This window comes from Oncorhynchus kisutch, linkage group LG6 (genome assembly GCF_002021735.2).
Source record: "Oncorhynchus kisutch isolate 150728-3 linkage group LG6, Okis_V2, whole genome shotgun sequence".
Lineage (NCBI taxonomy): Eukaryota > Metazoa > Chordata > Actinopteri > Salmoniformes > Salmonidae > Oncorhynchus > Oncorhynchus kisutch.
Window position 1 is genome coordinate 72,614,141 of NC_034179.2, and position 72,089 is coordinate 72,686,229.

The following is a 72,089-nucleotide window of genomic DNA, read 5'->3' on the forward strand; positions in this document are numbered from 1 at the left end:
CGTTTCACTGATTCAAGATGTGATATCCTTGCTGGTCTGTAGGGGGAACTGTATCAACATGAGCCCATATATTTAAATGTGCAAGCTGAGACAGGTAGCTGGATAATTAACATGAAATGTCATCCTGCATTTAGCTCACTGTCCCTCTGTATGACCTTTAGTGTATATAGAGACAGGTAAGGGGGAATGTCACAGTATCCTTAGTGCTTCACTAGTGCCCATGCAAAGACCAAATATATTGATTGAGTCCATTGATGTGCTCAAGGACAGTGCATTGTCAATATTCATTCCACATTTTGTTACTTCTATCCAGAAACACTGTATTCTACTGTTTTGTTTCTCACTATATTCTAATTTGAATGGATACAATGAATTAAATTGGAAAGTTACCTCATACCTAGAGTAGGTGTAGTGCTCCCAACCAATCAGATCATCATCAATATCACACCCCTTGTACTCTTCACACACGCACACAAACACACACACCTTAACACCAGGACACATCATTTATTACTCACCAGAAAGTAGTTTTATTTCCATCAACGTTATCCTGTCGAAAGTGATCATGCAATTTGAATTTATAAAAGAAGAAGAAAAGCTTGCAGTTACACAGGACCAACATAGGCACAAGGAAAGCATTAAATAATGGGCATTTATACAAGTATTGACTTATAGTGAGTGACTCGATGTAGATGGCGATACACTCTTCTGGGCACATCACGCCATAACCCTGTATGGAAGATATCCACACAGGGATATAACTAGAGCTACAAGTTCCTATGCTCTATTCTGCTTTGGTTGCCAAAAGCTAGAATCCTTAGTTGCTACATCCATTTTTGGTCCAAAGACGTGCTCCGACCAACAACTGTCTGTCATATGAAACAGGAAAATAGATCATGTTGCAGGCAGCATACAGTAGAGAAGAAAATACATGTTTATAACTAATAATTGATCATATGGTGCAAAAATTTATGCAATTAATTGATTATTGAATGTTATGGTGGACACAGCTTTGTAGAACCAAAACATTTACAGCCTCTGCTCAACCAAGTCAAACTCAAGAACGAATTGTTTAAGGGGGTGAAATTCACGAACTATATTGTGCTTATCATGCTCAGTCGAGCAATGCATTCCATCAAGAGTCGTTCACAATCTAGTCCAGTTGCAGCCCCAACTAGACCTTGTTTCAAATATATTAAAAAATGATCATATTTGTATGCCTAGCAATCAACAAATGTCCATTGTGTAAATCACACTTTTACAAGTCTCTGTCACAAATGACAGCTTCAATAAACCCCCTATGGCTTGTAGAATGGCTATTTAGATTCATCGTTCGCCGTTAGGGAGTCTTGCCTGCTGCCTATGGTGAACGAGAGGCTTGTAGAATGACTCTTTTGAGTTTTCAGTTCCTCGTTCGCCGGCAGGGCATGCTCTGGGCATTACTGACTCAAATGAACCAAATGAGTCATCCTGACCGTTTGCATCACCGCCTGGTATGGCAACTGCTCGGCATCTGACCGTAAGGCACTACAGAGGGTAGTGCGAACGGACCAGTACATCACTGGAGACAAGCTTCCTGCCATCCAGGACCTATATAATAGGCGGTGTCAGAGGAAAGCCCATAGAATTGTCAGAGACTCCAGTCACCCAGGTTATAGACTGTTTTCTCTGCTACCGCACGGCAAGCGATACCGGAGTGCCAAGTCTAGGACCAAAAGGCTCCTCAACAGCTTCTACCCCCAAGCCATAAGACTGCTGAACAATTCATAAAATTCGCCACTTTTTACAAAAATCACATATATTTCTCTACAAAGTGTTCCAATAGTGACTGTAAAGGTCAGTGTTGCCAATTTAGCAACTTTGTCGCTAGGTGAGTTTTCAGACTATTCCAGTGACTTTAACTGGTAATAGAGTGGCGCAGCGGTCACTCGATTCTGCCAGTGTCTCCTGACCCCTCCTGTCTCAGCCTCCAGTATTTATGCTGCAGTAGTTTATGTGTCGGGGGGCTAGGGTCAGTTTGTTATATCTGGAGTACTTCTCCTGTCCTATTCGGTGTCCTGTGTGAATTTAAGTGTGCTCTCTCTAATTCTCTTTCTCTCTTTCTTTCTCTCTCTCTCGGAGGACCTGAGCCCTAGGACCATGCCTCAGGACTACCTGACATGATGACTCCTTGCTGTCCCCAGTCCACCTGGCCGTGCTGCTGCTCCAGTTTCAACTGTTCTGCCTTATTATTATTCGACCATGCTGGTCATTTATGAACATTTGAACATCTTGGCCATGTTCTGTTATAATCTCCACCCGGCACAGCCAGAAGAGGACTGGCCACCCCACATAGCCTGGTTCCTCTCTAGGTTTCTTCCTAGGTTTTGGCCTTTCTAGTGAGTTTTTCCTAGCCACCGTGCTTCTACACCTGCATTGCTTGCTGTTTGGGGTTTTAGGCTAGGTTTCTATACAGCACTTTGAGATATCAGCTGATGTACGAAGGGCTATATAAATACATTTGATTTGATTTGATTTGATTTAAGGCACTGCATCTCAGTGCTAGAGGTGTCATTACAGACCCTGGTTTGATTCCAAGCTGTCTCACAACTGGCTGTGATTGGGAGTCCCATAGGGTGGTGCACAATTGGCCCAGCGTTGTCCAGGTTAGGGTTTGGTCGGGGTAGGCCGCCATTGTAAATATGAATTTGTTCTTAACTGACTTGCCTAGTTAAATATAGGTAAAAAAAATATTCAAATACTTTTCAGGCTGCCTTTAGGGAGTTATGATTTTGAGGATTTCTATGGGGGGGGTTCCACTCAATTCTGCCATAAACGAGAGTGAGAGAAGCTGTCTGTGCAACAGAAGTCACAGCAACAGTGCACAACATCATCTAGCCACTTCTAGAAATAAATCAAGGAGGAAATAGTCATTTTCACTGAACATTTGTTGAGAACACTGGTAATGGTTGAGTAAGTTGTTTTAGAAGATTGCAGGATGCATTACTTACCAACAACAGCTGCAAATCCCAATAAAACTATAATAAATATAATATAATAAAACTATAATAAAATAATGTGTTGAAGTTTAATTTCCTTGCTTTGTCTAACAACATTACAATGAAACTAGCAAATGCGTATTGTGGTTCAGAGTGCGGTATTTGTTTAGTTTTATAGGACAAATGTTTGCTAGCAAATTTCTCACACTGGCTTTAGCCCGGGGAGGCGCAGGCCTGTCTGGGCATGTACAGGGGGATGCCTAGCAACACATGCCTCAGAAGGGTGGCAATGTCTGCATAGCACGACACATTTCCATGATTCTATGCAAGAATCAGACCTAACAATCTACCTTTTTCTAAGCCCCGCCCCAGAGTTTTAAGCAACTAACCGTAGAACTTTGGTGGAAAGCAACTGTCGACGAGTCTGACACCTCAAACCAATGTAACTCAATGGCAAAAACAATGTTTTTATCAAAAAATGTATTGTTTAAATGGCTAAATAATTTGAACAGTGCACGAGGGGTAGTTGCAACTACGATACCTGACATACAGAGCCTGTTGGAGAGTGTGTTGAATCAAAATGATTGTTTGTTTGCTAGCTAGCTGGTTTGCTCGCATTCATTTAAAACGTTGCTAACACTAGATAGCTAGCTAGCCAGTTAGTAAATATAACTTGTTTTCTCCAAATGTATCTACGTTGGCTATATTAGGAATATAACTCTCATCTGCTGTCAACATCAGCAAACGATTTCAGAGCAGTTGTTAGCTCTAAAAGTTGTTCGTAGCGTTGACTGCATGCACAGTGCATTCAGATCCATCCAGTGGTTAGCCACACTACAAACTTAATTTGACCAGTTCCTGTGAAGCAATTGTAATGACAGTTCACCATAATCTACACAAGACCATCTAATCTGGAGGTTTTACATGAGTGAAGTTTCATTTTACCTGGTGACATCACCCGGCGGTAAATTTGCTAATAGACCAATAAGAAAGAGAGTTCTAAACTTCTCTACCAATAACAGATAGTTTTAGTTTCCTCACCACTCAGACCATTCCCAGACCATCCTAGAGAAAATCTGTATTGAGGAATAGTTTTGCTAAAATGGAAAACTGTTACAGTTAATGGGAAACTGTTACAGTAAGGGACTTAATTGTTACCCATAAATTATTTGATAATGATATAAAAATGTCTGCTTAGGGCCTTTAATGGTTGTTTTCTTTGCTTCTTCCTCTGATCCAGCAAGATTATGTTCAGTCTTTATCCACTGAGTGTCTCCCTTCTCAACCCTTCTAAATGCTGTCTGAAAAACAGCTGTGATATCCAAGAAACACTAGATATGAATGCAACTACCTGCCATACTGTAATGACAGTGACAGGACACTGATTTGAGAAACAAAGTTGTCTTGAGTGCTTTTTAATAGGCTAATTGAATACCCTGACTTTCCTCTAAACAAAATGTTGGTTAAAAGAGGCTTACAGGGGAGCATCAGCAGAGAAAACATTACTACAAATAAATGAATGGTGAACAACAACTTGTACTTTACTCCCCCCCCCCCCCCCCTTGCTAGATCTGACTTTGAGGATAGCTACTTTATTGAGGAAAAATGTACTTAGTATGACTGTGAAATGTGGTTGTCCCACCTATCTACAGTGCATTCGGAAAGTAATCAGACCCCTTGACTTTTTCCACATTTTGTTACCTTACAGCCTTATTCTAAAATAGATTAAATTATATTTTTCCCTCATACATCTACGCACAATACCTCTTTTAATGACAAAGCGAAAACAGGTTTTTAGACATTTTTGCAAATGTATAAAAAATATTTACATAAGTATTCAGACCCTTTGCTATGAGAATCGAAATTGAGCTCAGGTGCATTCTGTTCCCAAATCAAATCAAATTGTATTGGTCACATACACGTGATTAGCAGATGTTATTGCGAGTGTAGCGAAATGCTTGTGCTTCTAGCTCCGACAGTGCAGTAATATCTAACAAGTAATATCTAACAAATTACACACCATACAGTGGAGAGAACAAGTATTTGATACACTGCCGATATAGCAGGTTTTCCTACTTACAAAGCATGTAGAGGTCTGTAATTTTTATCATAGGTACACTTCAACTGTGAGAGACGGAATCTAAAACAAAAATCCAGAAAATCACATTGTATGATTTTTAAGTAATTAATTAGCATTGTATTGCATGAGTATTTGATAATAAGTATTTGATACATCAGAAAAGCAGAACTTAATATTTGGTACAGAAACCTTTGTTTGCAATTACAGAGATCATACGTTTCCTGTAGTTCTTGGCCAGGTTTGCACACATTGCAGCAGGGATTTTGGCCCACTCCTCCATACAGACCTCCAGATCTTTCAGGTTTCGGGGCTGTCGCTGGGCAATACGGACTTTCAGCTCCCTCCAAAGATTTTCAATTGGGTTCAGGTCTGGAGAATGTGATTTTCTGGATTTTTGTTTTAGATTCCATCTCTCACAGTTGAAGAGTACCTATGATAAAATATATAGACCTCTACATGCTTTGTAGGAAGACCTGCAAAATTGGCAGTGTATCAAATACTTGTTCTCCCCACTGTATATACTGTCACCACAAAGACTCTTTCTAGAGCTGGTCGCCCGGCCAAACTGAGCAATCAGGGGAGAATGGCCTTGGTCAGAGAGGTGACCAAGAACCTGATGGTCACTCTGACAGAGCTCCAGAGTTCAATGCAGGAGTGGCTTCGGGACAAGTCTCTGAATGTTCTTGAGTGGCCAGAGTCCGGACTTGAAACTTATCAAACATCACTAGAAAGACCTGAAAATAGCTGTGGAGCGACGCTCCCCATCCAAACTGACAGAGCTCGAGAGGATCTGTGTAGAAGAAGGGGAGAAACTCCCCAAATACAGATGTGCCAAGCTTGTCTCGTCATTTCCAAGAAGACTCAAGGATGTAATCACTGCCAAAGGTGCTTCAACAAAGTACTGAGTAAAGGGTCTGAATACTTATGTAAATGTGATATAAAAGTTTTTTATTTGTAATAATTTTGCTACATTTCTAGAAAACTTCTAGTCTTTGCTTTGTCATTAGTGGGTATTGTGTGTAGATTGATGAGGGGAGAAAAAAAAGAATTGAGTCAATTTTAGAATAAGGCTGTAATGCAACAAATGTGGAAAAAGCCAAGGGGTCTGAATACTTTCCGAATGCACTGTAGACAGGTGTGTGCCTTTTCAAATCACGTCCAATCAATTCAATGTACCACAGCTGGACTCCAATCAAATTGGAGAAACATCTCAAGGAGGATCAATGGAAACAGGATGCACCTGAGCTCAATTTTCAGGTCTCGTAACAAAGGGTCTGAATAGTTATGTAAATAAGGTATTTTTGTAAATAAGGTATTTGCAAACATTTGTTGAAACCTGTTTTTTTTTTTGCTTTGTCATTATGGGGTATTGTATGTAGATTGATGAGGAAAAAAATGATTTAATCCATTTTAGAATAAGGCTGTAAAGTAACAAAATGTGGAAAAGGTCAAGGAATCTGAATACTTTCCGACTGCACTGTATCACTGAATTCACTAACTGTAAGTCGCTCTGGAAAATATTGTCTGCTAAAAAACTCAAATGAAAGGAAACCAGAATATCAGTGTGTTCGAGTTCTGTTTCATAATTATTCTGTACCTGGAACTGCAACGGTTGTGCAACTGTATCCTTTCTGAACTTAAAGGTATACAGTTCAGGAATTAACTGACCAATACATCCTCTCCCAGTTGCCCTCGTCAGTAATTGCCCCAACTAATAAACCTGGTATCGAACAACGAACAGCATAGGATTTCTATCAGACAAAACAAATAGTAAATCAAATGCAAATTCACTTTGGCCATGAGCAAATATCCAAGTGCATAATTCAGTGTGCTCAGGTCAGAATGAACAAACAGCCGACACAATAGAGAAAACAGATGGTTTGCATGGGACCCACGTCCGCTGCTGACCTTTCTTGATTGAGTTTAATAGCATACAGAGCAAATGCAAAAAGGTCACTGGTACAGACAGCTTTAATAGTATAATTGGCACTTTTTTCCATGGAGGTGGTTCTGTTGCAGGGAGCTAACTGCTTGCTTTCAAAAAAATCCATAATTTATTCAGCGCATAATGACAGCGGGCCTTTGTCATATCCACGTGAGCTGTGTTACCTGGTAAATCATGGGGAGTCATTGTTCCAACAAGGCATAGGATGTGGAGGAGAACGTGGAGGAGCTGCAACCTGGACTCGTAGCATAGTACATGTAAATCTGTCTCTCTCCATTTAGTATGATAGGTTACCAATTGCAATTAGTACAATATGTTACAAATTTGCCTGTCAAATTTGCCTGTCTGACCTCAGCTTAGTGGCTAGGTCTGAGCTTAAGGTTAGGGTTAGGAGTTAGGTTAAAGGGTTACGATTATGGTTAGGGGGAAGTGTTGGTAATAGTAATGCTAAGTACTTGCAAAGTAACTAAAAAGTAGTAAGTAGCGGCAGGTAGCCTAGTGGTTAGAGTGTTGGGCCAGTAACCGAAAGTTTGCTGGATTGAATCCCCGAGCTGACAAGGTAAAAAATCTGTCATTCTGCCCCTGAGCAGGGCAGTTAACCCACTGTTCCCTAGGCGCTGTGGTTGTCAATTTTGTCAACCACCTGCACCGCTCTGATTCAGAGGGGTGGGGTTAAAAGCAGAAGACACAATTCAGTTGAAGGCATTCAGTTGTACAACTGACTACGTGTCCCCCTTTCCCTAGTTGAAAAGTTGCTAATTATTTAAAGTTGTCCATGGTGAGATTTGAACATGCAACCTTTGGGTTGCTAAACATTTGCATTATACACCGACCCATCCACCCTTTTTCAATTTTGCCTTAAATAACCTTCTGTCTTATGTAACCAAACCAAACGTAAAATATACAATTTTCAGTGTTCTCGGATTTACATTTACAATGTTACGTCTAGTCTATGAGACTAGGCTGCATAACTACCTCACAGCTGTAGAGCTTTCTCTCACCTCCTACATCTGTGTGAACATCTCAGTACCATCTCCCAATTCTCAGTGGATTAAAGCAAGATGTGCATTTTAAAAGTCAGACAACTAACCCAATGGTATACTGTATACTGGAAACTATAGAATCGCTTTAGGACCAAGTAAAAAAAAGGACTCAGATTTTGGTTTGAATTAAAGTAACATGATATTTTCAGAGTTATGTATAACTGCAAAAATGTACTCAAAATTCCATTATAAGCATTTAAGCGTACTCTGGTCAATGGGCATCCCCACACTATTGGACAAGACTTAACAGAGAAATTGTAAATATCACAGCAGAGACTCTGGAGATTACACTACAATAACAGCAATGGTTTCTGTTTACTGATGCATACTCCCAGAATGTTTGTACAGCCCTCAGGCCATGTTGATCGTTCACAGCTAGGTCACAGACCACATTACAAGTGGTCAACATCTGCGAGCTTTACCTCCTTCATCTCATATTAAAATGCAGAAAATGTGTTTGCTTCATTTGTTTATATCTTTGTCAAATCTAATAATTAGATATTTACATTGTCATCCAAACAAAGACAGACAATGAAGCAAATCTCGCATATTTCAAGGTGGCTTGCTTTTCACACCAGCTAGCACAGCTTCACAGCAACACTTCCCCAACATAAATAATATGATATTATATTAATGGAAACAGTAGGTGGTGATTACCTTCACAGAAGATTAATAATTGGTTTAGTTTATTGGATTATTTGTTGTGGGGCATGAATATACATTCTAATTCATGTAAATGGATGAATGGGAAGGCATGATTGGAAAACATCATCATATGATGTGGCAGGGTGTGCTGAGACTGTTAAAAAAGGTTAAGCTAATATAATCTCGGAATGGTAATGTGCTTGTGTTAAAGTGCGTCTTAGTATGCTAAGTACTAAGTACTAAGGGTTGTACTGTATGGACAACACATGGAGGGCTGTACTGTATGGACAACACATGGAGGGTAGTATTGTATGGACAACACGTGGAGGGTTGTACTGTTTAGACAACACATAGAGAGTTGTACTGTATAGAAAAAACATGGAGGCTTGTACTGTATGGACAACACATGGGGGGTTGTACTGTATGGACAACACATGGGGGGTTGTACTGTATGGACAGTACATGGAGAGTTGTACTGTATAGACTAAACATGGAGGGCTGTACTGTATAGACAACACATGGAGGGTTGTACTGTATGGACAACACATGGAGGGTTGTACTGTATAGACAACACATGGAGGGTTGTACTGTATGGACAACACATGGAGGGTTGTACTGTATAGACAACACATAGAGGGTTGTACTGTATGGACAACACATGGAGGGTTGTACTGTATAGAAAACACATGGAAGGTTGTATTGTATGGACTACACATGAAGGGTTGTACTGTATGGACAAAACATGGAGGGTTGTACTGTATGGACTACACATGAAGGGTTGTACTGTATGGACTACACATGGAGGGTTGTACTGTATGGACAACACATGGAAGGTTGTACTGTATAGACAACCCATGGAGGGTTGTACTTTATGGACAACCCATGGAGGGTTGTACTTTATGGACAACACATGGGGGGTTGTACTGTATGGACTACACATGGAGGGTTGTACTGTATGGACAACACATGGAGGGTTGTACTGTATAGACAACATATGGAGGGTTGCACTGTATAGACAACATATGGAGGGTTGTACAGTTTAGACAACACTTTGAGGGTTGTACTGTATGGACGACACATGGAGGGTTGTACAGTTTAGACAACACTTTGAGGGTTGTACTGTATGGACGACACATGGAGGGTTGTACAGTTTAGACAACACAGGGATAAATACATGTAAATCACTGGATACAGGAACTGTTAAAACAATAATAATAATAGAAATGTGAGTTTTTCCTTGCCACTCCACTCATACATCTGCATTGCTTTCTTTTTGGGGGTTTAGGCTGTGTATCTGTATAGCACAGTGTGCCAACTGCTGATGTAAAAATATCTTCATATAATAACTGTGTTTTATTGAAACGTCAAAAGCTCAATAATGTCCCTCATGTCAATCATGGTTCAGGAATTATTGTTGGCAATTACAAAATAATAATACAGGTTTTCAAGGTGGCCCAAGGAGAACTATTTGAACAGATTACAGGGACACAGTGCTCAGGATTGATCAAAGTAACATGGAAATAACTAATAACCGAGGGATTTACTGTGAACACGAGCTACACTTACAAATGACTGGCTTCTGTAATAAAGTATGTCATTATTTTCTTCCAATAAACCAGCTATCGTAAATGTATCTTTTGAGAAGAGGTCAATTACAATGATATGCAATGTAAGCAATAAAAGTCTTTATGAGATTAGTTTCGCAAATAGAAACTTTTACAGGACAGTTATAGTCGCCAATGTCATAACAAGTCCTTCTAGGGTAGAAAGTCCTTCATTTTGATTTAGTCACTATGATCCAGAGACATCCTAGTATTTTCAATAATCCGTGGCAAAATGGTTTCCTTACTCTCTTCCTGAGGCAACCTTCACAGTTGACCAACAAATCAACTCTATGCCTAATCTGACTCGAACACAGTAGCACTCCCATCCAATATAAATGCCCATTTGTCATTGATTGTGGATGGCTGTGGATGCTGCAAGCAATGTTTGTGCCTAGCTTTTCCTGTCCACACTCTCTCATGCGAGGGCTCATTTTATATCCGTTGCTGTCACAAAGCACTGCTCTGATGTTGCCTGTGATCCTTCAGGTCTTCCGACAGCTCTAACACCCCCTCTGCATTATTTCGGTACCTTGGATAGCCGACCTGAATACAGTGATCACAACAAGGACAGAAATGTGTTGTCTTTCATGTGCAGGCTTCTGTGCTCTCGGTCTAGACTTTGAAGACAATGAGTGAATGTAAAGGTATATCGTTTATCAATGCAGTTAATCGCTGTTAATAGAGGTACAGAACATGACATCTAACAGTTATGGAATGGACTAATGGCATCATAATAGTGTCTGAAACACCCCAGCCCCAAGGTGATTCGATAATGATTGATGAGTGCATCAAAACCCTTACTATAGCAATGGGCTGCCGTGTCTATGGAAGCTACCAGTTCTCACAATATGTATCCTGAATCTCTTTTGTACCTGTATAATCTACCGCTTTACAGTAGGGTAAATCAATCACATCTACAGTATACCTGCATACAACTTGCTTTGTGCACTGTACGTTAGACATTGCGGCAGGCATCTTATTCATTTGTTATATTTTCTGAATATTGTAGGATTACAGACGAATAGAATGTGTCGAATTGGCAACGCCCATAGAGCGCTATTACACGTCCACCATCAAACAGCACCAGCATGCTCACTCACATTCTGCAGATGAGCACTGCAGAGGGAGGGCGGGAGGTGGGAAGCTACTCTGGTCAGTCTTGGGAGTGATTACCTAACCGTCTCCACATGGTGATGTTATTCCACTGACAGTGGCAAGATGAATATGTGTCTGTGTGTGGGATCAGCCCCCTGTGCTTCCGTGATTATACTGTTTAATAACTCACCCTCAGCAATACATAGACATTGTCCAGCCAGGATCCTTTCCAGGAATGCTTGATTTACCAAACCCCTTGAAAGGGGAAAAAATCTAATTGAGGAGACGGATTGCTGAAAAGGCTCCCCAGCAGACCCATGAATCATTGTTTAATCAGAGCACACAGAGTGCCAGGGTAGACACAGACCACACAGTAGAACCACTGTCTGTGGTACTGCTCCTCCTGCACTCAGCTCTCTCTCTATATATGTGTGTCTCTCAACACTCTCTCTATTCTCCATCTCTCGGCACAATCAACACTTACCTTTTGAGTTCTAAGGAAATTGTTTTTTACACAGTGGAGAAAGATCGATAGTCTGGAGACAGGCCATCTCCAGGACATCAGACATTGAATAGCCATCAGCTACCTGCCCGGTACTCTGCCCTGCACCTTGAGACTAATGCCCCATGTACAGTATATAAACTCTTAGAAAAAATGTGCTATCTAGAACCTAAAAGGCTTCTTCGGCTGTTCCCATAGGAGAATCCTTTGAATAACCCTTTTTTGTTTCCAGGTAGAACCTTTTTGGGTTCCATATAGAACCCTTTCCACAGAGGGTTTTACATGCAACCCACAAGGGTTCTACCTGGAACCAAAAAGGGTTCTCCATGGAACCAAAAAGTTTTCTCCTATGGGGACAACCGTAGAACCCTTTTGGAACCCTTTTTTTATGCTTTTTTTGTTGTTGCTTTACAAGTTAAATAATAAGTTGCATGGACTCACTCTGTGTGCAATAATAATTTTAATTTTTATGATTGAGCTACCTGGGGCGGGAGGTAGCCTAGGTTAAGTGCGTTGGGCCAGAAAATGAAAGGTTGCTGCTTCGAGTCCCTGAGCTGACTAAGTGAAAAATCTGTTGATGTGCCCTTGAGCAAGGCACTTAAACCTAATAGCTCCTGTAAGTAATTCTGGATAAGAATGTCTGCTAAAATTACATAAAATAAATGAGGATGGTTCAACAAATGAGGCTTTTACAGAATAAAAATATTCCGAAACATGCAACCTGTTTGCAACAAGGCACTAAAGTAAATGCAAATAAATGTGGCAAAGAAATTAACTTTATGTCCTGAATACAAAGGGTTATGTTTGGGGCAAATCCAACACATCACTGAGTACCACTCAGTACTCATATTTTCAAGCATGGTGGTGACTGTATCATGTTATGGGTATGCTTGTCTTTGGCAAAGACTAAGGGGATTTTTAGGATGAAAATAAATGGAATAAAGCTAAGCACAGTCCTTGAGGAAAACATGGTTAAGTCTACTTTCCAACAGACATTGTGAGACAAATTCACCTTTCAGCAGGACAATAACCTAAAACACAAGGCCAAATATACTCTGGAGCTGCTTACCAAGAAGACACTGAACATTCCTGTGTAGCAAGTTACAATTTTGACTTAAATAGGCTTGAAAATGTATGGCAATATTTGAAAATGACTTATATACAACCAACTTGATAGAGTTTTAAGTTTTTAAGGAATAATGCAAATATTGTACAATCCAGAAGTGCAAAGCTCTTACAGAAAGACTCAAGTGCTCAACAGGGATGCTGGTCCATGTTAACTCCAATGCACAGGGATGCTTGCCCATGTTAACTCCAGTTGTGTCAAGTTGGCTGGTAGTGGATCTCTACTCCGAATAGCTCGTTCCATCTCATCCCACAGACTATTATTGCTGCTAAAGGTGATTCTAAAATGTATTGACTCGGAGGTGCGAATACTTACAGTAAGAGTCAAAAGTTTGGACACACCTACTCATTCAAGGGATTTTCTTTACTTTTACTATTTTCTACATTATAGAATAATCAAAAACTATGAAATAACACATACAGTGGGGCAAAAAAGTATTTAGTCAGCCACCAATTGTGCAAGTTCTCCCACTTAAAAAGATGAGAGAGGCCTGTAATTTTCATCATAGGTACACTTCAACTATGACAGACAAAATGAGAAGAAAAAAAAATCCAGAAAATCACATTGTAGGATTTTTTTATGAATTTATTTGCAAATTATGGTGGAAAATAGGTATTTGGTCAATAACAAAAGTTTATCTCAATACTTTGTTATATACCCTTTGTTAGCAATGACAGAGGTCAAACGTGGGTATGAGTACTTTCTGAAGTCACTATATACAGTTGAAGTCGGAAGTTTACATACACCTTAGCCAAATACATTTAAACTGAGTTTTTCCACAATTCCTGACATTTAATCCTAGTAAAAATTCCCTGTCTTAGGTCAGTTAGGATCACCACTTTATTTTAAGAATGTGAAATGTCAGAATAATAGTAGAGAGAATGATATTTTTCAGATATTATTTCTTCCATCACATTCCCAGTGGGTCACAAGTTTACATACACTCAATTAGTATTTGGTAGCATTGCCTTTAAATTGTTTAACTTGGGGTCAAACGTTTCGGGTAGCCTTCCAGAAGCTTCCCACAATAAGTTGGGTGAATTTTGGCCCATTCCTCCTGACAGAGCTGGTGTAAATGAGTTTGGTTTGTAGGCCTCCTTGCTTGCACACACTTTTTTAGTTCTGCCCACACTTTTTCTATACGATTGAGGTCAGGGCTTTGTGATGGCCACTCCAATACCTTGACTTTGTTGTCCTTAAGCCCTTTTTTCACAACTTTGGAAGTATGCTTGGGGTCATTGTCCATTTGGAATACCCATTTCCAACCAAGCTTTAACTTCCTTACTGATGTCTTGAGATATTGCTTTGATATATACACATAATGTTCATTCCTCATGATGCCATCTATTTTGTGAATTGCACCAGTCCCTCCTGCAGCAAAGAACCCCCACAACATGATGCTGCCACCCCCGTGCTTCACGGTTGGGGTGGTGTTCTTCGGCATTGCAAGCCTCGCCCTTTTTCCTCGAAACATAACGATGGTCATTATGTTCAAACAGCTCTATTTTTGTTTCATCAGACCAGAGGACATTTCTCCAAAAAGTATGATCTTTGTTCTCATGTGCAGTTGCAAACTGTTACAGGAATGAAATTGCTCTATGTTTTAACACCCAATTAAAATTAAACACTCTGTCAATTCATAAGGATTTGTAAGCCCCTTATTTTATAGTAATGGACAGAGCCCAGTCTTAAAGTCAAACAGCAGATTTTATTCACGAGAGTACTACTCCTTAAACATTTTACCACAGGTTATAAACTTAAAATGACGTCATTAGTTCCAGTACCAACCCGTGCCATCTCCGTTCTAATACAAAGGCTGCATGGTTCTCACATCGTCTCTCCCTATTAAGATAATATACGACCGAGCCGAGGACATGCTTCTGAAGATAAGCCTTCTGGTGATATAGTTCATTCATTTCTACCAAGGAACAGACAGTCATTGTTCTAATTCTTGATTATATTTACACACATTATATTCAGTACTAGGATTAAAAAGAAAATTCATACATATACAGTAACATAATAGTATTCTGATTAGTCAGTCCTGATTGAAATGTATACATAATTAGTCATCATTGATTAAAATTCCCTTAACACAAACCATAGTCTGTTTTTTTATGGCGGTTTTGGAGCAGTGGCTTCTTCCTTGCTGAGCGGCCTTTCAGGTTATGTCGATATAGGACTCGTTTTACTGTGGATATAGAAACATTTGTACCTGTTTCCTCCAGCATCTTCACGTGGTCCTTTGCTGTTGTTCACGGGATTGATTTGCACTTTTCGCACCAAAGTATGTTCATCTCTTAGGCGACAGAACGCGTCTCCTTCCTGAGCGGTATGACGGCTGCGTGGTCCCATGGTGTTTATACTGGTGTAGTATTGTTTGTACAGATGAACGTGGTACCTTCAGGCATGCTCCCAAGGATGAACCAGACTTGTGGAGGTCTACAATGTTTTGTCTGAGGTCTTGGCTGAATTCTTTTGATTTTCCCATGATGTCAAGCAAAGAGGCACTGAGTTTGAAGATAGGCCTTGAAATACATCCACAGGTACACCTCCAATTGACTCAAATTATGTTAATTAGCCTATCAGAAGCTTCTAAAGCCATGACATAATGTTCTGGAATTTTCCAAGCTGTTTAAATGCACAGTCAACTTAGTGTATGTAAACTTCTGACCAACTGGAATTGTGATACAGTGAATTATTGTCACGTCCTGGCCTTAGTTATCTTTGTTTTCTTTATTATTTTGGTTAGGTCAGGGTGTGACATGGGGGATTTATGTGTTTTACCTGGTCTAGGGGTTTTGTATGTTTATGGGGCGTTACCTAGTCTAGGTGTTTATGGAAGTCTATGGTTGCCTAGATTGGTTCTCAATTAGAGGCAGGTGTTTATCGTTGTCTCTGATTGGGAACCATATTTAGGCAGCCATGTTCTTTGGGTATTTTGTGGGTGATTGTTTCCTGTCTTTATGTTCTCTGCACCAGATAGGAACTGCTTTGGGTTTTGCATTTGTATAGTGTTCACGTTATCGTCTTTTATTAAAGATGTTGAACATGAACTATGCTGCATTTTGGTCCTCCTCTCCTTCAGCGGAAGAAAACCGTTACAATTATAAGTGAAATAATCTGTCTGTGAACAATTGTTGGAAAAATGACTTGTGTCATGCACAAAGTAAATATTCTAACCGACTTGCCAAAACTATAGTTTGATGACAAGAAATTTGTGGAGTGGTTGAAAAACAATTTTTGACGTCTCCAACCTAAGTGTATGTAAACTTCCGACTTCAACTGTATACTGTTTTTACCTAATAAACCTACAGTACTACTTTACATAGCAGTTTCCTTCCAAATGTAATTATATACAGTCTATAGACACCACATATTATATTAATATACTGGATTATGACACATGCTCACTGTAATATATCTAATCTGGATTCTGACACATGCTCACTGTAATATATCTAATCTGGATTCTGACACATGCTCACTGTAATATATCTAATCTGGATTCTGACACATGCTCACTGTAATATATATAATCTGGATTCTGACACATGCTCACTGTAATATATCTAATCTGGATTCTGACACATGCTCACTGTAATATATCTAATCTGGATTCTGACACATGCTCACTGTAATATATCTAATCTGGATTCTGACACATGCTCACTGTAATATATCTAATCTGGATTCTGACACATGCTCACTGTAATATATCTAATCTGGATTCTGACACATGCTCACTGTAATATATCTAATCTGGATTCTGACACATGCTCACTGTAATATATCTAATCTGGATTCTGACACATGCTCACTATAATATATCTAATCTGGATTCTGACACATGCTCACTGTAATATATCTCATTTTGGATTCTTAATTGAGCTAGTTCTGTCATTTATTGATTTTTCTGTGTTTAGATTTGTGTTATTTTTTTGTATTTGTATTGTATTTGCAAGATATTCTACTGCACTGTTGGAGCTGGTAACATAAGCATTTTGCTGCACCTGCTATAACACATGCAAATCTGTGTACGCAACCAATAAACATTCAATTGATTATGATTTGAGAGCAGCTCCAATAGAGTATTTGTCACGCCCTGACCTTAGAGAGCCTTTTTATGTCTCTATTTGTTTTGGTCAGGGTGTGATTTGGAGTGGGCATTCTATGTTTTGTTTTCTATGATTTTGTGTTTCTATGTTTTGGCCGGGTATGGTTCTCAATCAGGAACAGCTGTCTATCGTTGTCTCTGATTGGGAACCATACTTAGGCAGCTCTTTTTCCCACGTGTCTTGGTGGGTAGTTAACTTTGTTTGTGGCACTTAGCCCTGTAAGCTTCACGGTGGTTGTGTATTGTTTTATTGGCGACATCCATAATGAAAGGAATATGTACCCTCACCACGCTGCACTTTGGTCTACTTCCAACGACGGACGTGATAGTATTTCCATATTTAGTTGTAAGAGTTGTATCTGTACTGTACTGATATTCAATACAGTATTGTCCTTCGAAACACTGGATAATGCATCTAAAATAGTCTAATTGGACTCCGGACTGTAACAGTATAGCTTTTGTGGTGTCTATACCTGCATTGGAATATAATGTAAAATCCTTCCTATCATCCCAAACTAAAGAGTTCATCTTTCAGAGTGAGACAGTATTCAGCCTTCATTTATTGGGGGATATCAACATAGTCTTCAGGTTGGTCTGTATACATGCTCTCAGCCTGGTGGTCACAGCTGAGCAACCTTTTGCACCAGATCTTCATTGGGTGGTATATGTTCCTCCAGCCCCTCTTAATAGCAGAGTGGTACAATTGATAGTGTGGCAGCTTGTCAAGCCTCAGTGGTAGGACATTATAACATGCTTTCAACAGACGTATCAAGTCAAGCAAAGCTTTCAGGGTTGTCATTTCCTTAAAATGGGAGTGCTCTCAGCTTCACTTGGCCAGTAGTGTTATTCTGTCTTTCCATTTTAAACCATTGACGCTGCATTGAGTTGCTACACTCCCTTCTGGAGTATTTTAGGAGATTTTTTTCATCTGAAGCTGTGTTTGTAGCCCTTGATGAAGATTGGTTGAAAGTAATTGCTGCTGTCAGATACTTTTCCTGGAATAAGAACCTCGACTTTCATCTTTGTTTTCCTTAATAGTTCTTATCTGTAATATTCTCTTATCTCTGGGAGTTAAGACGAGATCAGTGGGGTATAATGCAACTCTGCAAGCAATCTATAAGAATCAATAGTTTTCATTACATTTTAGACGTTTAGACCATTACCGAGAAGTTGTTTATGTTGAATCAAAATACATAACCTTTCACCTTTGGGAGAAGGACTAAAAGTAAATAGAAAGGATCAGCTTCTCACTCAGATCTACATGAAGGCGTTTTCTACCCCCTTTTGCCCTTAGAACAGCCTCAGTTCGTCGGGCCATGGACTCTACAAGGTGTTGAAAGTGCTTAACAGGGATGCTGGTCCATGTTAACTCCAATGCACAGGGATGCTGGCCCATGTTAACTCCAGTTGTGTCAAGTTGTCTGGTAGTGGATCTCTACTCCGACTAGCTCGTTCCATCTCATACCACAGATTATCAATTGGATCGAGATCTGGTGACCGGGCAGGACACTGCAGTAAGCTGAATTCACTGTCATGTTCATGGAACCATTCCTGGACAATCCTAGCCTTGTGGCATGGAGATAGATACACTGCTGCCATGAAGGGATGCACCTGATTAGTAATGATGTTCAGATATTCTGTGGGATTCAAATGTTGCTCCACTTTATCAAGGGACCCAATATGAGTCATGAAAACAACCCCCACACCATCACACCACCACCACCAGGCTGCAATGTTGACACGTGACATGATGGATGCATGTACTCATGTGGTTTTCTCCATACCCTAGTCCTCCCATCAACATGAAACAGCCGGAACCAGGATTCATCAGACCAGGCAATGTTTTTCCAATTCTCCAGTGTCCAGTGTTTTTGTTCCTTAGCCCACTGCAACCGCAGTTTCTTGTTTCTTGCTGAAAGAAGTGGAACTCTGTAAGATTGTCGGCTGCCATACCCCATTCATGTCAAGGTACAACGAACTGTTAATTTTTGTATAGGTCTTTGGGCACTAATGTTGTTATGGAATGTCAGTTGACTAACTGTAGCCCGTCTGTTGCTCGGCACAATTTGTGTCAGACTCCTTTGTCCTCTTTCCTCAATGACCCATTTTCGACAACTGGCCTGCAGGTGGCTGGCTGGATGTCCTTTTGGTGGTGGACTATTCTTGATACACCCGAGAAACTCCTGAGTGGGAAAAACCCAGCAGCTTTGCAGTTCTTAACATACTCAAACCGGTGCTCCTGGCACCTACTACCATACCCCGTTAAAAGGCACTTAAAAATGTTGTCTTGCCCATTCACCCTCTGAATGGCACACATACACAATCCATGTCTCAAGGCTTAAACATCTGTTAACCTGTCCCCCCCCCCCCCCCCCCCTGTATCTCCACTGACTGGAAAGAGTTGTGTATATCTACAATGCTGTATACTAAATTGGAAATTGTTCCTTATGCAGGTGTCAAGGACAGCGAACAAAAAAAAACTAAATATGCGGCAGTAGCTCAGAGAAGAGAGGAATAGAGACAGACAGACAGACAGACAGACAGACTTTTATCTTAGTTATTAAATGATTCCCATTCAGACATAGATTCCCAGTGCTTTGAGTGCTGATACCTGCATCTGATCAAATATATTGTGTTATGTGTTGCAATATGTGTGTCTGCAGTATATTTGTGTATTTGTGTCATGCACTAGCAATGGATGAGACTTCAACCACAACAAAGAAGTCTCTCGAGATGACTGGATAAGTGTTAGTATGGGAGGTAATCCAATGCACTGATACACAGAAGGACACCACGCCCTTCAAAACATCTGTAACAGGACCCAGTGGACCAGATTAGACAAATTCAAAAGAGCAGTATACCTGACTGGGGATCAGGTCGGAGTTTTACTGTTCAGACTCTTGTGTTTAGTATGGCTGGACTGTATAGGGGGAGTCTCGTAGGAGAATGTGGTCTGAATGAGGATGGAATTCCTGACTGGCTACCATCCCTATCAACTACAGAAAAGTTATTTTCTATTCTTAATTAAATCAAGTATGATCAGGCTACATTTGATGTTTGCACAGCTCAAGGTGTGTTTAAACACGCAGGTATTATCAAAACGGTAACACCCAGTGTCATAACATGTCATGTGGCTGGATGTCCTTTGGGTGGTGGACCATTCTTGATACACCCGGGAAACTCGTGAGCGTGAAAAACCCAGCAGCTTTTCAGTTCTTGACCGGTGCTCCTGGCACCTACAACCATACCCCATTCAAAGGCACTTATAAAATGTTGTCTTACCCATTCACCCTCTGAATGGCACACATACACAATCCATGTCTCAAGGCTTGAACACAGTCATAACCATGTCATAATATGACATAACACTGTTATAACCCATATATTGACACCTGAGATGACATATTGTGTTATTTAATAGCTGGTTATGACACCTACATAAGAGTGTCAAACCCACATTTATTCAAATCCGTTTTTCCCTGCCAAGAAGTTTTATTCTTAAATCCTTTGTTGTTGTTGTAATGAATTCTTTACAGTCTTGCTTTTTACATCATATTTTAAATAACTTCAAGTTATGCACTTTGACACTGTCATGAAGCATTATGACCACCATAATCATAAGCCAGATAGGCCTGTCATGTTATATAACATAAACATACTGTTGACACGTAGGCAATGGTGTAATGGAATGTTTTGCCTTGTGTGGTACGGTTTGGTAATATATGTCACCACAGGTCAAAATATGTGTCATGACAGTGTTATGACCATATTATAACAGGTTATGACACGTTACGTCAGCTGTTATAAGATATTATGACATGGTTATGACCGTGTCATAATGTCTTATGACGCTTGGTGTCAAGTAAAGTGTTACCAAACACACAAACAAAACACACAACAATCTCCAGCTGACACTTTGGACATTGTGTTCCAAGAAATCCTGCCAACGACCAAATGGTAATGCAATACAGTCTCTGATGCTACAGTCAGCATATGACAAATTACCAAAAAAAGGTTGTCTCCTATTTTTTTGGACCTTGTACTGTTTATGCTTATTCTCCTCCTCAACTTGACATAGGCGCAGGGAGAGATGATCAATGATTGCATTATTATTATTTTTTACTTATCCTGTCCTCCTGTTTTCTTTCCACCACACGGTACCAAGCCACAATACCAGTACTATCTCCTCCAGCAGACACTGACTGCCTATCTGACTGGGCTCCATCCAGACAGGACCAACTGGGCAGAAAATGTAACAGCAGCATCAGTATTTGCCACAATCAACTTGTTCTTATTAAATATTTATGTATCCGTCCTAAAGCTGCCTCGTGATAAAGACCTCGCTAGATGGTCTCTGCGGTGCCCGGTTGAAATTAACATACTGTAGTGTGCAGCACGTCTCCTCTCTGGCTGTTTCAGAACTTTGTGACACAAAGCATGATGCGAACATAGCAACAAAGAATCTGGCAGCATTATCGCCACAAGTTATTCTAAAGAAGAACAAGAAAAAGCGGATGTGCAAGAACCCCCAGACAGTTTCAGCTCAGTGTTTCTCCACAGTCGGCGCCCCGTGCCTTTCCATTTGAAATCCCTTCCCAAATCCCAGTAAGAACATTAATTGAGACTAGATTTCAGGAGGATAAAGGTGCCACGTCTGCATGGATGAGACTAAATGAGTTCTGAATATGAAGAGGGGACTAAGTAGGATTCACACATAAATAATGAACACAGTTGAATCTCAGAGTGCTGTAAAATGTAGCCCTCACACATGAATTATGCATATGGTTTGGTGCTTGGCTGATCCATTTGAGATTTTATGTACGTACTGGTGTTTGTCACAGTGAAAAGCTTAACGTCTGTATTCTGTTTGTCTAGTAAAAATTCAATATTACATTTCCCTATTGATGGTGAAGAATGAAATTTGCTCTGCTGCGTCTAAGCAACTTAACATCAAAGTATAGTCATGATTTGCTTGTATGTACTTGGTTAAAAATAGTATGACTTGCTTTTCACGTTGTTTGAACGTTGCATTGGTAACACTCTTAGAAAAAAAGGTGCTACCTAGAACCAAAAAGGGTTCTTCGGCTATCCCCACAGGATATCCCTTTGATGAACCCCTTTTGGTTCCAAGTAGAACCCTTTTGGGTTCCATGTAGAACCCTTTCCACAGAGGGTTCTACATAGAACCTTAAAGAGTTCTACCTGGAACCAAAAAAACTGTTCTCCTATGGGACAGCCACATAACCCTTTGGGAACCCTTTTTTCTATGAGTGTAGCTCTGCAAACATTTCTCTCAACTCTATGATAGGAGGACACAGAAATAAGTCAATGTCTTTATGTGTCCCAGCACCAAATAAGCACCATATGAAGACAACGAGGCCCTCCTCACCTCCTCGTTGCAGGGGTGTTTTGATCATGGCCTCTAGCAAATCACCTGTTTGGGATCAAGGGTCTGTGTCAACCCATTTCACAGACAAGTGCTTCTGTCTGGGGGAGGAGTCAGTGACACAAACAGCTGTGATTTACATAAACAATAGGGTGAGCTTTAAGGATCACTATGGGTCACTCGCCTAGTATCCTATCCATTTACAAGCTTTTATCAGAGACAAGTCTGCCATAGTCTAGGCACTTGTTGGATTTTGTTCAATAATGCTTCCTTCATCTCCTATTGATAAATGATCAATACAAGACTTAATCAGTGCGTACAGAACAGTGTGTTACACTTACAGTATGTGTCACACCTTTCAATGGTTGAGCTGAAACTCAAATTAGACTAATCTAAAGCCACTGTCTGAGTCCAACTGAAAAGAAGCAGATACTGTCATCACTAAAGGATGCAGAAAAGAAACAGAGACTGCCCTTTGAATTGCGTTCAGCTAATTACTAAGGAATCCGTAGACAGTGACTAATAGTCGTCACTGGCCTTACTAATGAGAGGCCAAAGTTTGGTTTATTGGGACAGGGAGAGATTCAGCACATTTAGTGTCATTATCAGAATAATTTCTGGTCTGGAAGCCTGAGGAGAATCCGTGATAGATGGCCTCATTGAGGGCCAGCTCTCATTCCTCAGCCATTTTGTTTGGATTCAATTTGGTTGGGGGCTCAAAATAGATAACACTCTGGTTAGGTGCTCGCTGTTTGCATGCATTTCACAGGGTGTCAGCGAACCAGATGCTGAAAAGAGTATGTGGAAATGCAATCTAAAAGAGATGGGGCAGGAAATGAAAAGGCGTTGAAAACCTCATCACACCCATCGATCTACTCTCATTGCATTTGAGGTCTGCAGAAAAATGGCTGGATTATTTTCGACAGTATAGTTTTCAAAGACAAAGGTCTAGTTCCTGCTGTTGAAATCCTGACCCATACAGTCAACTTCCAAAATGTTGTCTGGCAAGAAATACCAATATACAGTGCCTTGCGAAAGTATTCGGCCCCCTTGAACTTTGCGACCTTCTGCCACATTTCAGGCTTCAAACATAAAGATATAAAACTGTATTTTTTTGTGAAGAATCAACAACAAGTGGGACACAATCATGAAGTGGAACGACATTTATTGGATATTTCAAACTTTTTTAACAAATCAAAAACTGAAAAATTGGGCGTGCAAAATTATTCAGCCCCTTTACTTTCAGTGCAGCAAACTCTCTCCAGAAGTTCAGTGAGGATCTCTGAATGATCCAATGTTGACCTAAATGACTAATGATGATAAATACAATCCACCTGTGTGTAATCAAGTCTCCGTATAAATGCACCTGCACTGTGATAGTCTCAGAGGTCCGTTAAAAGCGCAGAGAGCATCATGAAGAACAAGGAACACACCAGGCAGGTCCGAGATACTGTTGTGAAGAAGTTTAAAGCCGGGATTTGGATACAAAAAGATTTCCCAAGCTTTAAACATCCCAAGGAGCACTGTGCAAGCGATAATATTGAAATGGAAGGAGTATCAGACCACTGCAAATCTACCAAGACCTGGCCGTCCCTCTAAACTTTCAGCTCATACAAGGAGAAGACTGATAAGAGATGCAGCCAAGAGGCCCATGATCACTCTGGATGAACTGCAGAGATCTACAGCTGAGGTGGGAGACTCTGTCCATAGGATAACAATCAGTCGTATATTGCACAAATCTGGCCTTTATGGAAGAGTGGCAAGAAGAAAGCCATTTCTTAAAGATATCCATAAAAAGTGTTGTTTAAAGTTTGCCACAAGCCACCTGGGAGACACACCAAACATGTGGAAGAAGGTGCTCTGGTCAGATGAAACCAAAATTGAACTTTTTGGCAACAATGCAAAACGTTATGTTTGGCGTAAAAGCAACACAGCTCATCACCCTGAACACACCATCCCCACTGTCAAACATGGTGGTGGCAGCATTATGGTTTGGGCCTGCTTTTCTTCAGCAGGGACAGGGAAGATGGATGGAGCCAAATACAGGACCATTCTGGAAGAAAACCTGATGGAGTCTGCAAAAGAACTGAGACTGGGACGGAGATTTGTCTTCCAACAAGACAATGATCCAAAACATAAAGCAAAATCTACAATGGAATGGTTCAAAAATAAACATATCCAGGTGTTAGAATGGCCAAGTCAAAGTCCAGACCTGAATCCAATCGAGAATCTGTGGAAAGAACTGAAAACTGCTGTTCACAAATGCTCTCCATCCAACCTCACTGAGCTCGAGCTGTTTTGCAAGGAGGAATGGGAAAAAATGTCAGTCTCTCGATGTGCAAAACTGATAGAGACATACCCCAAGCGACTTACAGCTGTAATCGCAGCAAAAGGTGGCGCTACAAAGTATTAACTTAAGGGGGCTGAATAATTTTGCACGCCCAATTTTACATTTTTTAATTTGTTAAAAAAGTTTGAAATATCCAATAAATGTCGTTCCACTTCATGATTGTGTCCCACTTGTTGTTGATTCTTCACAAAAAAATACAGTTTTATATCTTTATGTTTGAAGCCTGAAATGTGGCAAAAGGTCGCAAAATTCAAGGGGGCCGAATACTTTCGCAAGGCACTGTATATATATTATACTTAAACAAAATTATACTTAAACAAAATGTTTTAATGTTAAATATTGCATTCAGTAACTGGTGGAACTGAACTCTGTTGTTGTGAAAAGGTTTGTCAGCATATTTCTTTCCTTCATTTAATTCCATAAAAATTAAATGTGCAATATCTCTCACCCTAAAATGCCCCCATTTTCATCTACAGTATGTTGTTTCCCATGCCCTGTACCATTTGACAAACAGTCACCTATGTCTCAACATTATGTTTTCCCCCACCAATGAACAGCTCTGTCCCTAAAATGCTGGTGCATCTAAAACGGTAAACATGACACGGGGTGGGAATGGAATGTAAATTAGTAAAACAGTCAACTCAGAGACGATGGTACAGTATTTATGTAGGGTCTACAATATGTTATTGGTTCTGTGTCTTCCACTGTAAACCACAGTCCATCCACCAGGAGAAGGTCTGTGCTGATAGTTAAACATATGGCATCCCATACCTGATCGCTATTGAAAAAAATGAATGCAAATAAATGTGTTACCTATAAGTATCATAAACTTCCAAAAGTCCATGATAGTCTCCTACCTTTTAAAGACCAATGATGCTGGCACCTCAGCAGAAAACCACTTATGGTAGGTGCTGCCATTAAAACTAGAGTTTAATATCAAATGTGTGGGTGGGACAGAAAATATCTATGGAGGGGCTCTTTATGACATCTAATAACATTTTTATAGTCAAATCCTCCTCAGCTGTCTGGCAGACACAACCTGCCCTAGAAAAACTACCCACAATTTGAAAGATGACACTTTCCAATGAATTATGCCATGTGCCGTTCTTAGTATCATTCTGCATTCTTCAAAGATAGTGTTTGACAATACCTCCATCATTGTCCACAAACCATCAAGAACTGAGCAAAAAATGCCACTAGGAAAGCTTATTAATTACCATTACTAATAATACAGATAAAAAAAATTGAAAATGTACATCTAAACACTGTCAGACCACATAACAGTCAGAGTTATTCATAGCAATATATGTCATTTTCTTTCCTCATAAAGTTACAGTCTTTGGACATCCAACACAGATAAATAATTCAACATATTCAAATCAACAAAGAAAATCTACTAAATACCTAATATCAGACCAACAAATCCCTTCAGAGTCAAATCCATGTTAGGAAGTCTTTCTGAGGAGTTCAAAACAGACCAGCTTGCGTTAATGAACACATACTACATCTTGCCACAGTAGCATGTCTAGCCTTCTGTAGAAGTTAGCTATATAGTCTCTGCTACCTCTCAGAGAGTTCACTGCCCCTTTCTATGCTTCTGTGTCTCAGCTCTATGTGCACAGGGTATGAATAATGTGACGTTGGAGCTGAGTCTTGCCTGGTTGGCATCTTTTTCCCCCGTGCTTGCAAAAACGCTGAGCTCAGACTTTGGACCCTGATCCTCAGTGTGAACAAATTGGAGAGGATCAGACCTGGTCCCTGTACTGAGGATCCTGCTGAACACTGCCAATATAAACTGTCTATGAGACAATTACTCGTTTTCAGGAAGCACTCCCACTGAGACGCTCGGCAGACCACCAAAAGGATGACATTTCTAAGTCCATGTTCTTCCTTTTGTGAGAGACTTAGGAAATCGATAGATGAAAATTGTTTTGATTTGAACAACACGGGCAAAATGTCAGCAACAATTAGTTGAGTCAGTGGCTGGAAGGTAGGGAAATGGCCTGCTGTTCAATGGCCTTTAGCTGGGTTATGGCTTGTCCATTATTCTGTTTCTATAGATCAGAAAGCAGAAACCAAGATATTTATTTTTAAAAACTAATAAATAAAACCCTCAGACAGGTTGCAGTGAAATGTGTTGTTTTATAGGGTCAGCCATTGTAGTATAGCACCCCTGGAGTAAATTAGGGTTAAGTGCCTTGCTCAAGGGCACAGACAGAATTTTCACCTTGTCGGCTCTAGAATCAAACCAGAAACTTTTCTGTTACTGGCCCAATGCTCTAACCGCTAGGCTACCTAACACCCAAATGATGTGTATACAGTACACGGAGGTCTGCACAAAGTCATAGTTTAATGTTTTACTGTTGTTGGCTGAATTTGACAAGTGGATTGTTCATAATTCCATGAAAATGTCCATGTAACTGTATACGTAGCACTGCCTAGCGGTGAAGAAATCAAATAGGTTCATATGAAAACACATTCTTCAGCATCAGCTTCACAAAGGGCTCTTACTCAAATGTATCTACAATTGTGTGGCATATGTCATACATTCTCCAGTACATAATGTCACGTTTTACACTCTAGGTAGCACCCTTAGTGTGGGTGGAGTCATTTTCTCTTTCAGACTCCAAGTGATGCATGTAGTCAAGTCTGTGATCTCATTATGGCTGAATGGTAGCATGGAAACACATTAAAAGAAATGAACAGATGTGCTATGGACAGTAAAGTAAAGAGTGAGGACAGCTCAGCTCGATGTAAAAGGAAACAGAAAGGGCAGCCAGCAGTTTGGTGGAGTGGTTTGCTTAAATTTATAAAATCCTCCTGCTGTGCTGCATACTGTACAGTATCATGGCGATGGAATACAGTAGTTTATCCCTGTTCAACAACAGCAAACTATCTCAGACTTCAATAAAACACAAGCTGGCTAATCATTTTTTCTTCAACTTGGATGGCACAAATATTTATTTACTGTATATACGGGTGAGGGATATTGTGTCATTGCATTACAGTTGTCAGTGCAACTGCAGTTTCTCCCATAGGGTATAAAGTAACACATTCAACATTATCTCCCAATGCAGAAAAGCACTAAAACATGTGTGTATCTTATCGTTCATTGTAACTGTGTGACAATCTCTCATTAACAGTATTCAACAGGTAAAAAAAAACTACAATAGCAAGTAAAATGTCATACATAATCTATACTGGATAACAGTATTAAGTTCCTTACATGCACGGCATTGAGACATCTGTCCTTTTTACATCATTGGGGTACAGGAGTTAGAGCTCAGAGCAGCATACAGTGGAGAACAGTTGCCAGTTTCAGCACCATGGACAGCACAATGCACATTATTAGAACTGTGAACCATTTTCAGCACTATGGATAGCACAATACACATTATTAGAACTGTGAACCATTTTCAGCACCATGGACAGAACAATGGGCAGTATTAGAACTGTGAACCATTTTCAGCCTCATGGACAGCATCATGCACATTATTAGCACTTTGAACCATTTTCAGCACCATGTACATTACTATAACTGTGAACCATTTTCAGCACCATGGACAGCACAATGGGCAGTATTAGAACTGTGAACCATTTTCAGCATCATGGACAGCATCATGCACATTATTATCACTTTGAACCATTTGAAGCACCATGTACATTATTATAACTGTGAACCATTTTCAGCACCATGTACATTATTATAACTGTGAACCATTTTCAGCACCATGGACAGCATCCCAAGTAATACTGCGGGGAAAATGTTTTCCTTCAAATGATGGATTATCAAAGACTGATAGGACATTAACCATCAGCCACCAATCCTTACTACTCCCTCAGGATCTGATGATTAGACCTAATTGATTTGAAATAGGAGAATTTAGAATTTAGAACCCCCCCCCCCCATGCAAGGACAAGAGTTTGAGCTTTTTATCTGTGTGTATACAGATACCTTCCAAATTAGACACTGGGACACATTATGAGGTAAGAAAGCTTACTGTGAGGCAAGGAATACAGCCAGAGAGGACAGGCTTTTAAAATTCCCTTTGCACTGTCCTGTGGATTCTTTCAATATTAACAATTCTGCTAGGTGGAGGTTGAGCTATGAGGACACAATACAACAGCCCTCCGCCATTCTAAGAGCGATGAACTTACATGACCAGTACAAACTGAGCAGTACACAGTTGGGTAATACTGTAGAGCTCCCTTAGACATGACTGTAAAGTATTTGCACTTTGAAGCCCCAGGGTTCTCTCTAGCTGGGCTGGAAAGTTTAATGAACCCCACTACGCCTTGCTGTATCAATGTCATATTACTGGGGACTGTGGCCCCAATTGATCGGTGGTCCCTAATCACATTTCACTAATAGCAGGTTCAGCCCCATGGCAGAGCCACAGAGTGAAACAGGGAAACAGACTCGCTGGTGCCTCGCTAATTTGGAAAATCTAGTGTTTCACTACTCCAACGTTCCCTCTCTGCTCTGTGAGACTGGGAGAGCCTCCACATTAGCTGAGTAAACTGATTAAAATATGCTCAAATCATGTAATGATGTACTGTGAGCCATTACATTTGCTATTTGGTTTTCAAGTAATGATGCTAAAATGACTGAAATAAAAAGCTGTGATGGAATATGTGTGTGTTTGTATTTGTGTGTGTGGATAAATATTTTGATTCTTATACTTACTTACAAGCCCTTACCCTTACTTTCCAACAATGCCGTTTTAAGAACACTTCTTTTTCGTAAAACTGCATTGTTGGTTAAGGGCTTGTAATTAAGCATTTCACTGTTGTATTCGGCGCATGTGACAAATAAAATGTGATTTGATTCGATGTTGTCTGGTGGGTAGACTGTATGGCTTTACCGGATAACATCTGCTCAATGGTTGTGCTTAGGTATGACACAAGCAACTCCTTGGCTACAGTGCAGGGCCCCAGAACACCCATCTGTGAGAGAGAGCATAGAATCATGGAGATTTCACCTGTTCAAATCTAAGCCTTTCATGGCTCAGACAAGGAATATTCAGTCATGTCTCTCAGTTTAGAATGTCCGTGAAAGCAGAGATCTGTGCAACAGCTTGGAGATTCAAGATTAGAGATCATCTTTGTTGTGCACTTTCATGATTGAAAGGGAGCAATTAATGGCCTTGCCATTGTGCAATTCAAAGTTATTTTCTAAAAGAAATCTGCTTGATGTCCTATGAATTTCAATTGGCTACGAGAACACAAATTCATGTGAGTTATGTGGAAATGTTCCCACACAGGTATCCACATAGACTATGCTTCACCTGCCAACTATATATGTTGTATGTCTCTATAAAATAGGCTATCAGGAGTATTCCTTTAAAAAGTTAAATGCATGGAGAATATCATCATATGAAGAGTGACGTCAGGCGGCATCTTTATATATTCATCATCTGTCCCTGACTGCCGCAACGGAATTCTTGAGAACTTTGAGAAAGCAGCCAAACATGAGCTGAACATCCCAGATCCCGTGAAGGCGAGGCTGAGGCTTCGCACGGATTAGAGTCAATGGCAGATTACACCGTGCCTTTTGGAAGAGATGCAGATTTATGGATTTCGGCAGGTTTCCAAAGTCACTCATCATTATCCAACGAACGGCATATTTTACCCAGACCAACGGATTGAGGAACACGAAGAATGGGATTGAGGATAACGACTCCGTGGGGGTTTAAGTGTTTCGACAAAATATTATGCAATTAGTTAATATTACAGATTCAATCATCCTACCACTCAAACTATATGAACTCATTTAGGCGGGATCATTCTACTTTTTCCAAGAAAATGGCTGAAATCAATTTATTCCAAAGTTATCCAACAATTGTTCAATTGGAAACGATGCGAATTGTGCACAGGTAATTTCTTGGAGGAACATTTACCTGGTTTTCTGTCGTATTGGGTTGTTGACAGAGGCAGAGTCCGTTTCCACAGGGAGACACCGCAGTCCAGGCGCAGCACAGAAGAAAAACATGCAGTCCCTTGACCCATGGAGATATGGCATATAGGTTGATCTCAAACCGAATCGTGCCATCTTCAAATAGGTTGAGCAAACGATTTATTTTTATATTCACCATTTCATTGTCCTTCACATATTTATGCTACAGCATACTGTTTTGTTGTGGTACAATCATGCCAACCCAGAATTATGAGGAAAAAAGGTGCCTCCATCACAAGAACGTAGGAAGCAAAAAACTTCTGCAAAAAGATTGCACCGCGGACAGGAGGACTGCTCTGGATGAGACTTTAAACGTGGCACTCTCTCACCAAGGATCAAGTCATGCTCGCAACCAAAGTAGAAATTCTGCCTTGCCCATCACTCACAAGCGGAGTATTGCCCCATCCGAATATAATATTACTGTTGCACAGAAATATGGAAACAAAAAGTTACCTAACGCACTAATCGTCGGGGTGAAGAAGGGCGGCACCAGGGCGGTGCTGGAGTTCATTCGAATTCATCCAGATGTGCGCGCGCTTGGAACAGAGCCTCACTTTTTCGATAGAAACTATGACAGAGGATTGGACTGGTACAGGTACGAAATGTCACGTTGATTTAAATATATAAGAAACTAATTTGTCTGTTTATGATATATTTCATTTTCAATATTTTATTTGTTGAACAAGTGCACGGCCCCTACAAAGGCATTTGTCACAATAAAACAGTAGGCTTAGGCTAAGTAGGTTTATAACTTCTTACAACCTAATGTATGTAGGCCTGCCTATGAGATAATATAAATATTCTTGGGTGTATTGCATCTGTATCCATTCTATTCTAATGTGTATCTCTGACATTATCAGTCAGCTTTAAAAGTGTGTACCAGGGTGTATACTTGAATGTCCCATGATTGTGTTCATGAAAGTCCATAACGTTTTTCATGATCATTAGGCTAATCATGTACCTTGTGGAATGGAATAAGTGTGTAGTATATTCCCTCCTCTCTACCTACCACTCTTGTTTTTTTGTTGTTGATAATTGTTGATAATGATCACTTAGAGATCCTTTCTTGTAACACAATACAGCAGAGAACACTCATAGATACACTGAGTATAACAAATATTAGGGACACCTTCCGGATATTGAGTTGCAGACTCAGTTCATCGGGGCATGGACTCTACAAGGTGTCGAAAGCGGTCCACAGAGATGTTGGCCCATGTTGACTCCAATGCTTCCCACCGTTGTGTCAAGTTGGCTGGATGTCCTTTGGGTGGTGGACAATTTTTGATACACACGGGAAACTGTTGAGTGTGAACAACCCAGCAGCATTGCTGTTCTTGACACAAACCGGTGCACCTGGCACCTACTACCATACCCCGTTCAAAGGCACTTAAATATTTTGTCTTGCCCATTCACCCTCTGAATGGTACACACACAATGCATGTTTCAATTGTCTCAAGGCTTTAATGTCCTTCTTTAACTGTTCTCCTCCCCTTCATCTACAGTAATTGAAGTGGATTTAAAAAGTGACGTCAATAAGGGATTACTGCTTTCACCTGGATTCACCTGGTCAGTTTATTTCATGGAAAGTGCAGGTGTTATTAATGTTTTGTATTCTCAGTGTAGATACACTAGATGACCGAAAATTATGTAGACACCTGCTCGTCGAACATCTAATTCCAAAATGATGGGCATTAATATGGAGTTGGTCCCCCCATTGCTGCTATAACAACCTCCACTCTTCTGGTAAGACTTTCCACTAGATGTTGGAACATTGTTGCGGGGACTTGCTTCCATTCAGCCACAAGAGCATTAGTGAGGTTGGGTCGCAGTCGCTGTTCCAATTCATCCCTAAGGTGTTCAATGGGGTTGAGGTCAGGGCTCTGTGCAGGCCAGTCAAGTTCTTCCACACTGATCCCCAAAAAACGTTTCTGTATAGACCTCACTTTGTGCATGGGGGCATTGTCATGCTGAAACAGGAAAAGTTTTTCCTCCAACCTTTGCTACAAAGTTGGAAGCACAGAATCGTCTAGAATGTCATTGTATGCTGTAGCGTCAAGTTTTCCCTTCACTGGAACTAAGCGGCCTAGCCTGAACCATGAAAAACAGCCCCAGACCATCATTCCTCCTCCACCAAACTTTATAGTTGGCACTGTGCATTGGGGAAGGCAGCGTTCTCCTGGCATCCCTCTAACCCAGATTCGTCCAACGGACTGCCAGTTGGTGAAGCGTGATTCATCACTCCAGAGAACCTGTTTCCACTGCTCCACGGTGGCGAGCTTCACACCACTCCAGCCAATGCTTGGCATTGCGCATGGTGATCTTAGGCTTGTGTGTGGCTGCTCATCCATGGAAACCCATTTCATGAAGCTTCTGACAAACAGTTCTTGTGTTGACGTTGCTTCCAGAGGCAGTTTGGAACACGGTAGTGAGAGCTGCAACCGAACACAGATGATTTCTACTCGCTACTCGCCTCGCGCTTCAGCACTCGGTGGTCCTGTTCTGTGAGCTTGTGAGGCCTACCACCTTGCAGCTGAGCCGTTGTTGCTCCTAGACATTTCCACTTCACAATAACAGCAATTGACCAGGGCAGACTTGTTGAAAGTCAATGAGCTCTTCAGTATGGACATTCTACTGCCAATGTTTGTCTATGGAGATTGCATGGCTGTGTGCTCAATTTTATATACCTGTCAGCAATGGTGTGACTGAAATAGTCAAATCCACTAATTTGAAGGTGGGGGCACATACTATATAGTGTAGTTTGTGAGATAATTGGTCGAAGCTTTGATTTCTCAAGGTGTACAAATATTTCGGAATACCAGATTAAAAGAAACACTCAGACCGGAAGCAATTGTAATCGTAAGCATTACGATTACGATCATGCCCCAAATCAAGGATGAAGTTACTTTGACTTGATACCCAGGTTGAAATGCCACAGTATAGCTGTAGTGTCAAATTTCAGTAAGTAAACATGCAGGTCAACGGTAATAGATATTTTCAGGGGCAGACTTTTAAGAAACCCTCTCCAGCAGAAACATGGCTAATATTGATTAGTGACCTCGGATAAGGTAGGACTCCTCCTGCCTTCCCTCTGACGGGATGCCCCTCCAGTGTACTGTACATCGATGAGACGGGACACTGGCGCTGTCTCTTACCCACGAGGCAGACCTTGGATAAAGAAGTTCATAGGAGAGTAAAAGCCTTTTCTCATTATTGTGCCTACCCAAACAGTACCGCGCTGGCTTTTATATTTTCCTTTCACATGATCCTTTCCAGCATGGCCAGATCCAGTAAATCTCAGCTCAGCTTGGCTCAGTTGTGTGACTCTGCCTGCTCTCATCCCTTGGCAGCCGTAAGACCATTTCTGAAGATGGTACCTGCATGCCTAAAAGCAGGCATTACACAGGTGTCGCATTCTCCTCTCTGACAGAACATGGTGCCTGTTTGTGCTCACTGTGTAAAGCCATTTATACCTGCTGTGTTTAAGTCAATTGAGTCAGACTCACCCATGGGGAGCTGATTAAATCAATAAAAGGGACCTGGAGGCATTCAGTTCAGGGCTGAGGACTTGACGTAGCAGTGCTTTTTCACGCACTTAGCTCTGGAGGTTAAGAATAGGCCTATAATATAACTGCAATAATGCTAATATTAGACTAATAGAACAGTGGGAAGTTTGTGTGCAGTAGGGTTGTGCCAATATAGTGCCAATATTAGCAGATGCTATACTGTATTCATGTAATTAGTTTCACGTTAATTAACAATTACATATCCACACTTACGTATCCACCTCCATGCATGCACACACACACACACACACACACACACACACACACACACACACACACACACACACACACACACACACACACACACACACACACACACACAGACACACACACACACACACACACACACACACACACACACACACACACACACACACACACACAGGCTCTAAATTCATCAGTACTATTTGGGGACTGATTAATTAAAATGCCACAGAGGCCAGGACCTAGCAACAGTGTCTCTAATCCCCTCTGAAAGCAATTTTAGTTTAGCCATTGACATCTTGCAATAAGAGCCACATAAATGCCGCCAGTAATGAGAAAGATAAATTGGCTGATTAACGTCAGAAGTTCTATACAAATCACCTTTAATGTGCTTTAGAGAGTCTTATTTTTCATTTGATTTCAGTCTAAGACATGAGACACCATCCATTTAAATGGAATGAGTGTTTGCTAGATTAGTTCACCTCAGTCATGGTGGCTGAAACTTTAAGCAGACTAGAACTAATACGACCTGGTCTCAGCATTAAATAATACGATTGTCACCATCGTCTAATGAGGCACTGTGATAGACTGTCCTCTATTTCTATTCTTTTTCATTGTGAATTACTTGCATAATCCAACTATTTTCACCCCACTGTAAGTGACAGACCTGTGCGACGACAGTGAAATGGTGCAATGTTCATTACTCAATCTCCAGAATAGAATAAGACCCATTTGGCCTCATTTGTGGCGGCAGGTAGTCTAGTGGTTAGAAAGATTCAAAATCCCCCGAGCTGACAAGGTAAAAATCTGTCGTTCTGCCCCTGAACAAGACAGTTAACCCACTGTTCTTAGGCCGTCATTGAAAATAAGAATTTGTTCTTATTGACTTGCCTAGTTAAATAAAGGTAAAAATAAAAATGTTGATTGCATGTGAGTGTCTCTCCATCCCTGTGACTATATAAGGGGTAGCTGAATCATACATTATATGCAACACTTCATGGATGCAACACTTCGTGGACACGTTTTTCAATTTTCGCACACAATGAAAAAAATCTAACAAATCTGCATCACTACACACCATCACTATCAGAACTTAAAAGGGCATCTCAGCTCTACTGATTTTACAGGAGTCAGACGCACATCAAATAGATTCCCTGAGAAGTGTTCAAATTGTGCAAGAGGCCTCGTAGAATCGGCTTCAGCCAAGATTATTCTCCAGGTCCACCGTTAATTGGCTCAGGGAGGATACTGAGCCCCGGAACTCTAACGTCAGAAAGGTTGACGAGGACAGAAAGTTGTCTGCTGCTCATTTAACGGAGGGAACTGCACATTCCACTGGCCCAGGCATCTCTTTCCACTGGTAATGAGGAGTCTTAATCCCGATATAGCTCAGAAACATGTAGCAGTTAACATTAATTACAAAAACAACTCCTCTCGGGAATATCCTCCAAAGACACGATGGCGCAGTGAGGTTTTGGTATTAGGATTTTGTATTGAATAAGTCATTAGCTGGAGTTGCCGGCAGCAAGAGACAGAGGTAGTGGTGTTGTGAGTTTCCTACTCAAAGAGACAGGGATAGAGCCTTTACCAACCTTAGGTAACCCAGCTGTACATATCATTAAGAGCTTTTGAGAATGGTAGACCACCCTGGAGGCAAGGCCACACAATGACGTTATTCTGAGAGATGGAATCTAACATGGCCGACACCATGCCTATCAATGTATAATTTGATTAAATAAATGTGTAGTTTTGACTGTAGTAAAATGAGTTTGATTAATTAAATGGGGATATGCACAACTCTGTTCAAACTGTTTTTCCTGGAGTCTAGTCTATTTAGTACAATACATAGTATACACGCCTCAAACAATTTCCGGAATGATAATGGCGCCGAATGAGATGGCCGCTGTTTTACGATCCCACAACCAATTGTGCTATTGTGTATGTTTTTTTGCATTATTTGTAACTTATTTTGTACATAATGTTTCTCCCACCGTGTCTTATGATTGAAAAGAGCTTCTTGATATCAGGGCAGCGATGACTCACCCCGTACTGGAGGAATTCTTCTTCTTCCAATGAGTTGGACGGGAAGAATTTACTCCAGACACCCTACAAGGCCCTCATCCCTGTCATTCGCAGGAGGAAAAGACGGAGATATCGTGGACGACGGTCCAGGTGCCTTGTAAGGATCTGTCGCCGAGAGGACAATCTACCTTTTCCATAGGTCCTATTAGCCAACGTACAATCAATTGATTATAAAATAGACAAACTACGAGCACGTATATCCTACCAACAGGACATTACAAACTATGATATCTTATGTTTCACCGAGTCGTGGCTGAACGACGACATGATTAACATACAGCTGGCGGGTTTCAAGCTTTTTCGGCAGGATAGAACAGTGGCCTCTGGTAAGACAAGGGGCGGCGGCCTATGTGTACTTGTAAACAACAGCTGATGCACAAATTCTTAGGAAGTCTCGAGGTTTCGCTCGCCTGAGATAGAGTATCTCATGATAAGCTGTCGACCACACTATTTACCAAGAGAGTTTACATCTATATGTTTCGTAGCTGTCTATCTACCGCTGCAGACTGATGCTGGCACTAAGACAGCACTCAATGAGCTGTATGCAGCCATGAGCAAACAGGAAAACGCTCATCCAGAGGCGGGGACTTTAATGCAGGGAAACTCAAATCAGTTTTAACTCACTTCTATCAGCATGTTAAATGTGCAACCAGAAGGAAAACAACTCCAGACCAACTGTACTCCACAAACAGAGACAGGTACAAAGCTCTCCCTCACCCTCCATTTGGCAAATCTGACCATAATTCTATCCTCCTGATTTCTGCTTACAAGCAAAAACTAAAGCAGGAAGCACCAGTGACTCGGTCAACAAGAAAGTAGTCAGATGAAGCAGATGCTAAGCTACAGGACTGTTTTGCTAGCACAGACTAGAATATATTCCGGGATTCTTCCGATGGCATTGAGGAGTACACCACATCAGTCACTGGCTTCATCAATAAGTGCATCGATGACATCATCCCCACAGTGACCGTATGTAATGTACATACCCCAACCAGAAGCCATGGATTACAGGCAACATCTGCACTGAGCTAAAGGGTAGAACTGCCGCTTTCAAGGAGCGGGGCTCTAACCCGGAAGCTTATAAGAAATTCTGCTATGCCCCACGACAAACCATCAAATAGGCAAAGCGTTAATAAAGGACAAAGATTGAATCGTACTACACTGGCTCCGACACTCCTCGGAAGTGGCAGGGCTTACAAACTATTACAGACACAAACCTACCAGACAAGTGACACAAACCTACCAGACGAGCTAATTTACTTATATACTCGTTTCGAGGCAAGTAACACTGAAACATGCATGAGAGCACCAGCTGTTCTGGAAGACTGTGTGATCACGCTCTCCATAGCCGATGTGAGTAAGACCTTTAAACAGGGCCAGACGGATTACCAAGACTCCTGAACAGCTAACCAAAGGGCTACCCAGACCCCTCTTTTGCGCTGCTGCTACAATCTGTTTATAATCTATGAATAGTCACTCTACCTACATGTACATTTCAGCTCAATTACCTTGACTAACCGCTGCCCCCGCACATTGACTCTGTACCGGTACCCCCGTATATATATTTTTGTTACTTTTATTCAGAAATGGTCATTTTTGACTTATCTATTTTTTTACTTAACACTTGTTTTTAAAATGTTTGTTAACTTCTTGAAGCATTGTTGGTTAAGGGCTTGTAAATAAGCATTTCACTCACCAGTTGTATTCGGCGCATGTGACAAATAAAATGTTATTTGATTTGATTTGATTCCTTGCAAGCAACATTCCAATATTTCCTATCTCTAGCATATGCCAGGTGTCTTTGAACCATTTGCATTTCAACTACAGACTGAATGAATATTTGCAGTGTCTCATTATGCGTTGGTAATGTTTTCCATTATTCCCTGCAGTTCAGCAGAAAGCCTTTTGCAAAGACAGACAGGGGGAAATGTGACAGGAGGAAACAAGTTTAAACTGAACAGGATGTGAGGACAGGCTGACATGTACTGAAATAGTTTTGTTTACACTGTGTTTCATTGACATTGGCAGCTGAGCCGCAGTTAATTAATCTGAAACATTTACACAATTAATTGAAATGCTCATCTGAGGATGAGCAGCTTGCCAGCTATGGATTTCGGGGTCTTCCTGAGAGTGTCTTCATTTTGGGATAGTTGGACACTTTCCCACATAAAACTCAGACACAGTAACAGTAACAGCATTTGGTTCGCCTTAATTCAACGCTTTATCGCTTCAGGAGAGCAATTGTCTCTCAACATCCTCAGTGGATTTGAATATTCCAATGTGCTGTCATTTCTGTGAAACGTAGTGCACAGACAACACGACTAAATCAGACATCATTGAGGTCAGACTGATTCTGATTCTGAAATATTTGTTTCCCATACAGACAGACAGGACAGTCCTTATGTAAAAACATAGTTTACTCTAGAAAAGATTGACAAGGTGTGTACACAACAGATCAGAGCTTTGTTTCAAATTGAATAAGACCTGCTGCTGGTTGTCTTGGCAGTTGACTCTAACTGATTTCTTGGTCTAGTTAACCAGCTGACCTGACTTCAGTATTGCTGTCTGGGACATTGCTCGGTAACCCTTAATTGACTTCCATTGAGACCAGCTTCTGTCGCTGCTGACTGGTGATTAATGCTTGGACGTCATCCCAGCAGAAATGGGAGTGAGTGAAATATTAATAAGATAATATTTTCCAGTGGAGACAGAATGAAGCTATTTCCTTCGTACCAGGCGAGGGGAGTAGACTGCAGTTGGTGATGCGGTTCAACAGCGACTCTGGTTTTATTACAGCATTGTGCGTTAGAACACATGAAGCTGTGTAATTGCAATCTGGGTTGTTCGCAACCGTAACATAACATGGTCTGTACAAATTAACCCTCCTTGTGTCATTGAAGATATGCCGTAGCCATACCTTAAACATAGACACATAAAGTAGTTTGTAGCAATACTCTATAATGATTTAAAAGCTTTCTCACATACTGGTATTACCTTTCCCTGAATCCTATAACCTTAGATTGTATTCACTGTATTGTTGTGAAATGTAATACAACTTAGAAGATGAAAGGCTTCAGAATGAAAGCAATGGATAAGAGTATGACTGTCTATGTGAATGTGAATATAATTCAGGCCCCGGTAATAGAGGTGCAGTATGTGAGAAAGCTTTGAAATCCACATACAATACTGTATAACACCACACTTTAACAACATGCTCTTGGCATCCACCAAGAAAGCAGTATAGACATGCTCTAAATGCCAGGCTTTTCCTTGCACTGATCTCACTTCATCTTACGTTCTACAGATCATTTGGAAGTGACCATGATGAGCCATGAGACCTTTGTCATAATTTAATCAGGGGCTTTTCCAAATAACCCCCACTCGAGCCGAGGCCATCCCAACACCACAGATAATGAATACGTTGAAGTCACCATGCTCCCTGTCCCTGGTTAGTGGGCAGTAACTCACAAGCTGTGTATTGTATAATAGGCCCGGTTCATTATTAGTCTGTGTGATGACAGACACGTTCTGCTCTGCCAGAGATAGGGGCCACTCTCTAAATCTCTCCGTCTGTCTGTCTGTTGCAGGGACGCTGCCTGCTTGTCATGATTGATGGTTTCCAATTTAAATCCCAATCAGATCAGGCCTGGCCCTCGCATTACTGTCCAATCCTCCAACTCATCATAAAGCTGGGTAATTAGTACCATGATGCCTGGATTAATTTGGTTGAAAACAGTGTGTCATCGCCACAACCTTTCTACTGACAGTGGATGATAGCTTGAACGTGGAGGATGTGAATACAACACTGAAGAAGCCAAACATTATCCACAAAGCAGTGGGGGCTGCTGAGGGGAGGATGGCTCATAATAATGTCTGAAACGGAGCAAATGCAATTTGTATTTGATACCATTCCACTGATTCCGCTCCAGCCATTACCACGAGCCCGTCCTCCCCAATTAAGGTGCCACAAACCTCCTGTGCCACAAAGGTTTGAGATTAAACAGAATACTCCATGATTGAGTTTTTGAGTTAGCCACATCAACACCTGACTCTGTACATCTATTGAAAAATGCTATGCTACGTTTTAACTCAACCTTAGAGAGGCTGCACATGTTCTGTACATCTATTGAAAGATGCTATGCTACATTTTAGCTCAACCTTAGAGAGGCTACAGGTGTTCTGTGCATCTGCCGTCACACACATTCCATTTTGTCCACATCAAAAGACTTGCTAATGACCATACCAAAGTAATGTATACGCTCTACTGTGGTTCACGAGCAAAAATTTACTGAGGACTCTTATAATGCACTCAATTCCCTCTTGATTTGAAGTTACACTGGCAAGATGAATGAAGTTACACTGGCGAGGTCTGGGTTAATTGATTGTGCTGAAGGAGATGATCCAAAGCTGACCTTTACCTGCTGCTACGGTCTTACATGCCTGATATAGCTGGTGCCTGGGTGTCTGTACAATGTTGACTTGCTCAGTGGAGCCATGTTAACAGCCAGAGAACTTGGCACATCCTTTAGCACTTTTAATGTTACAGTATGCCAGACATGATTTTTAGGTGTTGGTCTCAACACATCTGTCAGGGGGGTATTAAATACACACATGTGTTTTTACCGGTGATGGGGGAATTCCTATCCCTTTGCAATCTCGTGAGCACTGGGCACATTTACAATGTTGGGATAGATCCTCCACACCTCGGTTCATTTTAACAGAGTGATTAAAATGTCACAGCCAAGCCTGTAACACATCCTGACTCCTCTCAGAGTTTCACCAATAACCTGAACATGAGACGGCTGTAAATTACTCCAGTCAATTTAGTTCCAGCTTACAGGATCCGGATGATGATCAGAGCAGGGAGCCCATCCATCTCTCTACAACTTTGATTCATGACACAAAATGCCAGTTACTGCCAGCTTTATAGATATGTGTGTGTGTGTGTGTGTGTGTGTGTGTGGGTGTACTGTATGTGTCAAAATGTGTGCAATGGCAGTACAGTTCCACATTGTGTGTATACCTTCCAGCCATATATCTCATTATTAATATTTTACTAATGGTTAATTCTACAGAGTTATCTGATATGATTTACAATATATCATCTACCAGCATTCTCCACTGTAACTTAGTCCCAGAGCTCCACAAAGCTCGTGGGTATTGAGAGCTGGAGTGATCATGGTGACCCTATCCTTTTGAGAGTAGGCCTATCGAGCGACAATGAAGGCTTTTAGAAAGCTACACTACTGAAGGTGCTCGCTGTTCTCTTCAAGCACCATAGGGTGTCAGGACAGAATACACTGCTGCTAAATGGCTTACAGCATGTCACAGTAACCTTGGCACATTACAATTACAGCGAGAGCCTCCTGTCCTCTCTTATGCTATAAGCACCTCCATTGAAAAAGGCAGGCATCTACATACAGGAAGGCCAACGCAAATAGCAACTGGCAATTCATATTTGTGGAAGTTTCAGGTGTGATATCAGACCATTGCATGGAGCCATTCCTGATTTCCCACTGTGGTGGTTGTGTTCTCAGTAACACAGTCAGTATGCTCACATGAATAACTCTTCTTCTCCTCGGTTTGGGTATTTACATAAGAGGAAAATGGAAGATGGCACTTTAGTTAAATATGAATGAAATATTTCTTGATGAGAAGCGAAGTTTATATTCTGGTCAATTGAATGTTTTGTGCTCATGTGAATGGGCTTTAATTTATAATATTCAATATCTGTAAAACAAATGTTAGTTCAATAAAAAAAATACAGAGAACAGCAGGTGGACAATTTATTTGATCAATGTAATATATTGTAATTATTGCATATTTCTTTCTGATTACACCTGAGAGGGTAAATTCATTTTTCAAATACATGACATGGATTAAGTCCCTGCTGAAATGAGAATGTGTGCACAACATGTAGGCCTGCACTATGCAAGTTCACATCATGGTAATGCAAATTCCACCAATTTAATTCAAATTAGATGAATAAAACAGTGATAATGCTGTCCCTGACAAGTTGTTAATGTTTAATGACAAAGAGAAGGGGGGAATAATCAAAAGAGCAAATGTACATGTGTATCTCGTCACTCCAATCATGAACAAATAAAGTTCGATTCAAGCTAGGTTTCTGTTCAACCAAACCCAGGACTCAGTAGATAATGTGAGCATGTCATGTTGTTCTTGTGCTCCCCAAAATGCACATGTTCATCTTTAGGCAGTGGATCATTGTTGTCTTGTACTGTACTTGGAAATGGAGAATGTAATTGGTTGTGTGAAGTAAGAGCATCCCATGAATGATATGTTCCATTATGGCTTTCTCTATGGAATGCTCCACAAAACCTCTTTGTGTCCTGGTCTCATCTGAAACCTTGGTGGATTAAATAAAGTTACAGGAAGTGATGGTTTTTCTTTCATTCCTAATCGACAAGAAATGCACCTCTTGGTGGCACTTTGGGAAATGCTATGAAGTACTGCTGCTAAAGCTAGTACAGCACCAACACTCCTTCTCATCAGCAAAAGAGTGAGAATTTCAGATCTTGTTCACGGTGCGTTCAGCTCCTGCACCAGGCAACAGGGGAAGTGTTAGACTGTCAGTAACACCATCCTGGGTGTTGGTTGTGTGGATTTAAAAAAAAGATTTATGTAATATGCCTAATTGCAGCTGTTCATTTTAACAGTGTTGGTAAGAATTGTCAAACAGAAAGGGGTAGCGTTTGAAATTATATAACCCAACAGTGTTGGAATGTCTGTAGCTTTCTCCATGAGATTATATAGTTTCCTAAAATTCCATCAACTCAATAATACATGTATGATGATGGAAGTTTGAAGAAAGAGGAAGAATATGCTATACTATAGGTTAAGGTTGATAATGTAACTAAGTTGGGACTCCATCACATAGCACCTGAGATATAGTAGCATGTTTTTAGCATACGGTAAAGCTGTTTTCTAGGGATGGTGCTACTGCTGTTCTGGTCCTTCCATCCCATGGGAGATTAATGATTGCCTGTGGCCCTAAACTGGTGAGGCTAACTGAGACACCCAGCAGACCAGCACAGGATTCATAAATCAAGCTAAACTGATCAATATTTCTCAGACCGTAAAGGTACACTACATGACCAAAAGTACGTGGACACCTTCAAGTCAAACATCTCATTCCAAAATCATAAGCATTAATATGGAGTTGGTAGCCCCCTTTGCAGTTATAACAGCCTCCAATCTTCTGGGAAGGCTTTCCAATAGATGTTGGAACATTGCTGCGGGGACTTGCTTCCATTCAGCCACAAGGGCATTAGTGAGGTCGGGCAGTGATGTTGGGGCGATTAGGCCTGGCTCGCAGTCGGTGTTCCAGTTCATCCCAAAGGTGTTCGATGGGGTTGAGAATAGGCTCTGAGCAGGACAGTCAAGTTCTTCCACAAAGATCTCAACAAACCATTTCTATATTGTCACCCTGAAACAGGAAAGGGCCTTCCCCAAACTGTTGCCACAAAGGAAGCACAGAATCATCAGTGATAGACATAAAGTTCCTATTTTATTTACTATATCTGTTTTAGTGCAAGAATGGTTTTTGGAGAAACTGCTCGATGCACTTCAGGTGGGATCTATCCATGTTAATGTTCAAATGTTTCTAGGAAATAAGGTCCTGACCTGGAGGGAAGAAGCATTTTACTGGATCTAAAGCTTGTATTATGGATACACTATGGGAAAGCCCAGTAGCCTAGAGGTTAGAGAGGTGGACCAGAGGCATGTTGGGAAAGCTAGAAGACACACTTCTGTTCTAACCCGGGTTCATTCCCGGGCTGTGCCACAACCAGCTGTGGCCGGGAGTCCCATAGGACAATGCACGATTGGCGTCGTTAGGGGAGGGTTTGGCCGGTGAGGCTTTACTTGGCTCATCGCGCTCTAGTGGCTCCATGTTTAAATCCAACTTTTGCATAACCCAGGTTTTAAACAGGATTGATGCATTTCTTAACTCCCATTGCTCAAATGATGAAAGGAAATTCCCAGAGCAATGCCAGTCTCTACATTTTCTTGGAAAATATCAGAACACTAGTCTTTACTTTGCTATGCATAGATTCCGTGGATATGTGAAAAACTTTACAAACATTTTAAGATGATGACCTATTTATTGTGACCCAGATTCTCCCAAGCATCTTTTTCTGTTGGATGTCCTTAATGCAGGTGATGGTGATTTATGAACACCAGTCTAAAATGTGATTGGATGATTTCCCTCCAGCCCTCAGCATCACTGTCACCCTGGAGATAGGGAACAGGAGTTGTTTTCATGAAACCTTTTCAGCTATCGAAGTGGATAACAATTTCTGCAAGACAATTAAATTGCTTTACTATTCCATCCCCTTCTAGAGTACTAATACAATGGATTCCAGGCATAAAAAAATGCATTTTAAGTCAACATTTTTCTCTTTCTGTCTTTCCCTATTTAGAGGACTAATGCCACGGACTCTAGACAGCCAAATCACCTTGGAGAAAACCCCCAGCTACTTTGTGACACGAGAGGCTCCCAGACGCATCGCCAGTATGTCCCCAAACACCAAGCTGATTGTGGTGGTGCGTAACCCAGTCACCAGGGCCATCTCAGACTACACACAGACCCTGTCCAAGAAGCCGGACATCCCCACCTTCGAGGAGCTGGCCTTCCAGAACCGGAGCCAGGGTCTGGTAGACACCTCATGGAACGCTATCCGCATAGGGATGTACATCCTCCACCTAGAGAACTGGCTGCAGTACTTTCGCCTCTCCCAGATCCACTTTGTGAGCGGCGAGCGGCTGATCACGGACCCGGCGGGGGAGCTGGGCCGAGTCCAGGACTTCTTGGGTCTCAAACGCATCATCACAGACAAGCACTTCTACTTTAACCGAACCAAAGGCTTCCCTTGCCTGAAGAAGCCAGAAAGCAGCAGCCAGCCCCGCTGCCTGGGCAAGTCCAAGGGCAGAACTCACGTGCAGATCGACCGGGAGGTCATTGAGCAGCTCCGGGACTTTTATAGGCCTTTCAATATCAAATTCTATGAGATGGTGGGGCAAGACTTTAGGTGGGATTGAGAATCTGATTTTTTTTAAAGCAGGTGATATGTGTTTATTGAAATGAATACCTCAGTGGAGTCATTCGAATGAGGACACCTTAAAGTGAATCCAATTTCTCTTCATGTTTGAATATACAGTGCGAGTTTAACAAGGTGTATGTAATCTGCCTTTAACTTTAAAACCTCTGATATAACTTCCTACTTTAACATCATGCTGGTTGTGTTAACCAAATAAGATAGAAACATATGCTGCCATGCCATTTATTCTCACAATTAGTATTTGTCATACACTAAATTGTGTTTCTTCACAAAGGCCTGTTACTTTTACAACACTGTACCATGTCAATCGTTCCAACTCAATGGACAACAATAAAGAGTATAGAGACAGCTGAGATTTGTTGTAACATGTCTGTCCTATGCTACAGTATGATCACAGACATGACAAAGCTATAGTATGTAAACTCGGCATAAAATGTGTATCATAAAGGCATTCTGGCAATAATGAATGTAAAAACGGTTAATGGATGCCCTCGTGCATATTATCGTATCAAATCGTGGGCATTATGATGATACTTGTGGCGTGTAATGAAAAGACATAGAGGAAGACGTGGAGTTGAACTACAGAGCAAAGTGATCTCTTCATCTAAGGCATGTAGAATGTAGCATGTAGAAAAACAGCAGAGGATTTTACTCAGCCTTTTGAGAAATTAGGAATGGCTTGATTAAAGAGGCTAAAAAAAGAAGCTCCCAAACAAGCAGATTCAGATTGAATAATGTAAGTTGAGTACTGCAGTCTTGGTTAAATGTTTTAAGGCAGAACTTGTGCATTAATCATTGCCCAAACAGTACATAGAAGTACACAAATTACAGAGTGTTACGTCTAATTTAACCCCTACAAACCATTTGCAAATTTGGGGATGTAATAAATGCCCAGTATTCCTAGTTTAATTGCAATCATTAGCGTTGTAAAATAACCACCTCCATGTAACATAGACACATAGAACCAATGCATATTTTACACATTTATTACATATTCATATCAGCAGCATAAAAACTGTGCTGTTCCTTCCACGGCATGTCCTTGGTGTAATGAACACAAGGGGAGACAGAGAGCTGGTCTCAAGCACAGGGCGCAGCAGGTGATAATTGAAAAGGACCACTGGAGGAGGCAGGTAGCTGGGTCCAGGGGCAGGCAGAAGGTCATACACAGGGGGTCCAAGAGGGCTACAGTACAGGCAGGGAAAAGGATAGTAACATAGTCCGGGAGATCAGGCAATAGGTAGGTAACAGGAAATCCTAAACAGGCAAAAGGCGTCGTTAGTGAGGCAGGCAAAAACTATCATACACGGGAGGTGTAAATTACGAGTTCTGAAGACGTTGGTCACAAAACAAGCAATAACTCACAGTGACGGGGTGCAAAGAACTGAACTAAATAGTGTGTAATAATGACCTACAGGTGTGTGAACAGGTGATTAGAATTCAGGGGATCTAGGTGTTTGAGAGTGTGGGCTGGAAAGTGGGCTGGAAAGTGGGCTGCGTTCAGGGGACCTACGTGTTTGAGGGTGTGAGTTGGAAGCAGACATTACACTTGGGCCATAGCACTATTTAAAATGTTGCTTAGGGCCCCCAAAAGGCTAGGGCCGGCTCTGACTACATGTGTGGGTATGGATGTGGGTATGCAGACCTGCGAGCCACTGCAGCCCCCACCCCCATCAAAGTTGCCCATCCCTAATTTAAATTGTCATTTGTGTTACTCTCCATTAATTCTTGATTAACCTGCCAATGCTTGTCTACCCCTGCCTGCTACTTTGTGAGCCACCACCGTACACACTGATATGCTGAGCAGTTTAGCAATAAGCTCAACTTTATCTAAACACAGTTGATTACTACTTTTTTTCCTCCCAGAATGCATGTGGCTTGACTACAGAGCACTGACAGAAAGTTGTTTCCCGGTTTGGTGTGATTGTATTGCAGATAGAAATAATGATCCATCCTGTACAAAGAAAACAGACTTATGGGATTTCTAGCTGACTTGTAGCAGCCATACAAGAAACACACCTCACGTAATGTTTATGGGTAACTAATCCCAGATGGTTGTCAATAAAGAGGAGTGTGTGAGAATGCATCACCATGGTAATGTACAGAAATCTGTCTACAGCCTGAAAGGCTCATATATTATTCCTTGTGTGTGTGTTCTTTTTCTTCCCCGTCATTCAAGTAGACTGTATTGACAGCGAACCTCAGAACTGTCCTTTAGCCACTACAGTCAGCATAGTGAACTGGTATGGTCATAGGCAAAATGTAATCTTTCCCAGGCCTACTCTACTGTGCTCTCCACATCAGGTATTGAATGGACACGATCATGGGAGAAGTAACAGTCCAATTACCTCCAATGACCAGCCTAACCTTCAAAAGAAATACCAAGGAGCAAACAGGCTACTGTTGTAAATGTCATGAACTTTGAAAAGACTGAGGCAAGTTTTGCCACAGCATTTACCAGGCAATGTCAAGCAGTACATGATGCGATCAATTCCAATGGATTCATTGTTTCATTTCGTCAAAACCTTGCACTGTCAGGACAGCTTTTGAATCAAAAACCAATATACATGCAGGACAGCATTTAAGGAGTCATTATTTTCAGAGTTGATACCGGTTTACTGAAACTTCTTTTACCTTACCAGACAGGAAATCCCATTGTGATTTCAAGGGGGACCTGAAGCTTCATGAACTTTACAGAATTGATGTCTGCTCTCGGCAGTGTTAAATAAACAACTGTTAAAAGAGAGAAGTGAAGAGGGTTGTACAGTCCCAGGGTGTGCTGTATACTCATCTCTGAAATTATATTGGTTATGAGACATCAATAATGGAAAAATGGTTGCGGGCACTAAAACTTCTAAGAGGAGAAAAAGCCTGTTCAAATAATCTTAAAAGTCAGGCTTTATACATACATCTTTTACCTGTTTATTGGTCCATTAGCTGACGGCTGGGAGGAAATGTATGGGGAAATTTATAAAGGCACAAGGCGAGACCCAAATGCAGACACTGGAGGCAGATGGTTTGAGTCTTTGATTTTACTACATCTAAAAGGGGTAGGCAAGAGAATGGTCGTGGACAGGCAAAAGGTCAAAACCAGTTCAGAGTCCAGGAGGTACAGTGTGGCAGGCAGAATCAAGGTCAGGGCAGGCAGAATGGTCAGGCAGGCGAGTCCAGAAAACAGGCAACGGTCAAAACAGGGAGGACTAGTAAAAGAGAATAGGAAAGGCATGAGCACGGGAAAAACACACTGGTTGACTTGGAACATACAAGATGAACTGGCACAGAGAGACAGGAAACACAGGGATATATACACCAGGGATAACAAGCAACACCTGGAGGGGGTCACTTGGACAGGTGAAACTGATCAGGGTGTGACAAAATTACCTGAACTCTAACCTATTCTCGATCTGAAGTTTAAGCTTCAACTGAGCTAGGAATTCTTTTTTAGGCAGACTTGCAGTTTATTCTGCTGATTGTCTGTTTACCATGCCCTGCGATGTTTGACTTATGTGGTGTTGACCATTCATACAACATACTGTACAGTAGATTATGTAATGTCAGAATTCACCACACAGTAGGTCACTCCAGAGGCGTACCATCCCCAATGATTATAGCATTTGGGAGGTTCCCACTTATAAACCAGATGTTTCAGCTTGAAAAGGTGAGTGTTACTCAGTTCCAATTTACATCTACTGTAGTTGATCAGAGGAGCATCTGTTGAGGACTGAACTAACCATTTCTGCAGTCCTTACACCAAATTAGTTGCAACTCATCTTTCTCTCTGCACATTCACAAGAACTTAGTTCATATGACAGGCCAGGTATATTTAGATATTTGTGGCAGGCAATGATTAGCCAGCTTGTTCAGTGTTGGTTTGGTTCTGACAGCAATTATACAGAAACTGGAGACAGAGAACTTTTTCTCAAAACAGGAAATTGAAAGTATGTGAATTGATATTCAATGTTCACTCTCTTTTACTTTAGAAGAAAACAGATCCATCTCAACCCCTTTAACCTGGGTTGTATCCAGATGGAATGATTCAGCATTTACATGGTCGCATAATTGTATGTAGTTCTCTAAATTAATCACCATAACACTGTAGGGTGCACAATAAAACGGGTGACCAATGCACTGCCGGGAAATGTAATACTTTTAATAAATATGTAAGTCTGAACATATGGCTATGGTACCCCCCACCCTACACACACTTTCTCAGCAACTTGGATTATTCCGTATAAAAGTTAATAGTCTTGTGGTATTTATAGATTATTTTATCGGAGACATCACCTTCTCTCTCCTCCTAAGGCAAGCCATAGAGGATAATGAGGATGTCTTTTCTCCGTAGTACAATAAGGAAGCAATATGGATGATTTATATGGTAGCAGCAATAGCCCCCTCTCCAAGGAACTCTCATTAAATGCAAGAGATGGCATGTGAGCAAACCTCTACGTGCATCAATAGTGCATGAATCCCTATAATTCCCCAAGGCCTTCCATGAGAACACATATTTGCTATGCTTTACCTCAAGGGGATATTTGAAATCAAAAGGTGTACAAAATAAATGCAGATATTTCCCAGACAGAAGTGATAGTGGATAACACATTTGTTATTGAGAGGTCTGGAAGGGAAGCTGTGTGGATGTTGCGGCTTCATAGTTGATGTGCTCTCCACCTGGCAGGCTGAACGCCAAACTAACGAAGACCAATGCCATTAAAACTGCTGCAGAAAGTCTCATCGCCTTTGATCCTGTCAAGCCCTGTACGTGCAGTGAGAAGAAAAGACAAAAACATATGGATACACACACTCCATGGTAGAGTAAAACATCTTTTGATTCTCTGCATTCTGCAGAGACCCCCACACCTGGCGGTATAAATAAGAATCTATTTTCAGGTTGATTCCAGAGTTTAAAAGTTTGTTAGTGAACGTCTCTGCCATATGTCTCTCAATAGACTTTTCCTGAACTGTGACCCCTCTTTAACCGAACAGGAAACGCTCTACCTTGACTGGCCTCATTTCTCCGCAGCCTGTTGAACATGCAGTAAGCTGCCTTACCTTGGGGAAAGGTCAGTCTCAGGACAGGATTTCCAGACCCAAGTGTGGCTAATTAGCAACGAGCTGCAACGTTGGAGGATACCAGCTCCCTGGATAGCTACAGTACCACCATCCCTGGGTAGACCTCTGGAGGTCACGGCCAGCTTGTCCCAGATTCATGCATGTGTAGGAATTTGCATTCTCTTGTAGTCATACCCCTCTGCATCCCCTCGGGATCTTACACAACTCAACGGACAGTGTACTGTATAGTATGTGTACTGGGTGTACTGTACATGATATTAGGATGTACTCAGTGCCAGATACATTTAATGATCGGCTAGATATTGATCCCATTCACATATCTTGTTTGAATGAGGACCGATCCTTCCGTCATTACTGATAGTCAAAGCCGTTTTAATTGCAGTATATTTGAATGCTCTGACGATATTCCAGCATTTTATATTAGTCTTTCTCGAACGTGCTTCACAGATATTGGTTACAATTGATTTGACGCATGTTTTATCTACTCTGATTTCCTCTTGCGGAGACCTTTAAATAACAACCTTTCATTTAAGCAAATCATTATAATCCGAATCACGTATTACTTTACAAGCACACGTATAATCATGAAATTCTCAGTTGTATTTCATAATTACTACCTGGAGCCCATTTGTTTATTGCTGGGATTCCCTGGGATTTACTGTAGTACCAATGCCAAGGACATGTGCTCATTTGAATGTCCATTTATTTGATCTGTGCTCTCACCCCCCAAAACAATTTCTCACTTTTAAATACCAGCTTGCAAACCAGTCTTCAATGTCTTGTACAGAAAGATTTTCTCACATTTCATAGTTTCACACCACCTGTGTTCTGCCTCCTGCCCACCCTATCTGTCTCTCTCACACCCCAGACGATAAGGAGACGACTGCCAAATGATGATGTAAATGTCTCTGACAACTGTGAAAACGTTCATTGGCAAAGCGAAAGCTCCGTCTACTTTTAGGTTATAGATTTAGATTCAGAATCCAAGGTGTGGGCTCTGCACCACAGCCTGAAGAGAAGAACATCATGGGCGAAGTGTGAACACCCTGTTATTTAAGGTGCTCTGCACCGGGTTGCAGTGGTAATTTGGGGGGTCTGTCTATGCCTTGGCAAAGGTCCAACAAAGCCAGTTGTAACGTTCTTAAATAACGTTGTTGAAAGCGGTAAGAATAAAGGCAATGCTATTGACAACTGTTTGGTTATTCGCAAGAGATAAAAACTTGTACTGCTGTTTTGCTGCTAGCCCAGCGTAACGGCAGATTTCCTCTTCTTCGTCTGAAGAGGTGTAGCAAGGATCGGACCAAAACGCAGCGTGGTAAGTGTCCATGTTTTAATAGTGTAAACTGAACATGACACAATACAAAATAACAAAGTGAATTATAAACGAAACAGTCCCGTTTGGCACAAACACTGACACAGGAAACAAACACCCACAAACCAACAGTGAAACCCAGGCTACCTAAGTATGATTCTCAATCAGAGACAACTAACGACACCTGCCTCTGATTGAGAACCATACAAGGCCGAAACAGAAACCAAACATAGAAACACAAAACATAGACTGCCCACCCCAACTCACGCCCTGACCATACTAAATAAAGACAAAACAAAGGAAATAAAGGTCAGAACATGACAGTACCCCCCTCCCCCCCAAAGATGCGGACTCCGGCCGCAAAATCTGAACCTATAGGGGAGGGTCTGGGTGGGCGTCTGTCCGCGGTTGCAGTTCTGGCGCGGGACGTGGACCCCACTTCACCAAAGTTCTAGTGCGCCTCTTCGCCCGCCTCCGTGGCCTCTTTAAAGCGGCAACCCTCGCCACCGACCTTGGACTGGGAACCCTAGACATGGGTCCCGAATGGACGGGGAATTCAGGCAGCGCCAGACAGGCGGGAGACTCCGGCAGAGCTGGAGTGAAGGACACCTCCAGCAGCGCAGGACAGGCGGGAGACTCCGGCAGCTCCGGAGTGAAGGGCGATTCTGGCATCGCCTGGCTGACTGACGGCTCTGGCAGCTCCTGGCTGGCTGGCGGCTCTGGCAGCTCCTGGCTGGCTGGCGGCTCTGGCAGCTCTTGGCTAGCTGGCGGCTCTGGCAGCTCCTGGCTGGCGGCTCTGGCAGCTCCTGGCTGGCTGGCGGCTCTGGCAGCTCCTGGCTGGCTGACGGCTCTGGCAGGTCCTGGCTGGCTGACGGCTCTGGCAGGTCCTGGCTGAATGTCGGCTCCTGGCTGACTGACAGCTCTGGCAGCTCCTGGCCGACTGACGGCTCAGGACAGACTGGCGGCTCTAGCAGCTCAGGACAGACTGGCGGCTCTAGCAGCTCAGGACAGACGGGAGACTCTAGCAGCTCAGGACAGACGGGAGACTCTAGCAGCTCAGGACAGACGGGAGACTCTAGCAGCTCAGGACAGACGGGAGACTCTAGCAGCTCAGGACAGACGGGAGACTCTAGCAGCTCAGGACAGACGGGAGACTCTAGCAGCTCTGGACAGACGGGAGACTCTAGCAGCTCAGGACAGACGGGAGACTCTAGCAGCTCAGGACAGACGGGAGACTCTAGCAGCTCAGGATAGACGGGAGACTCTAGCAGCTCAGGACAGACGGGAGACTCTAGCAGCTCAGGACAGACGGGAGACTCTAGCAGCTCTGGACAGACGGGAGACTCTAGCAGCTCTGGACAGATGGGAGACTCTGGCAGCGCTGGAGAGGAGGAAAGCTCTGGCAGCGCTGGACAGGTGGGAGACCCTGTAGGCAGAAGACGGAGAGATAACCTGGTGCGGGGGGCTGCCACTGGAGGGCTGGTGCCTGGAGGTGGCACTGGATAGACCGGACCGTGCAGGCGCAATGGAGCTCTTGAGCACCGAGCCTGCCCAACCTTACCTGGTTGAATGCTCCCCGTAGCCCGACCAGTGCGGCGAGGTGGAATAGGCCGCACTGGGCTGTGCTGGCGAACCGGGGACACCATGCGTAAGGCTGGTGCCATGTACGCAGGCCCAAGGAGACACACTGGAGACCAGATGCGTAGAGCCAGCTTCATGGCACTTGGCTCGATGCCCACTCTAGCCCGGCCGATACGAGGAGCTGGAATGTACCGCACCAGGCTATGCACCCGCACCGGGGACACCGTGCGCTCCACAGCAAAACACGGTGCCTGCCCGGTCCCTCTCGCTCTCCGGTAAGCACAGGAAGTTGGCGCAGGTCTCCTACCTGGCTTCGCCCCCACCCCAAGAAATGTTTAGGGCTGACTCTCGGGCTTCCAACCGCGCCACCGTGCTGCCTCCTCATACCAGCGCCTCTCTGCCTTCGCTGCCTCCAGCTCTGCTTTGGGGCGGCAATATTCCCCTGGCTGTGCCCAAGGTCCTCTCCCGTCTAGAATTTCTTCCCAAGTCCATGAGTCCTGTGTCTTCGTTCGCTGTTGCTGTTGCTGCTGCCCATTACCACGCCGCTTGGTCCTCTGTTGGTGGGTGTTTCTGTAACGGCAGATTTCCTCTTCTTCGTCTGAAGAGGTGTAGCAAGGATCGGACCAAAACACAGCGTGGTAAGTGTCCATGTTTTAATAGTATAAACTGAACATGACACAATACAAAATAGCAAAGTGAATTATAAACGAAACAGTCCCGTGTGGCACAAATATTGACACAGGAAACAAACACCCACAAACCAACAGTGAAACCCAGGCTACCTAAGTATGATTCTCAATCAGAGACAACTAACGACACCTGCCTCTGATTGAGAACCATACTAGGCCGAAGCAGAAACCAAACATAGAAACACAAAACATAGACTGCCCACCCCAACTCACGCCCTGACCATACTAAATAAAGACAAAACAAAGGAAATAAAGGCCAGAACGTGACACCCAGTTGCAATTAGTAGTGTGAAGCTCAGATTCAAAAAGACATTTCTCATAATACTGAGGCATAAACCTGTCATGGCTGTTTGGAGGGTGTGAATAAACCTAATCAATTCCATAAACAGGGTGGGGAGACGTGGTCTGCTGATGTAATGTCTCATTGACCCGTAATGTGGATGCAGTTAGGGAAAACACATGGATCATTCTGGGGCATAACTGTCAGTAATTGTGGGACTAATTGTTTTACTCTAGAAAGCAGGAGAAAGCATTTGTTACAATCAGACCAAATACAGTACAATTCATTCTGATAGATTATTGTAGACTTTCGCAAGCTATTTTGTTCTCACACTGCCGGTGGTTTAGTATTCCGTATCTAAGCACTTCCCATTGTGACATTTAATTCCCTGCATGGCATCAAGAAATACATTATTCTCATTCTGTTGAGAAGCTCATATCAGTTAATAGTGTCAGTCATACATTCATAAAAGCCCATGGATTAGCATGGGTGTTAAACAGATGTATTCCTATCAACTAGGGATTAATAGACCTCCCAGGATATATTATTAACAATCTTCTCTGTGGTTCTGTCTGCTATTAATAACCATTAAGGCAAAGAAGCCATTTCACTTTGTTGACAGGACTCAACGTTTCTGTGTCAGTTTTTCCCCACTGATATTGACAACCATTTAATTATGAAGTAATTATCAACTTCAGTAAAAAGACAGAGGGAAACTGCTCACCTCGTGATAAATCGTAGCTCTGATTGAGCTCTGAGAGTATCCGTTTGTTTCCACATGCTCTGAAAGGAAAGAAACACAACCAGAGAACCAGTCCATTTAATTACCATTGATTGAGTTGTATTCTAAAATTCATTATAATACAGGCTTTTCAAAATTGCTGTTAGAATGAATTTAAAAAATGCATTTTATAACAGAAAATGCAGTATAGTAATGTAATCGCTATTCAGATCATTGGAACTACTTTATTGAATAACAGGTCCATAGTTTTTGAAAACAAACCTTCTGTAGAGAGAGCCTAGCATATGGTCGATAACTGGAGAGACATGGCGACCGGCCCTAAAAACGGTCTGAGCAGCGCAGGCAGCACCGCTGAGCACAACAGAAGGTCAGGACCAGTCCTTTATTTATAGACCCACATCACAAGTTCCTGTAAGTAATACCTCATCAGTCACAGGTCGGGAACACATATACCGTGGAGGACAATGCTGTATCCTTTCCTCATCGAGGGGGCTTTAGCTCAACTGTGAGCAAAGCACAATAGTTTGTAATTACAAAGAGGCTCTGTAAATGCAAAAATACATCAATCCAGAATGTGACAGGTAGTACCAAACAAGTTCCAAAGAGAAGCAGATATTGTCAAGAAATTAAACATGAATATTTGTTGACATAATTGGGACTTCGGGCTCCAGTGGAACAGCCGGCGTTTTGTGTTTGTCGTTTCAACATCACGCCGTGTGCAGTGAGTAATTAAAAAGGTCTGTCAACAATTTGAATACAACATAAGTTGAATGTAGATCAGAATGTGTCACAGCATGATTACTATAGTGTATACCCATTGATTTGCTACATTTTGTGCCAAGGGAAGCCCAGGCTCCGTTGTTAATGTCTTCAGCTTTACTGTATAGGGTTTCAAATCACAGTCAGCAGCGGCAGAGACGTTCCCACACCAGACACTTAAAAAATGAAAGGGTGATGAGGAAGTTACAAGAATTTGCACTCCACTAAATATTATAGGATGTTAATGATTGATATTCTCCCAGCCTGTTTGAAGTTCTCCTCTGATCTCTGTGACAGTTTTAGAATCTTCACAAAGTTTGGAGAGGGACTTTAAAACGGAATTCTAGCGCTCGAACCGTGGCAATCTGAGTCCTATCACTTTCACTACGACATTCAGAATGTCAAGGGCAGTTGTGTGTTTTTTCTATTCCCTGTAGGTGTTTTTATTCTCAGAAAGTGTGTGTTGTTTAGCAGAGCTTTGACATAGACGAAGCTCTCCTGTAAGGCTTTGAAGTGAAAGTCTTACTTTGTTTTTCCGACTCAGCATGAGTCTCCCTTACTGCTCGGTAGATCTGAAGTGGTTTCAGGCTGTGTTTCTCTCTCTCTCACCAACAGTACGTCCAGTATGTTGTGCATAACAAAGTGCACCATCAGACACTGTGACTATATGAGACCAGGAGTGAACACCACTGATCCTGATGCCAGAGGCTGTGGGTTAGATGGTACAAAACAGTTCTGAAAAAAGTTCTTCCCTTTGTTCTCTATTTGAGATGTACCTTTAACACTAGAAAAGTCTGGCCTTGAGGGACCCCCCTTCTAGCCAAAATGAGAAATTTTGACTCCAACAGTCTAACAATCGAATAAATCCATTTCATATACCAAACACTGTTGGGAATTTGTTTATTTTGGTTCTGTTTATGAAGGTCTTGAGTAGCATTCCATTAGTACACAATAGCATTTTCATTTGTTTATGTTACTGTAGGCTATCTGTTGACATGTGTAGTGCACGGAACAGTGGTTATTCTTGGGAAAAGTTATATTTTTGAGAGTCATTTGCCAATGGTAAGTGTTTTGGAAACCTCAGAATCTGCTCTTTGTGGTACTACATATGAATCAAAATGTCTTACCTGCATGTGACTCTGTAGGAGGATTTGAAAAAGTCACATTTTTGTGTCCTCTTAAAACTGCTTATAACCCAAATTATGTTTGTTATTGAAATTCTAACATACGTGTGTGTTTTTTCTACAAAACATAGAAATGCGCCATTATCAATATGCTGATGTTCGGGTAGTGCTGAAGATGAATATATTTCCCTTTAGATTCTATGCTTGGCAAATTTGCTAAAGACAGATAGTGGCCTTTGGGATACCCCAGGTTTCTGTCATGCATCCTTGCACCAAGGAGGGCTGAACCTTCTCCACTGCCAGAGATTCCCAAGACAAAGCGACGTGTCAGAACTCCTGTCTCCAACATTTCATCATAGAAAGGTCACACATACTGTAAGGAAGCATTGACAAGAATCTGGAGACAGTGGTGAGGAGAGAGAAGCTTTCGAAATTTGGTTTTCAGATCATTCTGAATTAGAATTTGAATTAGAAAAACTGTATTGTCCACGCAATGTGGAAATGGACATTTGTCTTTGGCTTCGCAACATAGAAACAGACATTAACCACCATCGGACACATATACACCCTTGAGATCATGAAATACGCCATACAAAGTACAAAAGTGCTACAGTGCACGTGCAGTCCTACGTTAGCATGTATTACATCATCATTGGTCTAAAAGCTGTAATCAACATCAACATTTCTTAATTAAAATACATCATCACCTTATCATTAAGACTGAAGGGCACCTGGTCATCTAGACGATCGTTCCTAGAATACTGTTTAGAAATCTTTCTTTAATCTTAATAATCTTCCTTTTCCAGCTATGCAGAGGTCGGATTTATTCAGTGAAGCGTCTTGCCTTCGTTCGTAGAAGATGTTGTATTAGTAATGTAATCTCTGTTTGGTAAGCTTGATCCGGCCTGCCAACACGGCCTCAAATAGGACCTGAAAGCAAAGCGCTGTTATTTAGCATGGTGTCACATACTGGAATGCTGACATTGTCATTCCTCAGTTTGCAAGCAGACAGAATATAAAAACGGTTATCCTCAAACAGCATCAGTTGGGACGAACAGTGTAATTTAAAACCCTCCAGCTCCAAGCATTCCATATCTACACAGACACAGATACAATGTGTCAAGGAGGCATGGAGATTCTCTCTCTAGTATGTGCATTTGTCTACTCGCATTTGTGAGAATTTGAGAAGAATACCAAACAGTATTTGCCATGGGCAGTTTAGCCATTCAATATCAACTGACGTCCCGATGTACTTGAAGTTCTGCAGTAGAAAAAAGGGGGTCTCAAGCCACACCCAAAAAAGTGTTCAATGTGTCATCTACTAGGTATAAAATGGATTGCAGTTTAAAGGGTCAAAAGTGTCACTGAATCTGCCATGCTTGAATTCAGGAGGCTTCAGCAGAAGTGTCCTCAGCTTCAAAGTGAATCAGTCCAGCGCTTTAGTTTTGATCACTGGAGACAATTGATCTTTGGTCTTCAAATAATATTTATACTTTACTATTCTTTTTTTCTCCATCTCTTGCTCCAGGCTTTCCTGTGGAACATTCCACACAGCGTGCCTGCCATGGAGTGTGTGATTGTGTTATCAATGTCATGCTGGATAGGAGCGATTAACTTTACAACCTCTAATGAGATTTGTGTTAGGATTTATCACGAGCTACAAAATCCTACTAGGATATTTGCTGAGCAATGAAGCTCAGGCTACAGCTCTACTGATAACAAATAAAGTTTACTACAGACCAGAGTAGCAGAGGATAATGGACACTAATGTTATTACTATAGGCACTGCAAGCCAGTAGCTAAATTAATTATTGAAAGTCTATGCAACAACAACTGATTTTGTATTTAAAACGTCAGAGCTCCGTGACACTGAAATATGTGTTAAGCATCCTTACTGAATACATAGATTATCCAAAGGCAGACCTATTTGTATTCAAGCACTGGACTGCCTCCAGCAATGCCTCCATAAAAGTGATAAGCGGTTCTGAGAATCTGAAAAATATATTATTAATTTAATTACTTAGAGGAAAGGTGATGTGATAACTTTTTGAATTGAGGTGATTATTATGGTGCTCGCCGCTGTCAAAGACCGAGTCATTTGTAGTTAATTTTGTCCTCATGATCTGATAAACAACACCCTCATGAAATCTTGATTATCTTTTGACTGAACTTGACTTCAAATCCAATGAACAGGATAAAATGCAGTTGGCAATTCATGTGAATCTAATTTGAATGTTTGACCTAATTTGCCCTTGGGCCTCAGTGCATTCAAATATCAATTTGCCATAAACTGTGGTATACACCACCAATACATTTAATACTACTACCTCTTTACTAATAGTACCTGCCCATAATGCATTAGTACTTTAAATCAATAACATAACATAACTAAACATTATGAATGGAGGCAAAGAATGAGTTCAACCCATTCTTGGAAAGCAGGATACTTTTAAGAAGTCTCTTTTATCTCCCCTTGTGTTATCCCCAGTCCTTACCTATACCTATACCTCTGACTGATAAACTGTACCACAGCCAACTTTCAAAAGCTTTAATTAAAAAAAGTTTCCACATGTCAGAGTGAAATCCAAGTCTGTAGTAACCTTCCCCGCTTACAATGTTTGCATCCTCACAGTAAATGACTTCTGCTTGGCATCAGAGGAATTAGTATTTTACCATCCCCCACCACATACACACACACACACTCACAAACACATACACACGCAGGCAAACATGCAGGCGCACGCAAACACTCGCACACACAAACAAATACATACTTACACCCGAGAAAAGATTGATACCTGAAACCTGGTCTGTTTCTAAATTCCAGACTGAATCAAGTAATGAAGAACACTGCTCATCTGAGGTAATTGAATATGCATGTCTGACACAGAATAGTAGAAAGACCTCTAAAAACAATCAGAGGGAATTGCATTTGGGATTAGATAATGTCATTGTTACCCTCTGAAAGCAGAATCTGCCTGTACACCAACCCTTCCATTAGCACTCACTTCACTCATCTGATTGGACAAGTGATGTGAATTGCAACAGGTCTGATAGATATTCACATTTTATTTGTACCAGGGTTTGCTTCGTTATATCCCTGTTTGGTAACACTTTCCCCTTGTACAAATAACTGTAACACTAATTACTATAGAGACAAGATCATACTTATATGCTGTTAAATAATAGTGTAGTAATTATTTTGTAACTTCACACAATTGAGTTCAGTGTGGTGAATACGGTTCCTTGTCTTTCCAACTGTTTCGTATTCCACTTGTTTTCCCTTTCAGTGAGTGGGGATTGTAAGTAACCACCTACATACAGTAGGTGTGCAGTCTGGGAAGATGGAGATTCCAAGGATGAGGTGTCTTCGGTGGACCATTCCAAGGATGAGGTGTCTTCGGTGGACCATTCCAAGGATGAGGTGTCTTCTGTGGACCATTCCAAGGATGAGGTGTCTTCGGTGGACCATTCCAAGGATGAGGTGTCTTCGGTGGACCATTCCAAGGATGAGGTGTCTTCGGTGGACCATCCCAAAGACGAGGTGTCTTCGGTGGACCATCCCAAGGATGAGGTGTCTTCGGTGGACCATCCCAAAGATGAGGTGTCTTCAGTGGACCATCCTAAAGACGAGGTGTCTTCGGTGGACCATCCCAAGTATGAGGTGTCTTCGGTGGACCATTCCAAGGATGAGGTGTCTTCGGTGGACCATTCCAAGGATGAGGTGTCTTCGGTGGACCATTCCAAGGATGCTTTGAAGACCCCTCAGGGACCTTTCCTCATGCAGCAGTGTCCCTTTTGGTCACAGTACCCACAGACCACCAGTGACACTGACCTACAACCCCTGCCACCAGCCCCTCTTTACGAGCCCTACACAGGCATACATTTTAAGCCCTACCCATGCTCGTGACATTCAGGCCCTACCCTAACCAGGCCCGATTGCTTCTGCCAAATTTAAAGCCCGGCCCTGTCGGAAATCAGAAATAACTTCCTCCGTTAGTAAATTCATTAGCAGCTCGCCTGTCTGTCCCTGGCTCCCTGCGCTGCTCACTCTGCTTGCGCTCTGTGCATGGTTCTGCTTGTGTGAGTATAGATATAAATGCCTCTGCTCTGCTGTTCTGCTCCATGACGAGACAGAGAACAGTTAGCTTATGAACAACTTTTCATTACTAGAAACTTCACCAGGACAAAACTCCGTACCCTAGTTATTAATCAAAAACAGGCCCTACCCAGCCCTAACCCGATGTATAATGTTGGGGCCCATCGGGCTCAGGTCGAGTAGCAGAGCTCTAGCCTCTCCACCCTCAGCCCTCCATCTGATTTTGCATGGTATCTCCAGCGGGGAGACACTTACCAAGCATGTGAGCCCTGGGGCCCGCAGGGTCAGGACTGGGTGGAATTATTTTCACGCTTGGGTTCAACATCTGGTCTGTCGTGTGACAGGTAATGAAAGCAGCCAGCCAGAGCTCACATCACAATGTAGATTCTCCATATCTGTCTGCCACCACACTTCACTGATAGACCAGTGCATCATGTACTTTGTGGTTTTGTGGATATATTGCATGATTACCATCATTATCATCATTATCATGTAGTCAGGCATTTAAAGGGAAATGCATTGTAGCTTTTTTTAGGGAATAGAAACAGCTCAATTATGCTGTCTTAAATTTAGCATACAGAATGTCAAATTGGTAATTGTGTTGCCTTATGCTATTTTCTATTAAAAGAGAAAATATGGTTAAATACTATTATATTCAGAGGAAATTCAGCATCACTGAGTTGATTTGAAAGGATATTAAATACGGTTAACTAATCAATAGGGGGTATTCAAACGATCTCAAACATACTGTCCCCCACCAATTCCTCTGAAGCTCTCTATCGCACTCCTGTGATGAGCATTTACTGCCACAATCAACAGATGAGGATCCAATGTTTGTAAAGTCTGTATCTATACATCATCTAATGAGGGTTGATCATTCCAGAGATAGATAACTGTTCCAGAGATAGAACGTTAGATAACTGGCTACGGTAATAGTCTGGGGGGGGCGAAATACCTGTCTTAACAGCTTATTCTAAACCTCGAGAGACGAGTGGAGGATAGAAATATAATGCACTCACTAAATTTCTCATTATCTACCTTCCTCCAGGATACATGAATCGGCTGTCCTTGGCCCTTCATAGGATGCGATGTGAGTGAGAGACTATGCAGTTGAAGGCTACAGCAAGGCTTTCATGGTGGAAATTCAGCACCACGGAGAGCTCCCGGGCTGCCGCACCATGCACAGCACAGACAGAGGAGAATATTGCCCTACCAGTGAAAAGGCAGTAACTGCTCATAGTGTGGAACTGAGAAAAATGGCTTTTATTTACCTTGGTTTCACAGTAACTTTATGCAGTTACTGCTAACATGACCCCCATTTTCTCCAAAAACACAATAGAGGCAGGATACTTGTTCACATGATTAAGCATGTATTTAATGTAGCAAAAATGACATGATCTAATTTTTCGATCAAATGAGCAGTTCCTGCCTTTTTGCTTGGTAGGGCAGAATAGGCACCATACAGAGGTTAGGTAAAGAGGTGTCAGACCACTATTGTATGCAGTATACTGTACATGTCCTCCAGTATCATGGATCTCAGGCAGGTTATTGATCAATTGTGCCTTTTGTTAAGATGTGGGACATGCTGATGCTTAATACTGTCTGTTGCTGCTGTTTCTTGCAATGGTTGCTGTAGATTGTGATGATGATGATGGTGAAAATTGAGTTCAATGTATCCTCATCATCAACATTAGAGTGGAAGTACTGGGCAAAGAAATATTGCAACAATTTACAGGCGTTTTCATCGTACTAGGATGATTGGTTACATTCAGGGTCCCTTTTTCATTTTATCAAAAGAAAGTGCTTTGGGGGAAATATTATCTAACTTAGATTTAACCTACTTAAAATGTATTGAAACAATTTCATACCACTAAACGTTTGGAGCTGGAAGGGAGTGCTTTGCTTTCCTGTGAAATCTACGTCACGAGAGACTGACTGAACTCAATCAAGCAGGCACATGGCTCCCAGTGACGCATTTATAACCATTACCAACTGTATCCCAAGCACAACGGGACTATAAATAGCATGTTAACTTTCCCATTATTCACTCCTATTGAGACATCCATCAAACAAATGGCCTTTTACACACCAATGTACCATGACCAGCAGACACACTCTACATTCAACATGTTAAGGGAAATATGATGACCTTTAACAATAGATTGCAGGATGGATTTATGTTAGGATGGATATAAAATATATGTTAGTAAAAAACGATTCAATTTAAAAACAGTTATTAATGCTTTTGTACAAACTATTTGATTCTCTGTGAGAATCTAAACTATTTCCCACAGAAATGCAAGTGTATTGACTGTTTTTCTATTAGAGCCGTTTGAGAGTTATGCACAATACAGCAATCTGTAGATACTGCAGATCTAAATCATATTGCCTGATACGAATGCCTTGAGGTGGTCTTCCAACACATGACTATGAATAATACAGTACAGCTAACCACAACATATTATTCATTCTGTCTTCATCTGAATCTTGTAGCCCAAAGCATCCACTGTCACTCAAGCATGGGATGTGACATTCTTATTCATTTGTTAATGGTCACAGTTACTCTTAGATGTCATAGTGCTTCCTGTCTCAAAGCATAAGTACTCTGTATGTGCACATTACATGTTCTTATGGAAAAGACAATTTAGACAAATGTGTTTTTGCTCTTGTAAGAGCATGATACTCATTAGTTCCAAGTGTGATGACATTGTGATAGTTGATAATAGAAAAGAGGGAGCACATGGAAGTGAACCCAAATGGAGCAGTCCCATTTCTCCCTGTTGTATTTGTGATACAGACACCTAAATGCATGTTTATTATTCTCCTACCCAGGGCACTGAGACACTGTTACAGCTGTGACATTGTAAATCTCCCAGCCCCCACCTCCAAAAACGTCATAATTGAAACTCCCTTTGAATTTCATTTGTAGCTTTGGTGTTTCAGAAAAAAAGGTCAAACACAATTACTGATATTGCGCTGCAGGCAGTGTGCGACTCATTGAACAATGATGCTTCAGCGCCCCAAATTAAAGGTTGAGACAGAAACAAGGCCAGGAAATGAAACCTTGACACGTGGGCCAATTTCAGTAATGCAAAAAAAATCTCAGCTGTTCCTGTGCATGTCACAGAGCCCTCATTTAGGTGGGATCGTTAGGCCATGAGATATGTCACTCTGAGCAAAGAATTATTACCACTTTCCCTCCCACTAAGTCTCATGGCAGAGGGGACATACCACAGTTGGGCCAGTCACTTCTACACTGCCTATACCTGCATCTTAAGAATGGATAAAATACTGTATGACTGAATGTGTTTTAAACTGGATGAAGAACGCAGCCTGTGAGGAGTACAGGAGATGAGGAGGCAGTGAAAAACTGTAGTGTTCCTGCCACGTTACTGACACAATGGGAGTCCTGCACTACATGGTGCGTTTAAGAGTCGGTAATAGTCCAGTACATAACGTGTTTCTCATGGCACTGCCTCAGGTGAAACAGTGCAGTCAGTGACGTCTTACTAACTCAAACATGTACCCTACTCCTCCACCCTTTCCCCTCTGTCACATTGGGTACAGTGAGGAACACGGCGGGGCTTTGTATACGTGCTCTATGCAGAGGGGGAAAAATGCAAATAGTACTATTCTATGATGGTTGAATTCACAAACAGTAAGGTTTCCCACTTGAAAATCCAGGATTTGACATTCTCTGGAGAAAGCGTACCTTGCCTCCCTTCCTGCCCATCTATGTTTCTGTGTGATCCAGCAGTCTATTTGTTTATCTAGTCATGGTGTGGGGGTGAGTGAATAGGAAATGAAGTTAAGATGTAGTATATGCCGCAATTTTGTTGTTGAAGACTTGCTGAAAGACATATCTCAAAAAGGAAACAGTCATGTAACTTGTTGCCGGCTATTACAAAGAACAAACATGCAAGCTTGACGTTCAGAAGGTCATCTCCTGTATCTGAAGAGATGTAAAAAACGTCTGCACGTGTCTATGAGACATGTTCAATTACTGGATGTAAGTGGCAAGGTTTTAGAAGGACTCGATACAAACCATTAATTTACAAAGTGTGGTAATGGTGGTAACTGGTAATGGTCGTGTTCTATAACTTTTACGAGGCCAGAGATAGAAGTTGCTCTCAGCACGACAAATGGAACGGAAACATTGTTTGCGCTAGACTAGCTAGTGGCTGCCAAAAACAGTCCCTCACACACACACACACACACACACACACACACACACACACACACACGCATGCATGCAAAAAAAGCACACACTAGCTCTGCCCAGTGAGCCAAGAGCCCTTGTTGGCTGGAATCATTTCATTCAAAGTGCGCAGGCTGTTTAGGTGTCAGCATAAATCCAGAGAGAAGAGCTAAAGTAAATGCCTTAAACAGAATTACCTCAATAATTACAGCACAGCTCATGTGGACTGCACACATACGGTATATACAGTTGAAGTCGGAAGATTACATACACCTTAAATACATTTAAACTCAGTTTTTCACAGTTCCTGACATTTAATCCTAGTAAGAATTCCATGTCTTCTATGGGATTGAGGTCAGGGCTTTGTGATGGCCACTCCAATACCTTGACTTTGATGTCCATAAGCCATTTTTCCACAACTTTGGAAGTATGGTTGGGGTCATTGTCCATTTGGAAGACCCATTTGCGACCAAGCTTTAACTTCCTGACTGATGTCTTGAGATGTTGCTTCAATATATCCACATAATTTTCCATCCTCATGATGCCATCTATTTTGCGAAGTGCACCAGTCCCTCCTGCAGCAATGCACCCCCACAACATGATGCTGTCACCCCCGTGTTTCACGGTTGGAATGGTGTTCTTCGGGTTGCAAGCCTTTTTCTTCCAAACATAACAATGGTCATTATGGCCAAACAGTTCTATTTTTGTTTCATCAGACCAGAGGACATTTCTCCAAAAAGTATGATCTTTGTCCCCATGTGCAGTTGCAAACCATAGTCTGGCTTTTTTATGGTGGTTTTGGAGCCGTGGCTTCTTCCTTGCTGAGCGGCCTTTCAGGTTATGTCAATATAGGACTCGTTTTTACTAAGGATATAGATACTTTTGTGCCTGTTTCCTCCAGCATCTCCACAAGGTCCTTTGCTGTTGTTCTGGGATTGATTTGCACTTATCACACCAAAGTACATTCATCTCTAGGAGACAGAACGCGTCTCCTTCCTGAATGGAATGACGGCTGCGTGGTCCCATGGTGTTTGTACTTGCGTACTATTGTTCGTACAGATGGACATGGTACTTCAGGCGTTTGGAAATTGCTCCCAAGGATGAACCAGACTTGTGGAGGTCTACAATGTTTTTCTGAGGTCTTGGCTGATTCCTTTTGATTTTCCCATGATGTCAAGCAAACATGCACTGAGTGTGAAGGTAGGCCTTGAAATACATCCACAGGTATGTCATTTTATGGAATTTTCCAAGCTATTTAAAGGCATTGTGATACAGTGAATTATAAGTGAAATCATCTGTCTGTAAACAATTGTTGAAACATTACATTAAGTACATGTACTAACTGACTTGCCAAAACTATAGTTTGTTAAACAAGGAATTTGTGGAGTGGTGAAAAACAAGTTTTAATTAATGACTTAAGTGTATGTAAACCTAATTGTATGTAAACTTCCGACTTCAACTGTATATATTCAATTTCCCTGCTGAAAAAAACAGCATAGACCAGCATATTGTCACACCCTGATCTGTTTCACCTGTCTTTGTGCTCGTCTCCACCCCCCTCCAGGTGTCGCCCATCTTCCCCATTATCGCCAGTGTATTTATACCTGTGTTCTCTGTTTGTCTGTTGCCAGTTCGTATTGTTTGTCAAGCCTACCAGTGTTTTTCCCCTTACTCCTGTCTGTTTCTAGTTCATGTTTTCTAGTTTTCCCAGTTTTGACCATTCTGCCTGCCCTGACCCTGAGCCTGCCTGCCGTTCTGTACCTTTCGGACTCTGATCTGGATTACTGACCTCTGCCTGCCCTTGACCTGTCGTTTTGGCTGCCCCTTGTTCTAGTAATAAACTCTTGTTACTTCAACACTGTCTGCATCTGGGTCTTCTCTGAAACATGATACATATGCTGGTCCAGCATAGGTGATGTTTTTTCTGGTGACCAGCATTTTCTGTGTTTTTGCTGTTGCCTTTGGTGTGTTTTTGCTGGTGACCAACCTTCACTGTGTTTTGGACACTGGTGACCAGCATCAAGTCATAATGCTGGCTTTGAAAGGGACATTTAATTCCTATTGGAATCCAGCCAGAGTGGGGATACCCAACAATTCTAACTTTTCTTCATCCACAATATGCATTTAGAATGACTGCTAAGGTTAGAAAGATGAATAGATGAGACTACCTAAGCCATCTAAACTGGAACAACCATTCCAGTAACAGGTGCAGTAAGTCCAACTAGAAATTGGATTAGTTTAGAGAAATATATGGTATTTAGCATACAATGAATTCATCAATCAAGCAATGTACATGCAACAACACAGCAAACAAAAAAGATATTGAAATACACTTTTTTTTAAATCAACTGCAGTAGAGTATGCTAAGAAATATGATAATGATGGGTGTGGTCAGATCAGCTTGACAAGCTAGACCATGTTGGACCAGCATAGACCAGCATCTTCCAGCTTGGTCACCAGAATATCAGCATAAGCTGGTTTGTGTCCAAAACAGTGAATGCTGGTCACCAGTGTCCTAAACTCAGACCCATGCTGGTCAGACCAGCTAGACCAGGGATGGGCAACTTGAGGCCCGCCCTTTTGTAGGCCCGTCGAGACCCCACTCAGTTACTGTTGAGTTGGAATAGTTGAATAGACAAAGTGCAATTTTAACATGTGGTTGTGCATCAGCAGTTTTTCTCTTGTTATCTCAGTCACTGACAGTCACTCAATTAGCCCATGCCAGCTAAAATGTTTTAGATTGGTAAGTCTAGCATCCAGCTATCTAAACTTGTAGTAATCATGGTAGAATTACCGACCGGGGAGCCCCCATTGATTTTGTTAGTCAATCTCACTCAGATATATTAAAAACTGCATACATTTCTCTCTGCCCCATGGAAAAATGAGTAGAATTGCATAAAATGAGTTACACAATTGCAAAATGTGTATAATTGCAGCAAACTTGCTTTTAAAACTGCTACATGTTCTGTACAACCCACCTGCACTCACCAGCATAGACCAGTATAAACCAGCCTGAACCAGCTTGAAATGTATGCTGGTCTTGTCACGTTCTGACCTTAGTTCTGTTATTATATATTTGTGAGTTGGGTGGGCAGTCTATGTTTGTTTTTCTATGTTGGTTTTTGAGTTTGGCCTAGTGTGGTTCTCAATCAGAGGCAGCTGTCAATTGTTGTCCCTGATTGAGAATCATACTTAGGCAGCCTGTTTTCCCACTATGGGTTGTGGGTGTTTATTTTCTGTTCTGTGTTTTGTTGTACCGTTCAGGACTGTTCGTTTGCCGTGTATTGTTTTTGTTTAAGTATTCATTCTTTATTAAATTACAATGAATACTTACCACGCTGCACCTTGGTCCTCTCTTTCTCCCGACGACAGCCGTTACAGGTCTATGCTGTTTTTTTCAGCAGGGTTAGTTTCAGTAAGGGTAGTGTTCACTAATCAGGCAGATGAGATCAATTAATATGATATTATTAATCATGACATGAAACACAAGTCAAAGAGTATTTCAGTTTGAAACTAACTTGAGCATCACAATGCATGGTGCCCATCTAAATAACATTTAAGCTCCCTACCCTAAAAGGCCTCATGAAAATTAGAGCTCTTTTCCATTATTTTATTAAACAATAGGCCAGTGCATAAAACAGTTATTAAACTTTGATGATACTGCAGAGCGAGGCTCATTCACCAGGGCAGATGAAAAGACTAGAGGCACCTCTAATTCATCTCACAACCTCATGGGTCCCAGCCCCATTCCTTATTCATTATTGAGCGTGATGATCTTCATCATTTCAATAAATAACAGAGGCAACCCATGGTTAATGTCTCATCTGGCTCTCATAAAACACATCAAAGCTGATTTGATTTTCTCTCCAGCAACACAAACCAGTGAGGAGGCCAATTACATTTTATAAGCCACTTTATAGCTACAGACTGTTGCCACTTTGAACAGAGTGTAATCGAAAATACTTAAATATGTCACACTTTTGCTATAGAAAACACTGTGTTGTCACTCAAGCCAAAAAGGAAACCATAAAGATTACAGGGAAAGCTTCATAGAAATGTTTTTGTTCTGCTGTAATTTATGTATTTATGCTCTATATGCTTTTGAATACAAAAACAACTACCAGCATGTAAATGTAAGTTTCCCCAAGTTCTACATAAGTAGCCTACTAAGTAAGAAGTAAACAACAACACATTAACAGTAACTTGTTACTGAGAGGTCATCCGTGCGGAGTATATTATCCTTCATACATTATTCACATCATCTAAGTATGTGTTTATCTTGGTAAAAAAAAGCCTGTCATCAACCATAACTATCTCTGTCTCTGGTTGTTTACATTATTAATGAAATATACGGTTTCGCCTCATGAACCTCTCAAGTCTCTTTGGAGAGAATATCAATATCAAATCGAATCAAATACAGCAGTGAGTAAGCATTTACAGTGAAATGCTTACTTACAAGCCCTTAACCAACAATGCAGTTAAGAAAAATGATTAGATGTTATGGCTTGGGGTCTTATGGCTTGGGGGTAGAAGCTGTTTAGAAGCATCTTGGATCTAGACTTGGCACTCCGGTACCGCTTGTCGTGCGGTAGCAGAGATATCAGTCTATGACAAGGGTGGCTGGAGTCTTTGACACTTTTAAGGGCATTCCTCTGACACCGCCTGGTATAGAGGTCCTGGATGGCAGGATGTACTAGGCCGTACGCACCGCACTGTAGTGCCTTGCGGTCGGAGGCCGAGCAGTTGCCATACCAGGCAGTGATGCAACCCGTCAGGATGCTCTCGATGGTGCAGCTGGGAATAGGTTTATGTCTTGCCCTATTCACGACTGTCTTGGTGTGCTTGGACGATGTTTTTTTGTTGGTGATGTGGACGCCAAGGAACTTGAAGCTCTCAACCTGCTCCACTACAGCCCCATCGAGGAGAATGGGGGCGTGCTCGGTCCTCCATTTCCTGTAGTCTCCTTTGTCTTGATCACATTGAGGGAGGGGTTGTTGTCCTTGCACCACACGGTCAGGTCTCTGACCTCCTCTCTATAGGCTGTCTCATCGTTGATCAGACCTACCACTGTTGTGTCATCGGCAAACTTAATGATGGTGTTGGAGTCGTGTCTGGCCGTGCAGTCATCAGTGAACAGGGAGTACAGGAGGAGACTGAGCACACACCCCTGATGGTCATACGTGTTGAGGATTAGCATGTGTTGTGTTGTTACCTACCCTTAACACCTGTGAGCGGCCCGTCAGGAAGTCCAGGATCCTGTTGCAGAGGGAGGTGTTTAGTCCCAGGGTGCTTGGCTTAGTGATGAGCTTTGAGGGCACTATGGTGCTTCGGCTTCGGTGTATCCACTTCAAACACCTACACATACGGTAGGCATATTGGCCTTTACATTGCCACAATTTGAGTAAATCGGAGAGAAGTGTTAGCTCTCATCCAATTATAGCAGAAACCTTAAAACTTGACAGTTGGCCCCAATATAAGAACCCAGAGGATAAACCAACCTCCATTGCCTTTCCTTATCAAGTTGTTGCCAAAAACAAATGTTCTAATAGGCTATGGGTTAACAGTGGGACAGACGGGTAGGAAGTCTGGATGCTCTCAATGTACAACTTTTAATGTATCATTCATACTGATGCTCAGCTCGGGCCTAGCCTTCTCTAGTCTCTACACAGCAGACACAGCGAGGGGAACTTAGCTTCTCGTGTTGGTGGGATACTCTCAGAAATGTATAGCCACTTCAAAGGTGTCGAGAGATAGTCAGCCAAGAACAGCGAAAGAGAGATTGAGAGTGAATAAGAATGCATAGAACCTTGCTGGCAGAGACGAGGATAAAATAAATATTCATAAGCCATGTCTCTTGCATCTTAATCCTATATACTCTTTCAATATACATCAGGGACGTTAACTGTAAAATATTGGACTTTTGTCCTTTTTAACATTTAATCCATTTTGTTCCTTTATATTTCTCACTCTCTCTCTCTCTTAACGGCTGAGTTACAGTTACATTTGAACATGAGGCATCTGGTTATTCATTGGTAGAAAAGGAGAAGCGATGACAGATGTTTGTTATCTACAGTGCCTTGCGAAAGTATTCGGCCCCCTTGAACTTTGCGACCTTTTGCCACATTTCAGGCTTCAAACATAAAGATATAAAACTGTATTTTTTTGTGAAGAATCAACAACAAGTGGGACACAATCATGAAGTGGAAGACATTTATTGGATATTTCAAACTTTTTTAACAAATCAAAAACTGAAAAATTGTGCGTGCAAAATTATTCAGCCCCCTTAAGTTAATACTTTGTAGCGCCACCTTTTGCTGCGATTACAGCTGTAAGTCGCTTGGGGTATGTCTCTATCAGTTTTGCACATCGAGAGACTGAATTTTTTTCCCATTCCTCCTTGCAAAACAGCTCGAGCTCAGTGAGGTTGGATGGAGAGCATTTGTGAACAGCAGTTTTCAGTTCTTTCCACAGATTCTCGA

At 41.7% G+C, this 72,089-nt stretch overlaps 1 protein-coding gene across 1 annotated transcript; it reads left to right on the forward strand.

The window, feature by feature from the left end:
* The first annotated feature begins 30,275 nt into the window (after nt 1–30,275).
* On the forward strand, nt 30,276–45,746 carry LOC109892252 (heparan sulfate glucosamine 3-O-sulfotransferase 2). The gene is made up of 2 exons (XM_020484694.2): nt 30,276–31,422; nt 45,118–45,746. Exons 1-2 carry the CDS (start codon nt 30,887–30,889, stop codon nt 45,734–45,736), a joined length of 1,155 nt encoding a protein of 384 aa, XP_020340283.1. The 5' UTR covers nt 30,276–30,886; the 3' UTR covers nt 45,737–45,746.
* The last annotated feature ends 26,343 nt before the right edge of the window (nt 45,747–72,089 follow it).

Excerpts from the sequence above, each read along its gene's own strand:
- LOC109892252 (XM_020484694.2), top strand. The coding sequence starts at position 30,887 with ATGGCATATAGGTTGATCTCAAACCGAATCGTGCCATCTTCAAATAGG. Across the intron at positions 31,423-45,117 it reads AGAGGATTGGACTGGTACAG|AGGACTAATGCCACGGACTC; the intron begins GTACGAAATGTC and ends TTCCCTATTTAG.